The sequence below is a fragment of the Dermacentor andersoni genome, chromosome 7, assembly GCF_023375885.2.
Source record: "Dermacentor andersoni chromosome 7, qqDerAnde1_hic_scaffold, whole genome shotgun sequence".
NCBI lineage: Eukaryota > Metazoa > Arthropoda > Arachnida > Ixodida > Ixodidae > Dermacentor > Dermacentor andersoni.
Genome location: NC_092820.1, coordinates 25,327,941 through 25,398,685, shown reverse-complemented (window position 1 = coordinate 25,398,685; position 70,745 = coordinate 25,327,941). Strand labels below are relative to the sequence as shown.

The 70,745-nt window shown below is 58.7% G+C and overlaps 1 protein-coding gene across 1 annotated transcript; it reads left to right on the top strand.

Moving 5' to 3' along the window:
• The first annotated feature begins 43,057 nt into the window (after positions 1–43,057).
• LOC140219232 (uncharacterized) lies at positions 43,058–45,510 on the top strand. The gene has a single exon (XM_072289044.1). The coding sequence runs from the start codon at positions 43,179–43,181 to the stop codon at positions 45,507–45,509; it is 2,331 nt and encodes a 776-aa protein (XP_072145145.1). The 5' UTR covers positions 43,058–43,178; the 3' UTR covers position 45,510.
• Positions 45,511–70,745: the final 25,235 nt, after the last annotated feature.

Below are 70,745 nucleotides of genomic sequence, written 5' to 3'. Positions count from 1 at the left end.
GCCAACACTGGTACACTCATATGCCAGTGCACTGAAAGGCCCCAGCCCCACAGCAACACCTCCAGTACCAGCCCCCCGTACGACCCGCCGCCGGGAGACGCGGGACCCTGCTACCACACCTGGCCAGCCTACCGTGGATCAGCTGGTAGTGAACCTGCTACTTACCATGCAAGCAGTGAGCACCATGCTACCAGCTGACCACCCGCTCCGATCCATCTGCCTGCAGGCAGTGGCTTCCCAGCAGCCGCCACACCATCATGGCCAGTCGCACTCCTAAGGGTCGGCCACGCATCCTGCAGTGGAATTGTAACCACCTGCTGCGCCGACACGCCGAGCTCGTCGCCCAGCTACCTCTGCACGCCTATGATGTCCTCGCCTTTCAGGAAACATACGTGCGTGCAGAGGAGGTTCCACTGCCAGGCTACATCGGCTACAGCAGTGCGAGCGAGTGCGCATTGACAGACTGTGTTTCGGCGCCTTGCTGCGAGAGGAGCCACCCGCACGAGCGTCCCCGTGTCGCCTTGTACATCCGCGCCGCTCTCCCACACGTACTGATCGACACAACCCAGCTGTGTAGTTCTGTGGTGGAGTGCGTGGCCGCTACTGTGCGCGTACAGGGCACCGACACCTCCGTCGCGTCCGTGTACATCCGCCCCGATCGCGCCGACCGGCGCCAACAGCACGACCCCGATTTTCTCGCGCGCCTAACCGCATCGCTCTCGTCGGACTGTGTTGTGTGCGGCGATTTTAACGCTCACCACCGCGGCTGGGGGAGTGCTACATCTGATGAGCGGGGAAGGGCTCTTTTCGGTGCCGCGTCATCACTGGGCCTCTCCATACTAAACAGTGGAAAGCTCACGTTCGTGCGCTGCAGTGGGGTAACGTCAGCGATCGATCTGGCACTTGTCTCGGAGCGCTGCTCATACGTGTGGCAGCGCGCTCCGGACACTGCCGGCTCGGATCATTACCCCATCACTCTGGCTCCCACCTCTCCCAGCCGCGGTGTCACTCGCGTGTGCGTAGTGGTGCGCTGGTCAAAGTACCGCGATCTGTGCCGCGAGTGGTCGCGCGACACCGATTTCTTCGGACACGTTGCAGAATGTGCGAGGCGGGCATCGACGAGAGCAGTGGTCCCTGCCGGTTCTCCCTGCCCGGACATTAAGCTACTAAACCTACGCGCCGCCCGCCGCCGCGCTCAGCGCCGTGCCGTACGCTCGGGTATCGCGTCCGACTGGACTGTGTACAACAGACTGGACGCAGTGTGCCGACGACACGCGAAGCGGCTGTGCCGCCGCAGCTGGGCACGACTCTGCTCGTCGCTTGCTGACCCGCGCAACCAGCACCGAGGGTGGCGCGTCATGCGCGCGCTCGTGAACCCGAAATCTCCTCGCTGGCCAGTCCTCGCCATCGCTGTTGCGCGCGGCATCACCGAGATGGCGCTCGCGGAACTCCTCGCCGACTCGTTCGCTGCCATCGCCGTCTCCACCTCACCCGGCGTCCCTGCGGTTGCATTGCGGGTGCTCTACACGGCTGTGTTCGTGGGAGGGGAAGATCGCGCGCATACCGCGCAGGTGATTGACAGCCTGTGCAGCGACGACTTCACCTTTCACGAGCAGCAGCGCGTCCTGTGCCGCAGGCGGCGCCGCAGCGCACCCGGAGCAGACGGTGTCACACACCAAATGCTCCGAAACCTGGACGACGACCACCGCCGGCATCTCCTGGACGCGTACAACACCGTCTTCCGAGAGGGCTGCCTGCCGGACCCTTGGCGCTGTGCTGTCGTCGTACCAGTACTGAAGCGCGGCAAGCCTGCACGCGACCTCACATCCTACCGGCCTGTCTCGCTGACGTCGGTACCGGGGAAAACCATGGAGACGATGGCGCTGTCGAGGCTGCAGTGGATCGCGCGAGCACGCGGTGCCCTTCCGTCCGAGCAGTGCGGCTTCCGTGCGCACCGGTCTACTGGCGACTGCATCGCTGTTGTTGTGGGCACACTGGAGCAGGCCAGGCGCGCGGGAGAAGCTGCCTTCCTCCTCCTCCTCGATGTGCGCAGCGCCTTTGACTCGCTCCCGCACGAGTCGATCATCTCGGCTGTGGAAGCCCTCGGCGTGGTCGGCAACCTCCTCGCCTACGTCAAGGCCTTCCTCGCTAACAGGACGTTCGCCGTTCGCGTTGGCCGCGCAACCAGCTCGCCACGACCAGTGACCACCGGCGTGCCACAGGGTAGTGTGTTGAGCCCTTTCCTGTTTAACCTCACCCTCGCTCCCATCATCGAGTGCTTGCCGAAAGCTGGTCGCTTCCCCGTGCGTGCGGTTGTGTACGCGGACGACGTCGCCCTCTACGTGCGGGGGCCGAGGACTGCCATCGCCGAGATGCGCCGCGAGCTGCAGGAGGCCGTCGACTCTGTCGCCGGCTTTCTACGTGCTATTGGATTGCAACTATCGTCAACCAAGAGCGAGGCGTTCATGGTGCACCCTCACGCTGCCACACGCCGCTACACCGGCCGCGTACTCGTCGACGGTGTTCCACTGTGTTGGCAGCCGACCGTGCGATACCTTGGCCTGACAATAGACCATCGCCTCACTTGGCGTACGGCTGTGCGGCGCCTACGAGCCGAAACACTCCGTATTGAGTGCGCGATCCGCCGCCTGCTCGCGCGCGGAGACGGCAGCCCCCCATCGTTCGCGGTCAGTATGTACGGTGCGCTGGCGCTCTCGCGTGTGCTTTACGCGCTGCCGCTGTGTAGTGTGCGCGATTCGCAGTGGCGCAACATCGACGGCGACCACCGCAGAGTGCTACGGATGTGCCATGGCCTCCCACGAGCATCACGAGTGGCGGAGACGCTTGCGGAAACTGGCGCTTGGCCTCCCTCACTGACGGCCGATCTCCGCGCGCTCGGCCACATCGAGCGCCTCTCCAGTGCCCCCGACGCGAGCCCTATCCTGTCGCTGCTGCGGCAGCTCCCCGCATCCAGAGTGGGCAAAATGCTGCAGCTCTTCGAGGAAATTGTGACTGACCCGCCGGCTCCACCACCAGACTGGCCGCCTCCGAGCCTCGCCGCGCCCCTGGACGTGTGCCTCGAACTGCCAGGCGTCCGCTCCAAGCACCGCACGCCTCTCTGCGCCATCATGCAGGAGGCTGCAGCGAGGATACAGGACGACCTGGCAGGGAGAGCGCACCTATACACGGATGGCTCGGTACTCGAGGACGGCTCTGCGGCTGCTGCCTGCTTCGGCCCGAGCCTCGCCATCGAAAGCCTGTGCCGCCTGCCCTGCCGAGCCAACTCCACCATCGCTGAGCTCGTGGGAATAGACCTGGCTGCGGACGCGCTCCAGCAATCGCCGCATATCGCCCGCGCGGCCATCCTCACCGACTCGAGGCCCGCCCTGCAGCAGCTGCTCCTGGAGGAGCGCGCCCCACTACTAGCCCAGCGTGATGCGTGCAGACTCCACGCCTTGCAGCAGCGAGGACTGGACCTCCGTCTACAGTGGGTGCCCTCACACGTTGGCGTCGCCGGGAACGAGGCCGTTGACAAGCTCGTGCGACGCGCACACGATCACAACACGCCGATCGCGCAGCGCGTCAGCTCATTCGACACCGCGCCGCTCAGAATCCGCCGGGAGCTCGCGCTCCGCCATCCCGACAGCCGGGTGGCACGGGGACGCCCACCACGCCATCTCCCGGAGGCCGGCTTCACTAGGCGCGAGCGCGCCTTCCTCCTCGCCTTGCGGACCGGTTCCGTGTGGCCCGCCGAGAGGAGGCATCGCTTGCAACGAGCGCCCTCTCCCCTTTGTCAGGACTGCGGCGCGATTGAAACCTTGGAACACTTGCTCTGTGAGTGCCCCGCTCTTTCGCTCGCGCGATCGACACTTGCGCAAGTGTACCGTGCGCGGAACTTACCGTGTGCGACACTGCACGACCTGCTGCATCCCTCGGGCTGCATTTCGCAACACAGGCGCCTTTTCCGCGCGCTCTTGGTCTTCGCCGAGGACGCAGCACTTCAAAGCCGCCTGTAAACATGCCCCACCCACGGCCCTACCGCGTCGGCTGCCGCCGCCGCGTTTTTCTTTCTCTCTCATCCATCTTTTAATTCCCCCTTTTCCCCCTGTGCAGCGCGGTTGAGGTGTCCTCTGCGGAGAGACAGTTACTGCGCTGCACTTAATTCCATATTTTCACATCTCCTACTTTAGAATCTCTCTTTGCGAGGTCGCCTGAACACCACCCTCCCGCGATAAAAACGCGGCGCGCGCGACCGGTCGCGCGTATTCCGATCTCGTTTGCTCGGCTACTGACAACGTTGCGATGCCTCCCCAGCCCAGCGGTAAGGCCGTGAAGAAGGCCGGCAAGGCGCAGAAGAACGTGCGCGCCACCGACAAGAAGAAGAAGCGCCGCAGGAAGGAGAGCTTCTCCATCTATATCTACAAGGTGCTGAAGCAGGTGCACCCGGACACTGGAGTCTCCAGCAAGGCCATGTCTATCATGAACAGCTTCGTGAACGACATCTTCGAGCGTATCGCCGCGGAGTCGTCCCATCTGGCTCACTACAACAAGCGCTCGACCATCACGAGCCGGGAGATCCAGACTGCCGTGCGTCTGCTGTTGCCCGGCGAGCTGGCCAAACACGCCGTGTCCGAGGGCACCAAAGCCGTCACCAAGTACACCAGCTCCAAGTAGGCGACCGAGCGCTCGTCCGCCCAGCCCACACCCAACGGCTCTTCTCAGAGCCACCCAAAGTGTCTGCATTGGCATTGGGATGTAGTGAGAATCTCGACAATTCCGTCCGTTCCCTCTGTTCGACGCTTCCTCGTTTAGAAAGAAACAAGAAAAAAACCCGACGCGCGCTGTCGGACAACGCGTTCTCATTGCGACAGCGCGTGTGTGCTAAAAGTTTTGTAGCAGAAACACACAGAACGCCATGCGCTCAGCACAACAACACAAACAAAGCAAGTATAGGGCGCGTGAGCCGACTCCGCGCGAGCGGCCACGTTCGCCTGCACTAATTACCACGGCGCGTGTTTCGCACACCTAGGCTGATGAGGCGGTCGTTGTTGCACATTTACGTAATTCTGATGTAGCGTAAGCTTTAAAAGCAGGCAGCCCTCATCCCCCCCTTGTTTTTTTTTACATTTTATTTCTTCTTTTTTCGGTCGACGCGCATTTACGGGTCCCGAGGTGTGCCTCTATGGCTGCTAGAACTAATGTCGTCGGTCGCTGCGTGTGCTAGAATGCCCACTCGGCGGCCGCCCGCACGTATAGAGCAGTGCTCCGGACTGAAATTTAGAGCCGCGTGCTGTCAGCGCCGCATCGCTGTAGCAGTGGCTGGCGAGCGGAAATGCGCTAGCACGTTCACGAAGCAGCAGCGCGTAAGGGAAATTTTACGCTGTTATTACAAATCTAGTAGTAATTTGAAGTGGAAAAAGAAGAGATGCGCGCGGCTCTCCGCATACTGCGTAGCAGTTTCGCGCGCGTCCTGCGTAGCTGCCTCCGTACGGGCTGGGGGCGATGGGAGAGGGAGGAGGTCGGAGCGCCGCCAGCAGTGCCCTCGCTCTCTTCCGTCCCCTAGAATGCTGAATTTGGCTCGCGCGCGCGTCTTAGGCTGATTTCGCTGACGCTATCTACGAGGCTACGTAAGCTATCGCGACGAAATTTGACGGTCGTGTGGGCACCAGTCAGCGGTGCCTGCGTGCGAAATTTCAAACGCCTGAGGCGAACGGAGCATGAGCGCGCCCTGTTTTGCGACTAGTGATCAAGCGAACGATGTTGGCGTGGCTGAGTTTGAAGTTGTGCGCGCGGTGTGCTTTGCGGCAATGACCAGGGTGCACTTGCAAGCGTAGCCGAGCTAACGGTGAATAGAACGAGTAATCACAATTATGAGAACACAATAAACTTGTTCCTGGGGCGCGACACGAGCAGTGAGTGCGTGCAACATACCACAATAACATTGTTGACACGTTTGTTTTTCTCTTGGCGAGTTGAGCAAAATAAGAAGGGAGGCGGGTTGAACATCAGCCTACGTTGCAGTGTGAAATGCCCAAAAAGAGACAACATAGGAAAAACAAAAGTAAACTCTGCGATTGTGTTACGAGGCCACTTGTCTTGAACTCAGTGCGTGGCCTAAGCAGGGCTCAGTGCAGCAACCAGCGACTCACTCGCGAAGAGAGGCCGCGCTGTCCGTGAGCCAATCGGCGCGCGTTCATCCTCCTCGCCCTTTTTTTTGCGGCGCGGCTTCCTCGCTCAGTCGCGGCGCAAGGACGCGGCATTCGCTTTACTGACTCGCTCCGAAGCAGCAGCAACAGCCGAGATGTCTGGACGTGGCAAGGGCGGCAAGGGCTAGGATTTGGATTACCCCGAGTGCTAGGAGTTCCTAAGTTCGGTGAGTAAGCCAGCGGCTTCTCATTCCTCTTCCCTTCCAGGCCGTGTTCGCGTCTCTCGAGTTTTGCTAGTTTGTCTCTCTCTAGTGTGTCTAGCAAGCGCTAGCCACGCGGTATCCCAACCGCGATGGCAAGCCAAAAGCGGCTCAAGCCGTTCACGTTCTTCGGGCGAGTCCCGCATGGCGTGACCACCGTTGAACTGACGAAATGTTTGACGTCAAAGTTCACGAAGAGTGAGTTGGGCGGTGTGCAAGATTTCACAGCTGGAAAGTATGAAATCTTCCTGAAGACGCGCGCGGCGGTCGAGCGGTTTTTAACCAATCCCGTCGTCGTGATCCGGGAAACAGCAGTCCAGTTCGAGTACAGAGGAACGAGAGCTAAAGTAGTGCGAGTATTTGGTTACTCCGCTGAGCATCAAGATGTTGAACTGTCGAAGGCAATGGAGAAGTACGGGAAGGTCCTGAGTGTCACACGCGAGAGCGTACCCGGGTTTCCTTCCGTTACGACCGGCATCCGCCGAGTTAAGATCGAAATGTCGACCCCAGTGCCAAACTTCCTGGAGGTTATCGACACGACTGTTCAATGTGAATTTGAAGGGGTCGTGCGAGTGTGCAGGCGCTGTGGCGGCGAAGGCCATTTTGGCGCTTCCTGGGACACTCCGCAATGTGAGAGGTGTGGAATGTACGGCCACGTGGAGTGCAATGACCCTTGTCCCAAATGCGGAGAAGACCACGCGGTCAGCAAGTGCACAAAACGCACGTTCGCTGCTGTGACTAGTGAGGGGCTTGAAGCTGACAAAGAAAATGCAGTCGTGGCCGACTACTGGGAATCAACAGCACTTGGGTTGGCCCCCCTCTCGGCCCCTGGAGCTGTGGACAAAGACGCTCAGTCGAACATGACCCCCCTCACCCCCAGGGAGCCTGAGGGACTCACCTGCAGCATAGGGGAGGAGACCAAGTCAGACCATGATGAGCAAAAGACTAGTTCGCCCCTGGTCGCTGGGGAGCCAACAAAGTCGGCAAGCAAAAGAAAGCGAAAGAGCAAAAAGAACACCCCGAACACCACCCCTACGAAGGAAGGAACAGGTTCGGGAAATGAAAGTCCCAGCTCGAAAAGCTCGAGCGATAAGCCGCACCACAAACGGCAAATCCTCGCAAGCAGCAGTGACGAATGCAACTCCGAAAGCGAGACAGAAAGTGTCGTAGAGATGCCAAGAGCAAAATCGCTTTGCGAATTCTGCCACCTGAGCAGCTGTGACTGCTCCTTAATGTCAGACAACGCGTACTCGTCGTCTAGTGAGGGCTTGCCCTCGGTCGTTACCTCCCCTTAGGGGAAGGCTGCCTTCTAAACCTTAACTTAAGCGCACCTTCTCCCGTCCTTCCAAGATGGCTCTTTCGCTAAAGATAGCTTCTCTCAACTGCCGGGGTTTGACGAGAGCAGCTAAACAAGCGGAAGTAATACAATTGGCACGCCAGATGAAAATAGATATACTGGCACTTCAAGAAACGTACATTCACCACATCGATCAGATGAGGCAATTCGACTTAAAATTTGACACAAAATCATACTGGAATTTTGGAAGGAAGGGCTCGGCTGGTGTCGCAATTGTTTTTCTTAGAGAATTAAATTTAAAGGTACTTCGTTATGAAAGGGATAACGCGGGCCGCACGCTGAGCATTGACTTAGATAATGGTATTAGAATAATTAATGTTTATGCCCCCTGTAAGCGTGGTCAAAGAGAATATTTTCAGTCATTAGAACATTATTTAGTTGGACCTACTAAAGTGATCCTTTTGGGTGATTTCAACTGTGTCTTAGAAGCAAGCGATAGGCGCTCTCACCGAGGCGCACCTACGCGTACTGGGCGAGACTTCAATAGCGCCCAGACACTGCGCTCCTTAGTAGATGAAATAGGGCTCATAGACGCGTGGAAAGCCTTACAGCCTGGTCGCTCAGGAATGACATGGACGGGTCGCGGCTACGAAAGCCGCATCGACCGCTTGTATACTTCGAACGCATTGGCGCCTTCGCTACAATCTGCGTGGGTCCTTCCTACCGCACTGAGCGACCATAAATTTTTAATCTTTCGCTTCTCCGATTATGATTTAGCTCCGCGAGCCAAAGGATGCTGGCGCCTTAACATAAAACTTCTAGAAGATGCACGCGTAGTTGAGGACATTATCAACTTGATAAAGAGCTCCCTTAAATCCCCGCCGACCGCCACAGCATGGGAATGCTTTAAAGTAAACGTTAAGGAATGTTTCCAAACATGGGGCACTAAATTAGCCAGAGAAGAGCGTGAGGAAATAAGGAAAGTTTCAGATGCCATTTTAATTCTTAGTGCACCACTATCGCAAGGGCCAAGCATAGCAGGCGCTCTTGTAGAACTCAGAAAAGAGCTCCACAGCTTGCTAAACAAAAGATGGGACCGACTTCGAGCTACAGCGCGCGCGGAAAGGTGGGAGAGAGAAACATGGTGCTCTCGGCATCTCCTACGCCGCCGCCTTGCTACAAGAAGTAACATACTCTGCGAAGTGACAGACCCAGACACGGGCGTCACAAAAACAAAGCCCGAAGATGTAACAGAGGCTGCTAGGTCCTTCTACGAGCATCTGTATAAGAGAACTAATTGCACTCCCACGTCTTTCTCTTTGGAAAGCCCAGAAACCAGCCCCATAGTTATAGATACGCCATTTCAAGCAGAAGAGCTTTTTGAAGCCCTTAAGGCAATGAAACAAAACAAAAGTCCAGGAACAGACGGCCTCCCGCCCGCCTTTTATACAAAGTTTTGGCCCCTCCTGGCAAAATACTTTACAGCCCTTGTAAACGCATCCTTAGAAGAAGGGTCGCTACCAGTTTCGCAAAGGCAGGGTTTAATCACGCTTTTATGTAAAGACGTAGAAAAATCTTCAGACCTCCGAGCGTGGCGCCCTATTACGCTGCTAAACAATGATTATAAGATTATCGCGAAAAGCCTTTCGCTCCGTTTGACGCCCGCCCTAACAAACATAGTCGGGACGTACCAAGCATGCTGTATTCCGGGCAGATCAGCTGAACTACACGGCTTAGGATTAAGAGACCTATTAGCGTGGGCTACATCTAGAAATTTGCCCGGCTACATATGCTCACTAGACCAAGAAAAAGCGTTCGATAAAATAAGCCACGAATTTCTCTTTCAGGTATTGCAACAGGCAGGCATTAGTAAAGAATTTTGTAAACAAATCCAGTGTTTATACAATGGCCTCACGTCAGCGGTTATAGTACAGGGAAGAACGTCAGAAAATTTTCATATAGAAAGAGGTGTGCGGCAAGGCTGCCCACTCAGCCCACTACTGTATATACTCGCCATAGAACCACTACTACAACAAATCGCCGCTGATGACAGTATTAGCAAATTCCCCCTTCCTGTAGGTCCGCACTGTACTCCAATTTTCGCATACGCAGATGACATTACAGTAGTAGTACCAGATAGCAATTCTGTTTCTAGCTTGCTAAAAGTAGTTGATCGGTACTGTCTAGCAAGCGGAGCAAGCCTCAACCGCGCTAAAAGCGCAATTATGAGCCTGCACCCTGAGCCTGGATCATCAGGACTTTTGCACGGCTTGCCTCAGAAAAAAGAAATTAAGATGCTCGGCTACATATTTGACAGGAAGGGGCCCTCCCAATCTAACTGGTTTAATGCAGAAGAAAAACTCCGAGAGAAAGTTATTAATTATAGCACATTGAAATGCCCCATTACAGCACAGGCAAATATAATAAGAAGTTTGTTGATATCTTTTCTGATGTATACCGCGAGTGTGCTTGATATTCCTAGTGGAGTAAAAACGAAGCTAGAAAAGATAATTTTTCGCTTCCTCTGGCAAGGAGGCCCTGACAAAGTAAAACGGATAATTGTAAAACTGCCACGATTTCAAGGTGGCCTAGGCGTTCCGGACTTGAATGTAATGGCACTAGCCTTACATACCAAGTGGACGCAAATTGCCCTAGACTCAGACATTCGCTTAACCAAGATGCTAACTTCGTTTTTTCTCAGTACGAAAATTGTTGTGTTCACTGGTCCCCCACTGTCGCATTCTGCTCCCCGCTCAGAATTTCCCCTACCCTTTTATAAAGAAGCCGCAAATGCGTTATGCACATTGAAGAGCATACCCAACTTTGATTTGACGAGTACGGCGCTCAAAGTGCTTATAGAGCACCTGTCACCGAAGCTACCACGACAACTGGTGCCTTTCAACAAACCGGCCGAAAAGCCGAGTTGGCATTTGATATTGGCAGATTTCCTCGATGCTCGAAGAGCATCATTCATGTGGCGCTTTGCACGCGGATGTCTGCCAATAAGGAAGAGAGCCTTTGTATCCGCCACGGGCGGTCTGAACAAGAACTGTCCATTCTGTAATGCCAGAGAGACGCCCGAGCACATCTTTTACGAGTGCCTGATCCCGGCAGCACTGATTGAAAGAGTGAGAAATATTTTCAAGCTGCCGGGAGTGCCATACCTGACTGTCCGGTACATGAACCCACTCCCTAAAGAAGGGATAAACCAGTTCACTCTGCTGATGATTGAGTGCAGCTATCAGGTGTGGCTGGCGAGATGCAAGGCAACGTTCACGGAAAAACAACCGGGACTGCACGAAGTACTGGCAAAAATCAGGAAGGAACTGTGGTTCCACCTGGAGAGGGAGAGACGTCGATTGGGTACACTCCAATTCTCCCGAACATGGTGCCGACCTATCATAATTTTTTCCCAACGACAAGGAAAGATAGTTGTGGAGTTCTGAAGAACTCGATCGCCACTTACAAAGGCGCCGGCAGCGCGCTCCAATACGATGCTATGGCGTCGAGAGCCGCTCCCGCTAGAGTACGGTGGCTTGATCCTGTTCTGAACATGACCTCCGCCTCGAACCCCAAATCTCCTTCACCCCTGCGGTGTTGGGGACCTTGCTTGAGGCGGTTGTACGGATGATGATGGTCGGCTGAGATCTGAACTCACATTAGGGGACAGCACTTTTTGAGCTGCCCTCTCTTCCATCTGACAAAGCAAGGGCGGCAAGGGCTAGGATTTGGATTACCCCGAGTACTAGGAGTTCCTAAGTTCGGTGAGTAAGCCAGCGGCTTCTCATTCCTCTTCCCTTCCAGGCCGTGTTCGCGTTTCTCGAGTTTTGCTAGTTTGTCTCTCTCTAGTGTGTCTAGCAAGCGCTAGCCACGCGGTATCCCAACCGCGATGGCAAGCCAAAAGCGGCTCAAGCCGTTCACGTTCTTCGGGCGAGTCCCGCATGGCGTGACCACCGTTGAACTGACTAAATGTTTGACGTCAAAGTTCACGAAGAGTGAGTTGGGCGGTGTGCAAGATTTCACAGCTGGAAAGTATGAAATCTTCCTGAAGACGCGCGCGGCGGTCGAGCGGTTTTTAACCAATCCCGTCGTCGTGATCCGGGAAACAGCAGTCCAGTTCGAGTACAGAGGAACGAGAGCCAAAGTAGTGCGAGTATTTGGATACTCTGCTGAGCATCAAGATGTTCAACTGTCGAAGGCGATGGAGAAGTACGGGAAGGTCCTGAGTGTCACACGCGAGAGCGTACCCGGGTTTCCTTCCGTTACGACCGGCATCCGCCGAGTTAAGATCGAAATGTCGACCCCAGTGCCAAACTTCCTGGAGGTTATCGACACGACTGTTCAATGTGAATTTGAAGGGGTCGTGCGAGTGTGCAGGCACTGTGGCGGCGAAGGCCATTTTGGCGCTTCCTGCGACACTCGGCAATGTGAGAGGTGTGGAATGTATGGCCACTTGGAGTGCAATGACCCTTGTCCCAAATGCGGAGAAGACCATGGGGTCAGCAAGTGCACAAAACAAACGTTGGCTGCCCTGACTAGTGAGGGGCTTGAAGCTGACAAAGAAAATGCAGTCGTGGCCGACTACTGGGAACCAACAGCACTTGGGTTGGCCCCCCTCTCGGCCCCTCGAGCTGTGGACAAAGACCCTCAGTCGAACATGACCCCCCTCACTCCCACAGAGCCCGAGGGACTCACCTGCAGCATAGGGGAGGAGACCAAGTCAGACCATGATGAGGAAAAGACTAGTTTGCCCCCGGACAATGCGACAGTGGCAAAGGTCGCTGGGGAGCCAACAAAGTCGGCAAGCAAAAGAAAGCGAAAGAGCAAAAAGAACACCCTGAACACCACCCCTACGAAGGAAGGAACAGGTTCGGGAAATGAAAGTCCCAGATCGAAAAGCTCGAGCGATAAGCCGCACCACAAACGGCAAATCCTGGCAAGCAGCAGTGACGAATGCAACTCCGAAAGCGAGACAGAAAGTGTCGTAGAGATGCCAAGAGCAAAATCGCTTTGCGAATTCTGCCACCTGAGCAGCTGTGACTGCTCCTTAATGTCCGACAACGCGTACTCGTCGTCTAGTGAGGGCTTGCCCTCGGTCGTTACCTCCCCTTAGGGGAAGGCTGCCTTCTAAACCTTAACTTAAGCGCACCTTCTCCCGTCCTTCCAAGATGGCTCTTTCGCTAAAGATAGCTTCTCTCAACTGCCGGGGTTTGACGAGAGCAGCTAAACAAGCGGAAGTAATACAATTGGCACGCCAGATGAAAATCGATATACTGGCACTTCAAGAAACGTACATTCACCACATCGATCAGATGAGGCAATTCGACTTAAAATTTGACACAAAATCATACTGGAATTTTGGAAGGAAGGGCTCGGCTGGTGTCGCAATTGTTTTTCTTAGAGAATTAAATTTAAAGGTACTTCGTTATGAAAGGGATAACGCGGGCCGCACGCTGAGCATTGACATAGATAATGGTATTAGAATAATTAATGTTTATGCCCCCTGTAAGCGTGGTCAAAGAGAATATTTTCAGTCATTAGAACATTATTTAGTTGGACCTACTAAAGTGATCCTTTTAGGTGATTTCAACTGTGTCTTAGAAGCAAGCGATAGGCGCTCTCACCGAGGCGCACCTACGCGTACTGGGCGAGACTTCAATAGCGCGCAGACACTGCGCTCCTTAGTAGATGAAATAGGGCTCATAGACGCCTGGAAAGCCTTACAGCCTGGTCGCTCCGGAATGACATGGACGGGTCGCGGCTACGAAAGCCGCATCGACCGCTTGTATACTTCGAACGCATTGGCGCATTCGCTACAATCTGCGTGGGTCCTTCCCACCGCACTGAGCGACCATAAATTTTTAATCTTTCGCTTCTCCGATTATGATTTAGCTCCGCGAGCCAAAGGATGCTGGCGCCTTAACATAAAACTTCTCGAAGATGCACGCGTAGTTGAGGACATTATCAACTTGATAAAGAGCTCCCTTAAATCTCCGCCGACCGCCAACGTTAAGGAATGTTTCCAAACATGGGGCACTAAATTAGCCAGAGAAGAGCGTGAGGAAATAAGGAAAGTTTCAGATGCCATTTTAATTCTTAGTGCACCACTATCGCAAGGGCCAAGCATAGCAGGCGCTCTTGTAGAACTCAGAAAAGAGCTCCACAGCTTGCTAAACAAAAGATGGGACCGACTTCGAGCTACAGCGCGCGGAAAGGTGGGAGAGAGAAACATGGTGCTCTCGGCATCTCCTACGCCCCCGCCTTGCTACAAGAAGTAACATACTCTGCGAAGTGACAGACCCAGACACGGGCGTCACAAAAACAAAGCCCGAAGATGTAACAGAGGCTGCTAGGTCCTTCTACGAGCATCTGTATAAGAGAACTAATTGCACTCCCACGTCTTTCTCTTTGGAAAGCCCAGAAACCAGCCCCATAGTTATAGATACGCCATTTCAAGCAGAAGAGCTTTTTGAAGCCCTTAAGGCAATGAAACAAAACAAAAGTCCAGGAACAGACGGCCTCCCGCCCGCCTTTTATACAAAGTTTTGGCCCCTCCTGGCAAAATACTTTACAGCCCTTGTAAACGCCTCCTTAGAAGAAGGGTCGCTACCAGTTTCGCAAAGGCAGGGTTTAATCACGCTTTTATGTAAAGACGTAGAAAAATCTTCAGACCTCCGAGCGTGGCGCCCTATTACGCTGCTAAACAGTGATTATAAGATTATCGCGAAAAGCCTTTCGCTCCGTTTGACGCCCGCCCTAACAAACATAGTCGGGACGTACCAAGCATGCTGTATTCCGGGCAGATCAGCTGAACTACACGGCTTAGGATTAAGAGACCTATTAGCGTGGGCTACATCTAGAAATTTGCCCGGCTACATATGCTCACTAGACCAAGAAAAAGCGTTCGATAAAATAAGCCACGAATTTCTCTTTCAGGTATTGCAACAGGCAGGCATTAGTAAAGAATTTTGTAAACAAATTAAGTGTTTATACAATGGCCTCACGTCAGCGGTTATAGTACAGGGAAGAACGTCAGAAAATTTTCATATATAAAGAGGTGTGCGGCAAGGCTGCCCACTCAGCCCACTACTGTATATACTCGCCATAGAACCGCTACTACAACAAATCGCCGCTGATGACAGTATTAGCAAATTCCCCCTTCCTGTAGGTCCGCACTGTACTCCAATTTTCGCATACGCAGATGACATTACAGTAGTAGTACCAGATAGCAATTCTGTTTCTAGCTTGCTAAAAGTAGTTGATCGGTACTGTCTAGCAAGCGGAGCAAGCCTCAACCGCGCTAAAAGCGCAATTATGAGCCTGCACCCTGAGCCTGGATCATCAGGACTTTTGCACGGCTTGCCTCAGAAAAAAGAAATTAAGATGCTCGGCTACATATTTGACAGGAAGGGGCCCTCCCAATCTAACTGGTTTAATGCAGAAGAAAAACTCCGAGAGAAAGTTATTAATTATAGCACATTGAAATGCCCCATTACGGCACAGGCAAATATAATAAGAAGTTTGTTGATATCTTTTCTGATGTATACCGCGAGTGTGCTTGATATTCCTAGTGGAGTAAAAACGAAGCTAGAAAAGATAATTTTTCGCTTCCTCTGGCAAGGAGGCCCTGACAAAGTAAAACGGATAATTGTAAAACTGCCACGATTCCAAGGTGGCCTAGGCGTTCCGGACTTGAATGTAATGGCACTAGCCTTACATACCAAGTGGACGCAAATTGCCCTAGACTCAGACATTCGCTTAACCAAGATGCTAACTTCGTTTTTTCTCAGTACGAAAATTGTTGTGTTCACTGGTCCCCCACTGTCGCATTCTGCTCCCCGCTCAGAATTTCCCCTACCCTTTTATAAAGAAGCCGCAAGTGCGCTATGCACATTGAAGAGCATACCCAACTTTGATTTGACGAGTACGGCGCTCAAAGTGCTTATAGAGCACCTGTCACCGAAGCTACCACGACAACTGGTGCCTTTCAACAAACCGGCCGAAAAGCCGAGTTGGCATTTGATATTGGCAGATTTCCTCGATGCTCGAAGAGCATCATTCATGTGGCGCTTTGTACGCGGATGTCTGCCAATAAGGAAGAGAGCCTTTGTATCCGCCACGGGCGGTCTGAACAAGAACTGTCCATTCTGTAATGCCAGAGAGACGCCCGAGCACATCTTTTACGAGTGCCTGATCCCGGCAGCACTGATTGAAAGAGTGAGAAATATTTTCAAGCTGCCGGGAGTGCCATACCTGACTGTCCGGTACATGAACCCACTCCCTAAAGAAGGGATAAACCAGTTCACTCTGCTGATGATTGAGTGCAGCTATCAGGTGTGGCTGGCGAGATGCAAGGCAACGTTCACGGAAAAACAACCGGGACTGCACGAAGTACTGGCAAAAATCAGGAAGGAACTGTGGTTCCACCTGGAGAGGGAGAGACGTCGATTGGGTACACTCCAATTCTCCCGAACATGGTGCCGACCTATGATAATTTATTCCCAACGACAAGGAAAGATAGTTGTGGAGTTCTAAAGAACTCGATCGCCACTTACAAAGGCGCCGGCAGCGCGCTCCAATACGATGCTATGGCGTCGAGAGCCGCTCCCGCTAGAGTACGGTGGCTTGATCCTGTTCTGAACATGACCTCCGCCTCGAACCCCAAATCTCCTTCACCCCTGCGGTGTTGGGGACCTTGCTTGAGGCGGTTGTACAGATGATGACGGTCGGCTGAGATCTGAGATGCGCAGGATTTGCGATCTCCTGCTCCGTTAACCCTCTTTTGCGTGCCATTATCTCGCGTTCGGCCGTACGAAACACGCGCGGTGAACTTGGTCAGGTGAGCGAGCGCAACCGCGTGTATTCATAAGGCGTGGTGGCATTGTTTTTCGCCCTCGCAAGGCGAGCTCTGCTCGATTGCATTTGCGCTCGCCACTGTGTGTTGTGTTGCTGGCATTTCGCCCGCCCTCAGCGTGTCCTAGTTGCGACGTGCCGGTCGTTCGTGCAGCTCAGTTGTCGCCTTTGGTTGGACCCTTGTTGAGCCAGCCAGAGTGGCATGATGATTAAAAGAAAGGTAATCGTAAGCTCGTCGATGCGCATTTTGTCGCTTTGAAGTGGCTCGCTTCTTCTACTCCCTTGGAGAAGAGTATGAGCCGGGCGGCAGCACTCGGTTACATACGCCGAGCGTGGCGGTCAGCGGGCACACTTAAGTTAAGTAAGGCCCCATATTTCACAGCAATAGCTCGTGTGGATATGCAACGAAGCAAAGCACGAGGAAAATATTGCCCGGCACGGGCCAGTGTGTAACAGCTGAAAGCGAGTTTTCTACAGACAGCAGTTATTTGTTCTCTCCAGTGCAAGCGTTAAATGAGCGAGCCTGAGCTGCATTCGCACGGCTTCGATGGTTTGCGTTTCGATGGTTTACACGCAATTAGGCGCACCAAATTCGGCGCGTTAGTTGGCGAGGAAATAGATTTCTGCCGAGCTGGAGCTTCGCTATAACATGACAACAATGCCGTCGATCCTGTGGCGAAGTTGCGTGCGGGAATGCAATCGAAAAAGCTAGCTGACGAAATGTACACCTCTGTATAGAGCAAAGTGTTGCGTTTGATGACTGTTTGTCAAAACATGGTGTCCCTTGCGAGTGCGAAAACTGTGTACCGAATACGTGGCACGCGGAAGCCGTGCCTGGGATCGCGCCTGCGAAGCGTTGGTTGATGCTCCTAACGTGTCTCCTAACGCGCGCGTTCAACACCTGTCAATATTGTATTCCAAATTCGCTCTTAGAGCGGAAGTCTGAAGTGGTGCTGGTAGACCATACGTAAGTTTGTCGTTAATCTTGCGATGCGCATGCGGGCCTCGCGTTCTTCAATGCGTGGACGGGAAAGTGTGGCACTGGCATGTCTGCATATGCGAGAGGGTTTGCTGCCGAGTGCGGCCACAACACGATGTAGTTGCCCCTCGAGAAGGCACCGTGGCGCGCACTTGTAGTTCGTGAAACGAGCAGCAGCATGATCACAGCAATGCAGTGAACAAGCATTAATGTAGCCTAAACATGCCACCCATCTCCGTCGCGCGCAGGTCGCGATAACAGCTCCCATGGCGTTGGGCGTGGAGCGCTAACCACTGTCGAGATTAGTGGTGTGGTCTCACACTCGGCACTGGCAATTCACGACGCGCGGCGGTATAAGCGAGATTGTGTTGTTGGCTGAAACGAAAGAGAACAGCGCAGCATGCTGTCGTGTTTAAACTCAATTAAACCGCCTGCGAATGTGCTTTCCTTAGCCGCGAACAAGGCGCCCGCGCGAAAACGTGCCTCCTCCAGCATCCTGGCGAACGGCGGCGGCGGCGTGCGCCGCACCGCCCGAGACGGCTGCGCTGGCGCTGGCCAATCGGCGGGTGAGTTGGAGAGGAGAAGAGTAGTGCGGCGAAGCACGACGCGCGCGGCGCAGGGGTCATTTTCACTCCGGCAGTCGACGACTTCGGACGCTCGCTCCGTTCGCCATGGCCAGGACCAAGCAAACCGCCCGTAAGAGCACCGGTGGGAAGGCTCCGCGTAAGCAGCTTGCTACCAAGGCTGCTCGCAAGAGTGCACCTGCCACAGGTGGGGTTAAGAAACCGCATCGGTACAGGCCTGGGACCGTGGCCCTTCGTGAAATTCGCCGCTACCAGAAGTCGACCGAACTTCTCATCCGCAAGCTGCCGTTCCAGCGCTTGGTGAGGGAAATCGCTCAGGATTTCAAGACCGACCTCCGATTCCAGAGTTCGGCTGTGATGGCCCTTCAGGAGGCCAGCGAGGCCTACCTGGTCGGTCTCTTCGAGGACACCAACCTGTGCGCCATCCACGCCAAGCGCGTTACCATCATGCCGAAGGACATCCAGCTGGCCCGGCGCATCCGTGGCGAGCGCGCCTAAGTTCGGTTCGGCCGCTGTCTGCGCCGCAGCCTCGGTCAGGCAAGCAACACAAAACGGTCCTTCTCAGGACCACCTACATGTTTGCTTCGGCCACGGGAGCACGAGAGACCACGTACTCCAACCGTACCCTCTCGGTCTGTCTGTTTTGTTGTTATTTTTTATTATCAATATTTTTTTTGTGTGTGTGTGTCTGTGGTGAGCTGCCGGTGCGAGGTGGTGCCTCGTTTGGGATGCATATGGTATGTATTGCGCGCGCTCGAGCAAGACGAGAGAGAGGAAAAAAAAGAAACAAAATGCGCGTTCGTTGCAAAACGGTTCGCGCATTCATGCGAAGAAGCCGCGCACGAAGACGAAATTAATGCGGCCGATGTTGCGTGCAAGCTTTTGTGTATTGGTATGCCATGCATGCGTTTGTTCACGTTCCTCACGCATACCTGCCTGGCTCATAAGTGCATGCTGGTTGCGGATATGGGCCATTTTTTGTTTGTTTTTAAGGGCCCGATCGCCTATCACATTCCACTACGCGAATCGTACGCTATTTGCAGTGAGGCTCGTCCCTGTGCGCCCCCAGACACCCTGAAGCTCGCTTTCTATCTACATTCGTGCACTGACATGCCAGCTAGCTAGCAGCAGCGTCAGTTCAACAGGCACGGTTGCGCTAATTCAAACAGAGGGAAACGGGCGCGGAGAACGGGATTGCCAAGCAAAACCCTGCCGTCACACGCATTTCGGTGGTCCTGACGAGGACCGTTGGGTTGTGCGACGAGCGCGACTGTAGTCCGGCGGCTGGGAGCTGCTCGCTTACGCCTTCTTCTCGGTCTTCTTTGGGAGAAGCACAGCTTGGATGTTGGGCAAGACGCCGCCCTGCGCGATCGTCACGCCGGAGAGCAGCTTGTTCAGCTCCTCGTCGTTGCGGATGGCGAGCTGCAGGTGGCGGGGGATGATCCTGGTCTTCTTGTTGTCACGAGCCGCGTTGCCAGCGAGCTCGAGCACTTCGGCAGCCAGGTACTCGAGGACGGCCGCGAGGTAGACGGGAGCGCCCGCTCCGACGCGCTCGGCGTAGTTTCCCTTGCGCAGGAGACGGTGGATACGGCCCACGGGGAACTGGAGACCCGCGCGGCTGGAACGCGTCTTGCTCTTGCCCTTCGCCTTGCCGCCTTTGCCGCGTCCGGACATGCTGGTGCTGCTGATGCGTAGGCTGAGACAGAGAAAATACCGTTGTCAGATGGGAAGAGGACTTGGCACCTTTGAAGGCGCCGCGTCCATGAGCTTTCGTGTACTCATCAACCCAGCATCATTCGATACATTGACCCCGGTACTCCCCCACAACCCGGGCTGACTGGGTGGGGGGACTTGGTTCGGGCCAACGGTCCTTCCCGGACAAGGGGGCTGTTGTGGTGCAGCAACACAGAGTTACCGCACACAACACACAAACAGCCATGTCGGTCTTACAGGACTTAAGCCTGAATGACCCTTGGACTGCCTCGGCGCAAAAAAGGCCAAGGCATACAACCATGCAGAGTACCAAAGCCGTCCGCGGAGCAGCGCGACCAACCAAGGGTGCGCCACCACCGGTTCTTGCTCTGGGTTCCGCTGAACCAGACAAAACCCCGTAGATCGACTGGCGCACACGGCCGAGTCGAGCGACCTTAGGAGCATGCATCATAACTTAATGGAGAGCTTTCCGCCTGACTCATCAAAAATTACCGCAGGACGGGCCCACACTTCGAGAAACCCCTTCTCGCCCAAGCGGTGCCGCTCCCGGGTGAGATGGAACCAGACCTCCTTCCGTGCTTTCGCAAGCACTTCGTGAAGGCCCGGTGCCCTCCCCCCGAAAACTGCATCGCGTCGTGCCAACCACACTTGGTAGGAGCACTCGGCGAGGAGAAGCACGAACTGGTTGACCGCCTGATTAGGCAAAGGGTGCAAAAATCGGACTGTCTGATAAGGAATGCCTGGGAGATTAAAAAGACTAGCGATCCTGCAGAGAAGAGCTGCAGGAAGCAAACACTGCGTAAAAGCATGAACCGTGTCCTCACGAGCGCCACAGAACGGGCACACTCCACTAACCGGGACGGCAGTGAAGGGCCTGTAGCCCAACGGCAGGCACCCTCGCGCCAGGCGATACATAAAGGTGGCTCGCCTAGCGTCGAGGAAGCTAGCCGTGATGAGCTTCCAGTTTGGCCTGTGAATGGACAGGTCATACATTTGGCAATGCGGAGGGAGGCCTGGGGTAAGGATGTCTACTAATTCTTGGAGTGGAGTTGAAACTACGTCGATGTCGGGGCGAACCTTGCGGAGGCTTACCAAAGAGTTGGCAGCCGCCGCATAAATGGTGGACGGGGTACCTGAACGAGGAACGCAGTGCGAAAAAGTGCTCTGCGAAAACAAGCGGAGTCGGGTGCTAAGGAAAAACGAGGTAAAGCTTCGAGTCAGGAGCATATCCGAGTTAAGAGCGACCTGGGTCCATCTGACGTGTAGTGCGGTAGCCACGATGCCCAGGTCGGGAATTCCGAGTCCTCCCTTATCCCTGGGCAACTTGAGCACCCGCCTAGCTACACAACCATTTGTACCCTTCCAAAGGAAGCGAAAGAGGACCCTCTCCAAGATATGCTTGGTTCGGGTCGGAACAGGAGACACACACGCCACATACGTCAGGAACGAAAACAGAAGTGAGCGCAGGATTGTCGCTCGAGCAGTCAATGGGCATGACAACGCGCTGAACTGCTGAATTCTGGTTTCAAGCTTATCCTTAGCCTGTTGCCAGTTTTCAGGAGACAGACCATCTGGTTCGAATTGGAAGCCTAGGATGCGCAGCCGCGTTTTCACGGGGAGACCATGAACGGGCTGCGGACTGGACGGAGTGGAGTTCAAGTACATGGCTGCACTTTTCGACCTATTCAACCTTGCACCACTCGCCCTGCAGTAACTGTCCATGACCTCCAAGACGCCGCAAGCTGATGCTTCGTCAGGGACGACAATGGACAAGTCATCCGCGTAGGCAAATAGTGCAACCGGAGGGGAACCTGGTGGGAGTAGGAACCTGCCAATTCTGCTGTCACAGGACAACCTCTGCAGAAGCGGTTCAAAAGCGAGTACGTAGAGGGCAGGTGAGAGGGGGTCCCCCTGCCTTACACCACGCCCCACATTGAACGCCTCCGAGACGCGGTCCCGTATGACAACAGCAGAAGTCGGTCGAGAATACAAAGCTTGGACCATCTGCCGAAAACCCACACTAAAACCAGCCTCTTCCAAAACACGGAAAAGGTACCTATGGCTAATGATGTCGACAGCCTTCTCCTGATCAAAGGAGCAAAGAATACCTGGAAGTTTCCTGGTGTTTGCCCACAGGAGAAGGTCCCTCACTGCTAAACCGTGAAGCTGACAAGAGCGCCCCTGGACACTACATGCCTGGTACGGACCCAAAACAGTGCTGAGTACTGGCGTGAGTCGCGTGCACAGGCACTTTGCTATGAGCTTGTAATCGCAGTTCAGAAGCGTGATTGGACGCCATGCTCGCAGATCGGTGCTCCTCGACTCGTCCTTACAAAGGAGAGTGATTAGCCCCTCTCGTTGAGACGCTGACAAGGTCCCTTCACTGAGTAGCCGGTTCACCAGTGACGTGAACGGCTTCCCTAACAGTGTCCAAAATTTAACATAAAACTCGACTGTAAGACCATCGGATCCTGGACTGCGATTACGCTTCATAGACTTCAAGGCGGAAAATAACTCGTCCTCATCTATGGCTGAGTCACACACTTGTGGCGGCTCAGCTGGTAGAGCAAACGGAAAAACAGCTGGAGAGGCAACTGGTTCAGCATACAAGGACATGTAAAACTGCCTCGCCAGTGCGAGAACTCCATCTGGTGAGTCGACTATGCTATTATCGCTTGGATCTATTAGGGAAGAGAGAGTTGTGCTCTTCCTTGAAAGATGTTTACGTAGGACGTTTCTGCTGCACCACGCTTCCATTTCCCACAGCTCTGCTCGGGTTGTGGCCCTCAAGCCATCCCAGCGTCGCTGCAGGAGAATCCGAAGTTCCTTTCGGAGTGAGGCCAGTGCCGGAGCAACTCCAGGCCCGCCGGACAGTGGCCTCGAGAGCAGGAGGATCGCGTCGGAGACGATTTTTATCTCCTCACGCTCCTCGCGCGCTCGACGCTTGCCCCAAGGCCTGAAGCACTCACGCACCCTGACCTTCGCGTCATCCCATTCCGTACCACTAAGATTCGCTGTGTTATGAAGCGATCGAAATAGTATGGATGATACCTCTGCGGTTGCCTGCCTATCTTTTAGGAGACGTGGATTTAAGCGCCACGGTCTCTTTGCCTTTGGTACTAAGCTAGAATCGGCAAACCGCAGAATTAGGAAGCAGTGGTCGCTAAGAGCAGAAGGAATTAACCACGAGGAATGCACACTGGGAGCCAGTGACGATGAGATGTAAAAACGATCGATGCGGCTCTGCCCACCCCTCCCTGTCCATGTCATTCCTGACTGTCCAGAGCGAAGTAGGCGCCAAGCATCGACCAGTCCCAGCCCATCGACGAGCTGTCGCAGTGTAGCAATTGCACGCTTATCTTTACGTAATGGAGTCCCTCTACGTGAGAGGCGGTCAACTAGTTCTAACACACAGTTGAAGGCACCTACTAGAACTAGTCGAGAGGGACCGACCAAATAGGGTTCTAACGTATCGAAAAACTCTCTCTGTTCTCTAGCCCGGGTTGGAGCATAAACATTAACAATTCGAATGCCACAATCAAGATCCACCGACAAGACGCGGCCCTCGGAATCCCTGGCATGACGAATAACAAGGCCGTCGAAATTCGGGATCAAAACGATGGCCGTACCTCGGCTGCCCGACGCGCCATAACTCCAGTAAGACCGAGTGCGAAAAATCCGGTCGAAGTGGCTGATCTGGCCTCGCCTATGAACGTAAGTTTCCTGAAGTACGAGAACATCTACCTTTTTGGATTTAGCCAAATTTATAACCTCTAACTGCTTAGAAGCGCGCGACAAACCACGACAATTAAAGGTAGCTATAGTGAGAGAAGGAGCCATTTCAAAGGGGAAGGAATTTAGCTAAAAGCTAGTAAAAACAAAGGAGGACGAAAAGCTAGGAAAATAAATAAAGAGCAGGCTAGTATTAGGGAATACTAGCCGCTAAAGACAAATAAGCAAAGACTACCTATGAGAGAGTCTCCGAGATTGGAGACCCCTCATCAGTAGACTCATAGTACCTGTCTGACATCTCAGAGCAATCGCACCGAGCCAATTTGCAATGCGGACAAGGAGGAGAACTCTCCGTGTCCGATGGAACGTCAGTATCAGAGTCGGATGTCTCTACGGCACTGCGCTTAAATTCTGGAGGGCCAGTCTCCGAGCCCTGGGAGCCACCTTCGTCCGAGCTCGACGCACGCTCCGCGGCCGCCGCCCTGGCAGCGGAGCCAGCGCGCTGAGCGCGCCGGCTCTTACGCTTATGGCCCGACCGGCTAACAGTGCCAGTCGTGCCAGTCAGCGGTTCCAACGCGCCAGGGGTAGCGGCCGCTGTAGCGACAGGCGTACCAGCCACGGAGGCAACAGCGACGCCCGCTTCAACCTCCTCGCCCGCTCCCCCGTCGCACGTTGCCGTGACAGACGGGGAAGCGACCGCGGTGGCGTCCACGGAATCGCCGCCGCGCTCGGCAGCTTCGACCACGCTCGAGGAGGCCTGGCTATCTCCTTCATCCAAGGCAGAGACCGTAGCAGCTACCGGCGAAGCAACCGCTTCCTCAACGGCAGGTACCTGCTGCTCAGGCCTCGCGGTCACTGACGAGTAGGTGCGGACACTACACGCCGAAACCGCATGGTCACCACCGCATCGTACGCACGCCGCGTCGCATGACGCGTGGCCGAACTGCTCGCAGCGCGCGCACTTAGGTGTGTCACACGCGGCGGCGTGGTGTCCTGCCAGGTTACACCTACGACACAACCTAACTACACCCTCGTACTCACACTGAACGACGCGCTCACCTACCCGAAGAAGGTTAGGAACGGGCCGCGCCATCTCTATCCGAATGCGCCGGTTTCCCGTGCCAACGGCAGGGAACCCGGGCACGCATTCTTCAGAGATCCCGTGGACCTTTCCGAAGACCTCTAGCTCGGAAACAAGAGCTTGGTCCGGAAGATCCGCGGGGTAGCCAAACACCCTAACCACCTTCACCCGCACACCTCTATACTCAAAACGAACTTCCACATCACGAACCTGCAATGCGGGATCAGCTGAGAAGCGATCAACCGCGGCCTTTGTCTTAAACGTTATCTCAAACCTTCCTGCACCAAAGTCCTGTACTGCCTTAAGGTCATTCAAGGAAAAGCGCTTTACGAGCGCCTTACAAACATCTACATTGGACGCGCCTTTTGGAACTCGCCCGAAAAACGTGAGCGGCCGAAGCCGCGAAGGGGCCACCATCGCGGTGAAAACCACGTGGCGCCCGTCCCTAGCCGAAGTTTAAGCTAGCACTACGCAAGGTAGGAAGCTAGAAACCCTCAGCTAAAGACTGGAAAAAACCAAGGACAAAAAAAGCCACCGGAACACCTCACCAAATCGATGAACAGCGGGTTGGAGTCTAGAAGAATCCGCACCTTACACCTATCCAACCATTCCGAGAGGGGCCCACGTGGAGGGGATCCGCAGCACCGAAGCTCGAACGCACAAATCACGCCACCACCGCACCGATCACACCACCACCGCAGCAAGCAGCATGGCGAGACGGACAGAGAAAACCACGACTTACGCAGTCGCGATCTGTGAGCGATTTGAGCCGTGCTCGTAGTGCCTTCGCCGCTGTCGCCGCCGCCGGTCCCAAAGGAAAGCGCGAGCGAGCACGAGGGAAAGGGAGAGAAGCCGCGCGGACCAATGGCACGCGCGGATATGCGAGGTCGCTTGAACACCACCCTCCCGCGATAAAAACGCGGCGCGCGCGACCGGTCGCGCGTATTCCGATCTCGTTTGCTCGGCTACTGACAACGTTGCGATGCCTCCCCAGCCCAGCGGTAAGGCCGTGAAGAAGGCCGGCAAGGCGCAGAAGAACGTGCGCGCCACCGACAAGAAGAAGCGCCGCAGGAAGGAGAGCTTCTCCATCTATATCTACAAGGTGCTGAAGCAGGTGCACCCGGACACTGGAGTCTCCAGCAAGGCCATGTCTATCATGAACAGCTTCGTGAACGACATCTTCGAGCGCATCGCCGCGGAGTCGTCCCGTCTGGCTCACTACAACAAGCGCTCGACCATCACGAGCCGGGAGATCCAGACTGCCGTGCGTCTGCTATTGCCCGGCGAGCTGGCCAAACACGCCGTGTCCGAGGGCACCAAAGCCGTCACCAAGTACACCAGCTCCAAGTAGGCGACCGAGCGCTCGTCCGCCCAGCCCACACCCAACGGCTCTTCTCAGAGCCACCCAAAGTGTCTGCATTGGCATTGGGATGTAGTGAGAATCTCGACAATTCCGTCCGTTCCCTCTGTTCGACGCTTCCTCGTTTAGGGAAAAAAAAAAAATCCCCGACGCGCGCTGTCGGACAACGCGTTCTCATTGCTCATTGCGACAGCGCGTGTGCTAAAAGTTTTGTAGCAGAAACGCACAGAACGCCATGCGCTCAGCACAACAACACAGACAAAGCAAGTATAGGGCGCGTGAGCGGCCACGTTCGCCTGCACTAATTACCACGGCGCGTGTTTCGCACACCTAGGCTGATGAGGCGGTCGTTGTTGCACATTTACGTAATTCTGATGTAGCGTAAGCTCTAAAAGCAGGCAGCCCTCATTCCCCCCCTTGTTTTTTTCACATTTTATTTCTTCTTTTTTCGGTCGACGCGCATTTACGGGTCCCGAGGTGCGCCTCTATGGCTGCTAGAACTAATGTCGTCGGTCGCTGCGTGTGCTAGAATGCCCACTCGGCGGCCGCCCGCACGTATAGAGCAGTGCTCCGGACTGAAATTTAGAGCCGCGTGCTGTCAGCGCCGCATCGCTGTAGCAGTGGCTGGCGAGCGGAAATGCGTTAGCACGTTCACGAAGCAGCAGCAGCGCGTAAGGGAAATTTTACGCTGTTATTACAAATGTAGTAGTAATTTGAAGTGGAAAAAGAAGAGATGTGTGTGAGTGGTTTTAAAGGAGAGTAGGAAGAGATAAGTACAGCGCCGTTACTGCCTCTCGTGCGAGGGCACCTCCACGGCGCTGTACGGGTGAGGGGAGAGGGGTAAAAAGTGTGGCGAAGAAAACAGAATATAGAGTTGAGAAAGCCCAGCGGTAAGGAACGTCATGAAGGCGCGGCGGCTACAGCCGCTCGTACAGTTCGGCGCCGTCCAAGAATTCGAGCAGCGCCGCGAAGGCGCGCGCGGTCACTGATGAATGCGCCGCCGGGAAGAGAAGTGCCTCGGTGCTGTCGCACGGCAGGCCAAGGCGGCGGTAAACGCTCGTGAGCGTGTCACGCTGCGCCTTGTACTCTCGGCATCGCAAAAGCACGTGATCTAAGTCCTCCACGTCGGCGCACTTTTCACAAGAGGGGCTTCCCGTACCTTGTAGGCGGTGAGTCCTTGCTGCGGTGCGGTAGCAGCCGACGCGGAGACGAAGCAGCAGCGCCCGGTCTCGACGATGAAGACCCTTTCGCGGCAGGAGTCTCGGAGGGTTGCCACTGGCGACGCGGGCGTCCGGGTGTCGTGCACGCAACATGCCGGCCACGGTGTGACGGGCGACGTCGAAAGGCGTCACGACGAGTGAACGAGGCACAGTCGCCGTGTGGGCGCCCCGCGCGAGCCGGTCTGCTTCCTCGTTCCCGTGTATGCCGATGTGGGCAGGCACCCACTGCAGAACGAGGTCGCATCCCTGCTCGCACACGCCATGGATTTTCCGCAGGAGGCGCTGGATCAGCGGGGGCCCATGGTCTGCCCTGGCCAGCATGTGCAGTGCCGCGCGGGAGTCCGTCAGGATGGCCGCAGCAGGGATGCGCCGCCGGTAGATAAGTTCGGCCGCCAAGTCGATGGCCGCCAGCTCCGCGTGTGTTGATGATACGGCGCTCAAAACGGTGCACTGACTTTGCGCTGGGATGTCCGGAGCGACGCGCGCGGCAGCGGCAGCACCGTCCCGCAAGACCGAGCCGTCAGTAAACACGAGCACCCGGCCGGCCAGCTGCTCGTTGATGGCCGCAGCCGTCTCCTGTTGCAAGGCGCAGAGCGGAGTGTTGCGCTTGCCTCGAACGCCAGGGACGGTGGTACGGATGAGCAGACGACGCTCCCGATGCGGCGGCGGAGCGAGCCACGCGCACGTGGCGCCGCCCCGTACCAGGTTGGCGAACTCGGCGACGCGGCGACCCATGCCGGAGCTCGGGAGAGAGTGCAGCCGGCTGATCAGCTGCTGGCCGTGCCGCGAGCGATGCAAGCGCTCCACGTGGTTGAGGGCCCGCCCCTCGGCACGGAGAGAGATGGGCGTCTCCCCCGCCTCGGCGAGAGTGGCGCCGCTCTGCGAAGACCGCGGGAGGCACAGGAACTGGCGTACGACGGCTCGGTGATCCGCGTCCATCACCTTCCAGTGCGTCGGCTGCAGGTCCGCCAGGGGCAGCGCGTACAGGATCCGCGCCGAGGCCACAGAGTTGTATAGGCGTAGCGCGAGGGACGGCGAACAGCCTTGGCCACGAGCGAGCAGGGAGCGCGCGGCGCCCGCTACCTGCGCGGCACCTTTCCGCAAGGCAGCCACTGCAGCACGCTAGTTCAGCCGTCGGTCGATCACAAGGCCGAGGTAACGAACCCGCTTCTCCCACGGAAGCAGCACTCCATGGAGGGTGAAGCCTGGCGTGCTGTACTGCCCCTCGTACCTTGGGTGCACGATGAGCGCCTTCGTCTTGGCGGCCGAGAGGGTGAGGCCGATGCCGCTGATGTAAGCATCGACCCCATCAAGCGCACGCTGTACGCATGCACGCACCGCATAGCCGACACTAGTGGGGCCGCTCGCAAACAACGCGATATCGTCGGCGTACACTGCGACGCGAACTTCATGCGCCGGGAACTGCGGAATGTAGTCGGGGATGCGTGCCAGCGCGAGGTTGAACAGGAATGGGCTAAGCACACTGCCCTGCGGCACTCCTGTCACAACCGCACGCGGCCGACTGAGCGCTCCCGCCACGCGCACCCGCATCGTTCTGCCGCCGAGGAACGCCGCAATGTAGCTTCGCATGCGTCCGCACACTCCGAGCGCATCGAGTGCGTCCATGATGGTAGCGTGTGGCAGACGGTCGAAGGCGCTCTCGACGTCGAGAAGGATGAGGTAGCCTGCCTCGCCCCGGCGCTTCGCTGTCTCCAGCGTGGCGATCACGTCGGCAAGGCAGTCCGCTGTGGCCCGGAGTCGCCGGAAGCCGCTCTGCTCCGCCGCCAAGGTGTCGAGCGCTGCCGTAATCCACTCGAGCCGCCGTAGCGCCATGGCCTCGAGCACCTTGCCAGCAGCGGAGGTGAGCGAGACGGGCCGGTACGAAGCAGGACTGCTGGCTGCCTTGCCGGCCTTGAGCAGCGGGACAACAATCGCCTCGCTCCACTCGTCCGGGATGCTGCCGGTCCGCCAGACGTTGTTGTATGCGTCGAGCAGCAGCAAGAGCTGGTCACCATCCAGGTTCCTAAGCATCTGATACGTGACGCCATCGGAACCTGGTGCTGAGCGGCGCTTCCTCGATGTGAGCACTGTGCGAAGCTCACCGATAGTGTAGTCAGCCCCGCACAGCGCCCTGATGTCCTCGAGGATCCCGGCCGTCGGGAAGTACCGCTCGGGGGCAAGCAGCTCGCGCCTTGGATGCGGTTGCGGCTGCAGCACATACGGCGCCGGTGGACGGATGATGGGTGGCGGGCAGAAAGTCTCGGCGAGCAGCTCGGCCAGCTGACCGCTCGTGATGCCGCGAGCCACGGCGATGGAGAGGACGGGGCAGCGCGGCGCGCGGGGCCGCAGGATCGCCCCCAGGATTCGCCACGGGCTCGATCGGACGCTCGCCCGTTCCAGCGACGAGCAGAGGCTTGACCAGCTGGCGTTGCGGCGCTGCTTCGCGTGGCGACGGCATACCGCGTCGAGCCGGTTGTACACCGTCCAGTGCTCGCGTTTGCCCGAGCGCAGTGCTATCCTCTCAGCTCTGCGACGCGCGGCGCGGATGTTCAGTTGTTTTATGTCGGGAACAGGCGTCCCGGCCGGCACAACACATCGAGTTGACGCGGCACGCGCGCATCGTGCGATGTGTTGGAAAAACAGGCCGCTCTCCGAGACTGGCACTGTAGCACACAGTTCCCGGAATCGCGGCCAATTAACAACACTGTACGCACGCGTCGGCAGGTGGGCGGCACGGCGGGGCTCGAGGTGGATTGGGTAGTGGTCGGACCCTCGCATGTCGGGGCTGCGGCGCCAGACGTAATGGCAGCGCTCCGACACTAGCGAGAGATCCAACACACTTCCCTCGCTGCCGCGACGGGTGAAAGTAACACAGCCCGTGTTGGCTACGAGCAGAGCCGCCCGCTGGATGGCATCAAGCAGGTCTCGGCCGCTGCGGTCGGTGTGGCTTGATCCCCACGCTGTGTTATGGGAATTGAAGTCTCCGCACATCACGAGGTCGCCGCGCACACGCTGTGATAGCCGCACGATTATCTCCTTGTCCCAGCGGCCGCCGCAGCACGCGTAAACACTCGCGACGCACGTGTCGGTTGTTCCGATTCGCACGGTCACCGCCACGCACTCGACGCCCGTGCACGGCAAATCGTCCACACTCACCACGGCCTGAGGGAGCCCAGCGCGTACGTAAAGTGACGCGCGAGATCGCCCAGCCGGATGAGTGGAATCGGTACACGGAATGGCCGTGCATGACGCCTGCTCGCAGCCAGCAGCACTGTGGTAGCTGACGTAGCCTGGCAGATTGAGCTCTCCCGGGCGGACGTGGGTCTCTTGCAAAGCAAGCACGTCGCATCCGTCCGAAAGAGCCCCATCCGCCAGCTCTGGATGACGGCGGCGCATCGAACGAACGTTCCATTGAACGATGCGCGGCCGTTGCTCCACTGGTGTGCTAGCCATGCTGGATCAGGGCGTCATGCATTTCCAGAGCTGCCACACACATGTGACGCGCTGGCGAGTCGGCAGGTACCGATTCCAAGAGTGCACGCAATGCCGACGCGAGCGTCGTTATAACGAGGTCACGTGCATCGGGTGTTGTCGTACTGCGGGGCTGTGCAGGACTGCTCTCGGCGACTGGCTGCGGCGCTGTGTTGCCGGTTACCACGTCGCGGAAGGAGCGTCCCGGCTGGACCGTCTGCGATGGTCGTTGCTCAGGGGCGCGCGATCCGGTGGTGGCCGGCTGCTGGTTCCGAGCTGCAGGGGCACTGCTCCTCGCGAGAACCAAGGCTTGTCGGCGCGTGATGCGCGGAACAGTTCTCGCGAGTATGCTCGCCACCCGCCGTTCGAGCTGCCAGTTGGGGCAGCGTGGCTCTGTTGATTCATGCGGGCCCCGGCAGTTAATGCAGCGGGTCCGCTCTGACGTGCAGGCGCTCGTCGCATGCGACCCCGCGCACTGGAGACAGCGAGGGTCGCGGGAGCAGGTTGCTGTTGCGTGCCCGAAGAGCCCGCATCGGCCGCACTGCAACGGCCGTGGCAGCTGCGGACGTACGACGCGGCGCTGTTTGAAGAGGTGCACTTCCTCCGGGACGTCTCTGCCAGTGAAGCGGAGGGTTGCCACATCGCCGCTCCTGGTGACGGCGAGAACGGGCACCCGGCACTCGAGCCCCTGAAGGATGGAAGGCCCATCGAGCGCCGGGTCCACGTTGAAGAGCGTGCCCGTGCAGGAGTCGGCGATGAGTGCCTTCGCCTTGACAGGTACGTCGCATATCACCCGGACGGCGAGTAGTGCGGAAGGGTCCGTGCCGGGCAGCGCGTCGACGGCTACGACGTTCCGCCGAAGGTTGGGCCGCACTCGGTGGGTGCCTGGAACACCGGCAAGAAAAGCGGCAATCGCGTCGCGCGATGCCGCAAGAAAGTGGGCCCTTCTTGCCAGTGGTCTGTAAAGGACGGTTTCCCGTCCTTCCGCGGCCGGCACGGTGTCTTCTGCTGCAGCAGGGGCGCTTGATCGTACGCCACCGGTAGCGACGGTGGTGATCGTCACCGAGCGCATGTTGCGGCGCTTGCGCCTGCTGTTTTGTTTTTTCCTACCCGGCTGCTTGGTGCCGTGGCGAGGAGGCTCCGCGGGCGCCGGCTGCTTCGCGCCGGGGCGAGGAGGCTCCGCGGGTAGGGGCGGGGCTTCGTCTCGCGTGTCCGTGACGTTGCTCGGCGGCGCATGCGCTGTGGGGCAGCTCTCGGGAGCGTCGCTCGCGGCCGCGTTCGGGCTCGCCTCGGTCTCGGCGAGGGCGACTACGGGTGCCGTGGGCTCATGCGGCGCTCGAGTAGCCACGGCCAAAACAGCTTCAGCGGGGATGCCGACGCTTTCTCCTTGCGCGCCGGGCGAGGGCGAACGGCTTCTAATAGAATCCGTGGCCAGGGTCATCTGGCTGTCGTCGCTGCTGCTCTCGCTGCTCGACGAGTACGAGCAGGAAGGCGGGCAGCTGCTAGAGCGGCGCGAGCTGGCCGTCTCGTCGTCGCTCTCGCTGCTGGTGGTGTCTCCGCCATCGTCGATGTTGTCCGGGGCAGCACGGCCGCGTCGTCGTCGCTGTGTTGCCGCTGGTGCATTATCCCTGCAAGTTCCAGAACGTAGGAACCGCGGGGATGGGGCAGCAACCTCGGCAGGTTGCTCCTCGTTCGTGGTGGCGCAAAACTGCCGTCTCGCTTCTGCAAGAAGCAGCTTGAGCGCCGGCGAGTGCGCTGAGGTGGGGCCGCGTGGCCCCTGCACTGGGATGTCGGAGACTGACATCCTCAGTGCAGTAGAAGAGAGCCCTGGATGCTGGGACCTCTGTGTCTGCTCCCTTGGGAGCCCTAAAAAGGGCTACGCTCGAGAGCGCGGTCGTAGGAGCAGATCACGGGCGGCATGGAGGTTCGCTGATCCAAGGCAAGCCCCCCAAAGAAGAGATGCGCGCGGCTCTCCGCATGCTGCATAGCGGTTTCGCGCGCGTCCTGCGTAGCTGCCTTCGTACGGGCTGGGGGCGATGGGAGAGGGAGGAGGTCGGAGCGCCGCCAGTAGTGCCCTCGCTCTCTTCCGTCCCCTAGAATGCTGAATTTGGCTCGCGCGCGCGTCTTAGGCTGATTTCGCTGACGCTATCTACGAGGCTACGTAAGCTATCGCGACGAAATTTGACGGTCGTGTGGGCACCAGTCAGCGGTGCCTGCGTGCGAAATTTGAAACGCCTGAGGCGAACGGAGCATGAGCGCGCCCTGTTTTGCGACTAGTGATCAAGTGAACGATGTTGGCGTGGCTGAGTTTGAAGTTGTGCGCGCGGTGTGCTTTGCGGCAATGACCAGGGTGCACTTGCAAGCGTAGCCGAGCTAACGGTCAATAGAACGAGTAATCACAATTATGAGAACACAATAAACTTGTTCCTGGGGCGCGACACGAGCAGTGAGTGCGTGCAACATACCACAATAACATTGTTGACACGTTTGTTTTTCTCTTGGCGAGTTGAGCAAAATAAGAAGGGAGGCGGGTTGAACATCAGCCTACGTTGCAGTGTGAAATGCCCAAAAAGAGAGACAACATATGAAAAACAAAAGTAAACTCTGCGATTGTGTTACGAGGCCACTTGTCTTGAACTCAGTGCGTGGCCTAAGAAGGGCTCAGTGCAGCAACCAGCGACTCACTCGCGAAGAGAGGCCGCGCTGCCCGTGAGCCAATCGGCGCGCGTTCATCCTCCTCGCCCTTTTTTTTTGCGGCGCGGCTTCCTCGCTCAGTCGCGGCCGCTATCCGGGACTCGTAGCGAGAGGTTGTTTTTTTTTTCTCGCTCCGAAGACCTTGCTTCGACTGCCAACACGTGTCTCCGCGTCGTGTATGCTATTGCACCCGTTGGAGTGCACGTGAACGCGCCCTCGCTGCGCTTGGCCTTCTTCGCGCACGCGGGAGGAGGCCTTCGCAGCTTACTATGGAGTTTCGCTCGCCACGCGAGCGACCGCCAACCGTGCGCCACCGGCGCCACGCCAGCTTGAGCCGGGTGACGCTCGGCCCAGCCTCCCTCGACGAGCTTCGCGCCTTTGAAGAGCTACATGTACGGGCTACTCGTATGCTGGGCGAATGGCTCCGCCAACGACCCAACACCACCGCTGGTCCACGCGTGGTTCCCTCACGGCCCGAGGATGCCCCACGAGACCCCACGACACCATCAGCCCCCGAAGTGCCCCTGGTGCCTCCCGCAGACGGCTCTCCAGCAGGCGAGGAGCCCCACGTTTCGGTCCCGCTGCCTTCCTCTGACGATGAGGATATGGACTTGACCAGCTCCCGAAAACGCGCTCGCGAAACGGAGAGCGACGACGATGAGGACGCCATGCGTCGAAAGCAGCCGCTGAGCGCTCCAGCCAGCTCGGAGCAGCAAGCTGCAGCCAGCACCCACGTGGAGAAAGGCGACCAGGGCAGCGCCATTTTGCTCACCACCTGCGCAACAGCTGCCAGCCCCTCCCGTCCGGCCGCCCAAGAGGGAGCCCCTGCGGAAAGCGCGAGCGCCATCTCTCGGCACCCCGCCGAGTTAGACGCCGCCTCCTTCGAGCCCCCTCCGAGCGAGGGCGCGCCCGACTCCTCCCTCGGAGCGTCGTCTGCTCCGGAGGGCGGCGCGCGCCCGGCAGCGTCGTCTGCTAGTGAGCCAGCTGGGAACCAAAGCGCCACCGACGCTATGGAGCTTACGGACGAAGCTCCCGCTGGTGCCTCACAGCAGAACCGCGAACACCCAGCGGCGCAATTCCTCAAGGGCCCGCCACGCCAGCCTGCCTCGCGGCCGAAGCCCAAGGGGAAGAACCAGCAGCGCAAGCACAGGAAAGAACCTGCTGCTCTATCACCTTCGCCAGCTGTTCCTGCGGCCACTCCCAACATGCCTGTGGCGTCACTGCAGGGTGCGGCGCCACCTGCCCGCGAGCTGAACGCAGACGGCTTCACCCTGGTGCGGTCGAGGGGCGATCGGCGACGTGCCCAGGCACTCGAGACTGCAGCGATCCCGGTGGACCCTGCGGTCATCGGTACGGTGCTTTTCCGTCCCTCGGCGCCCGGCGGAGCCTTCAAGGGAGCCCCGCGCCTCGAACTCGCGGCGACCCTCTCATCGCGGGCTGGTGTTGCTGCGGTGCGCGTCAACCACAGGCGCAACATCGTGGCCGCGGACACCACCACCCGGGAATGCCAGGAGGAGCTGCTGGCGATTACCGAGCTCCGTGGAATCTCGGTGACTGCCAGACTGCCGGCCGTGCGCGGCCAGAGCACCGGGTACCTGCACGGGGTGGACGGGTTACCTGCGGATGCTGACCTGCTGGGAGCCATGGTATCGAGCGTTCCTGTGCTGTCGGCGACGCGCGACGGGAGCACCGTGACCATCCGGTTCGCGGGACCGGTTCCCCCAGAACGCCTGAGCCTTTTCAAGCTTGGCTTCAGGGTGAGGCCGGCCAGGCCCCGCCCGGTGCAGTGCCGCCAGTGCGGCCGCTTCGGGCACGTGCTGGAATCCTGCAGCTGGCCGTCCGACTGCATTTCCTGCGGCAGGAGCCATGCGAAGGACGCCTCCTGCCAGACGGTTCGCTGCAGGAACTGCGGCGGCCCCCACAGGGCCGACACTCCCGCCTGCCCCAAATGGCAAGAAGAACGCCAGGTGGCCACGATTATGGCTTCATCCACCGCAGCACTATCAAGGCGTGCCGTCAGGGCAGCGGTCCGGGAGGAGCAGCAGCCATCAACCTCGGCGCGGTCGTATGCGAGCGCGCTGAAGGGCCCCAGTCCCGCTCCCAAGCGTCCAGTACCAGCCCCTCGAGCCCCCCGCCGCCAGGAGACACAGAATCCTGCCCCCCCTGGCCAGACTACAGTGGATCAGCTGGTAGCAAACCTGCTGGTCACCATGCAAGCAGTCGGCGCTATGCTACCAGCTGACCACCCACTCCGGACCATCTGCCTGCAGGCAGTGGCTCTACAACAGCCGCCGAACCAACATGGCCAGAACCACTGCTGAATGTAGGCCGCGCATCCTGCAGTGGAACTGCAACTCCCTGCAGCGAAGGCGCGCCGAGCTGGCCGAGCAGCTGCCTCTGCACGACTACGATGTCCTCGCATTCCAGGAAACGTATGTGCGTGCAGAGGAGGTCTCGCTGCCCGGCTACATCGGATACAGCAGCCCCACACAGTGCCGTCTCGACGACTGCGACGCGGCGCCCTGCACGGACGCGGCGCACCCGCCTGGCCCCCCTCGCACAGCGGTGTTTGTGCGAGACTCACTCCCGCACGCCCTCATCGCCACGGAACATCTGTGCTGTGCAGCGGTTGAGTGCGTGGCCGCTACCGTCCGTGTGCGCGGCATCGATACGTCGGTCGCGAGTGTGTACGTGCGCCCCACTCCGCAGTGTGACATGTCCTTCCTGTCGCGCGTGACTGTGTGGTTTGCGGCGATTTTAACGCGCATCACGTGAGCTGGGGCTCTACCAAGGCGAACGTTCGGGGGAAGAACCTGATGGGCGCGGCCGGCGCGGCGGGCCTCGCCGTCATCAACAGCGGTCAGCCCACCTTCGTCCGTCGCGGCGGGAGCGCCACAGTGATCGACCTAACGCTAGTTTCGGAGCGCTGCTCATACGAGTGGCAGCGTGCACCGGACACCGCGGGATCCGATCACTATCCCATCTCGCTCTCCCCTGTGCGGCCGAGTCGCGGCGCCACGCGTGTTTACACGGTCGTGCGTTGGCCCAAGTTCCGCGAATTCTGTGCAGAAACACCGCGCGGCGACGATTTCTTCGCGCACATCGCAGAGTGCGCGAATCGTGCTTCGTCGCGTGTTGCGGTACCCGCCGGCAGCCCTTGCCCAGACATCAAGCTCCTCAATGTGCGCGCCGCCCGCCGCCGCGCTCAGCGGAGAGCAATCCGTAGCGGACGCATGTCGGACTGGACGCTGTACAACCGCTTGGACGCGGTGTGCCGACGACACGCCTGTCAACTTCGCCGCCGATCATGGGCCCGCCTCTGCTCATCACTCGCTGAGCCGAGCAACGAGCGCCGTGGATGGCGAGTCCTCCGTGCCCTGCTGAACCCGAAGACACCGCGGTTCCCCGTGCAGGCCATTGCCATTGCGCGAGGGATCAGCGAGCTGGAGCTCGCCGAGATTCTGGCGGACGTTTTTGCTGCCTCCGCGCCGGCTTCCAGTGCGCCCACGGTTGTGTTGCGGGCGCTGTACGCTGCGGTGTTCGTGCGGGGCGAAGCTCACTCAAACCACGCGGAGGCAATAACAAGCCTGTGCGAGAGTGACTTCACTCATCACGAGCTGCAGCGAGCCCTATCGCGCGGCCGGCGGTGCCGCAGCGCGCCTGGGGCGGACGGGATCACGCGGAAGATGTTGCGGAACCTGGACGAGCCGCAACGCCGCCTCCTGCTCGACGCGTACAACGACGTCCTGCACAGCGGCTCCCTCCCGGATTCGTGGCGCCATGCAGTTGTGGTCCCGGTGCTGAAACGTGGCAAGCCACCTCATAGCCCTGCCTCATACCGGCCCATCTCCCTCACGTCTATACCAGGGAAGACGATGGAGGCGATGGCTCTGTCTCGCCTGCAGTGGATTGCGGATGCCCGCGGTGCTCTGCCTCCCGAGCAGTGTGGCTTCCGCGCTCACCGCTCCACGGCGGACTGTATTGCTGTCGTCGTCGGCACCCTCGAGCAAGCCAGGCTGCAGAGGCAGGCCGCCTTCTTGCTGCTCCTCGACATCCAGAGTGCGTTCGACTGCCTGCCTCACGACACCATCCTCTCGTCCGTGCGGGCTCTCGGCGTGGAGGGCAGGCTGCTCGCGTACATCGAGGCCTTCCTTGCTGGCAGAACAGCTGCTGTCCGTGTCGGGGGGACGGTCGGCTCGCCCCGCCCTGTGAACTGCGGTGTGCCACAGGGAAGCGTGTTGAGCCCGTTTCTGTTCAACCTTGCACTCGCGCCCATCATCGAGTGCATTCCCAAAACGGGCCGCTTCCCTGTGCGCGCTGTGCTCTACGCGGACGACATCGCGCTCTTCGTGCGCGGGCCGCCCTCTGCGACGGCCGCGATGCGCAACCAGCTTCAGGCGGCGCTTGACATCGTCGCGAACTTTCTGCGCGCCATCGGATTGCGGCTGTCGTCGACGAAGTCCGAGGCCATCCTCATCCACCCCCGGAGTGTTCGCCGGCACACCGGCTGCATACTCGTCGACGGAGTGCCCCTGCCCTGGCGCCTGACAGTGCGGTACCTGGGGCTCACGATCGACAGCCGCCTCTCGTGGCTCGCCGCCGTGAGCCGGCTACGAGCGGAGATGCGCCGAGTGGAGAGTGCGGTGCGCGCCCTTCTCGCCCGCGGAGACGGCTGCCCCTCGTCGTTCGCGGCGGCGCTCTACTCAGCGGTAGCGCTCCCCAAAGTGTTGTACGCGCTGCCCCTGTGCCGTGTCAGTGCCCGGCTGTGGAAACTCATTGACGGTGACCATCGTCGAGTGCTGCGAATGTGCCACGGTCTCCCTCGCTCGTCGCGGATCGCGGAGACGCTCGCCGAGACTGGTGCGTGGCCTGTCTCCCTGACGGCTGACCTGCGTGCTCTCGGCCACCTCGAGCGCCTCTCCCGTGCCCCAGACGCCGGCCCCATCCTGTTCCTACTCCGTTCCCTACGCCAGTCTCGTGTGGGAACAGTGTGCGAGCTGTTTGACAGCCTCGTGGTTGACACACCGCCCGTACCGCCGTCCTGGCCACCGCCTCATCAGCGCGCACCACTTCACGTGCGTCTCGGCCTCCCGGGCGTCCGCTCCAAACATCGCACGCCTCTCTGCGCCGTACAGCAGGAGGCTGCTGCCAGGATCGAGGACGACCTGGGAGGGAGGACGCATCTGTATGCTGATGGCTCCGTCCTCGTCGACGGCTCGGCGGCTGCCGCCTGTGTTGCTCCGGACCTTGGCATCTCTAGGCAGTGCCGGCTCTCCTACCGCGCCTCCTCCACCACGGCGGAGCTCGCAGGACTGCACCTTGCTGCGGACATCCTCGAGGAGTCGCCGCACATCACCAGCGCGGCGATTCTCTGCGACTCGAGGGCCGCGCTGCAGCAGCTGCTACTAGACGAGCGCGGGCCGCCCCTTGCACAGCGCCTCGCCTGCCGTCTGCACGCACTTCAGTCGAGCTGCGACCTACGCCTGCAGTGGATACCATCGCACGTCGGCGTCGCGGGGAACGAGACGGCGGACCAGCTGGCCAGACGCGCGCACAACCCATCCACCGCGCTCACAGCTCGGGTGAGCTCAATCGACACAGCGCGCCTCCTCTTCAGACGGGAGCTGGTGCTTCGCCATCCCGACGACCGAGTTGCAGAGGGGCGACCGCCGTGCCATCTCCCGCAGACTGGATTCACTAGGCGCGAGCGCGCCTTCCTTCTCGCCCTCAGGACCGGTTCTGTGTGGCCCGCCGAGCGGCGGCATCGGCTGCGCGGAGCCCCCTCTCCCCTATGCGGCGACTGCGGCGCGATCGAGACACTGCAGCATTTGATATGTGAGTGCCCCAACTTTTCGATTGCGCGCGCTTCTCTCCCCCGTGTTTACCGTGGGCACGGACTGACGTGTGACACTGTGAACGCTGTCCTGCACCCCTCGGGCTGCCCCTCGCGACACAGGACGCTACTACGCGCTCTCCTGACTACGCGCTCTCCGACCGCCTCTAACACTTCCGTACCTCCTTGGCGCGTTGCTGCTGCTTCGGTGCTCTTTCCTCTTCCTCTTTCTTTCCCTACTCCCCTTGCGCAGCGCGGTTGAGGTGTCCTCTGCTGAGAGACAGTTACTGCGCTGCGCTTAAACCCCATTCTTCCTTCCCCAACCAAGAATCACCTTCCTCAGTCGCGGCGGGGTCGCTATCCGGGACTCGTAGCGAGAGGTTGTTTTTTTTTTTCTCGCTCCGAAGACCTTGCTTCGACTGCCAACACGTGTCTCCGCGTCGTGTATGCTTTTGCACCCGTTGGAGTGCACGTGAACGCGCCCTCGCTGCGCTTGGCCTTCTTCGCGCACGCGGGAGGAGGCCTTCGCAGCTTACTATGGAGTTTCGCTCGCCAAGCGAGCGACCGCCAACCGTGCGCCACCGGCGCCACGCCAGCTTGAGCCGGGTGACGCTCGGCCCAGCCTCCCTCGACGAGCTGCGCGCCTTTGAAGAGCTACATGTACGGGCTACTCGTATGCTGGGCGAATGGCTCCGCCAACGACCCAACACCACCGCTGGTCCACGCGTGGTTCCCTCACGGCCCGAGGATGCCCCACGACACCATCAGCCCCCGAAGTGCCCTTGGTGCCTCCCGCGGACGGCTCTCCAGCAGGCGAGGAGCCCCACGTTTCGGTCCCGCTGCCTTCCTCTGACGATATGGACTTGACCAGCTCCCGAAAACGCGCTCGCGAAACGGAGAGCGACGACGATGAGGACGCCATGCGTCGAAAGCAGCCGCTGAGCGCTCCAGCCAGCTCGGAGCAGCAAGCTGCAGCCAGCACCCACGTGGAGAAAGGCGACCAGGGCAGCGCCATTTTGCTCACCACCTGCGCAACAGCTGCCAGCCCCTCCCGTCCGGCCGCCCAAGAGGGAGCCCCTGCGGAAAGCGCGAGCGCCATCTCTCGGCACCCCGCCGAGTTAGACGCCGCCTCCTTCGAGCCCCCTCCGAGCGAGGGCGCGCCCGACTCCTCCCTCGGAGCGTCGTCTGCTCCGGAGGGCGGCGCGCGCCCGGCAGCGTCGTCTGCTAGTGAGCCAGCTGGGAACCAAAGCGCCACCGACGCTATGGAGCTTACGGACGAAGCTCCCGCTGGTGCCTCACAGCAGAACCGCGAACACCCAGCGGCGCAATTCCTCAAGGGCCCGCCACGCCAGCCTGCCTCGCGGCCGAAGCCCAAGGGGAAGAACCAGCAGCGCAAGCACAGGAAAGAACCTGCTGCTCTATCACCTTCGCCAGCTGTTCCTGCGGCCACTCCCAACATGCCTGTGGCGTCACTGCAGGGTGCGGCGCCACCTGCCCGCGAGCTGAACGCAGACGGCTTCACCCTGGTGCGGTCGAGGGGCGATCGGCGACGTGCCCAGGCACTCGAGACTGCAGCGATCCCGGTGGACCCTGCGGTCATCGGTACGGTGCTTTTCCGTCCCTCGGCGCCCGGCGGAGCCTTCAAGGGAGCCCCGCGCCTCGAACTCGCGGCGACCCTCTCATCGCGGGCTGGTGTTGCTGCGGTGCGCGTCAACCACAGGCGCAACATCGTGGCCGCGGACACCACCACCCGGGAATGCCAGGAGGAGCTGCTGGCGATTACCGAGCTCCGTGGAATCTCGGTGACTGCCAGACTGCCGGCCGTGCGCGGCCAGAGCACCGGGTACCTGCACGGGTGGACGGGTTACCTGCGGATGCTGACCTGCTGGGAGCCATGGTATCGAGCGTTCCTGTGCTGTCGGCGACGCGCGACGGGAGCACCGTGACCATCCGGTTCGCGGGACCGGTTCCCCCAGAACGCCTGAGCCTTTTCAAGCTTGGCTTCAGGGTGAGGCCGGCCAGGCCCCGCCCGGTGCAGTGCCGCCAGTGCGGCCGCTTCGGGCACGTGCTGGAATCCTGCAGCTGGCCGTCCGACTGCATTTCCTGCGGCAGGAGCCATACGAAGGACGCCTCCTGCCAGACGGTTCGCTGCAGGAACTGCGGCGGCCCCCACAGGGCCGACACTCCCGCCTGCCCCAAATGGCAAGAAGAACGCCAGGTGGCCACGATTATGGCTTCATCCACCGCAGCACTATCAAGGCGTGCCGTCAGGGCAGCGGTCCGGAGGAGCAGCAGCCATCAACCTCGGCGCGGTCGTATGCGAGCGCGCTGAAGGGCCCCAGTCCCGCTCCCAAGCGTCCAGTACCAGCCCCTCGAGCCCCCCGCCGCCAGGAGACACAGAATCCTGCCCCCCCTGGCCAGACTACAGTGGATCAGCTGGTAGCAAACCTGCTGGTCACCATGCAAGCAGTCGGCGCTATGCTACCAGCTGACCACCCACTCCGGACCATCTGCCTGTAGGCAGTGGCTCTACAACAGCCGCCGAACCAACATGGCCAGAACCACTGCTGAATGTAGGCCGCGCATCCTGCAGTGGAACTGCAACTCCCTGCAGCGAAGGCGCGCCGAGCTGGCCGAGCAGCTGCCTCTGCACGAGTACGATGTCCTCGCATTCCAGGAAACGTATGTGCGTGCAGAGGAGGTCTCGCTGCCCGGCTACATCGGATACAGCAGCCCCACACAGTGCCGTCTCGACGACTGCGACGCGGCGCCCTGCACGGACGCGGCGCACCCGCCTGGCCCCCCTCGCACAGCGGTGTTTGTGCGAGACTCACTCCCGCACGCCCTCATCGCCACGGAACATCTGTGCTGTGCAGCGGTTGAGTGCGTGGCCGCTACCGTCCGTGTGCGCGGCATCGATACGTCGGTCGCGAGTGTGTACGTGCGCCCCACTCCGCAGTGTGACATGTCCTTCCTGTCGCGCCTCGCCGCTTCGCTGGCGCGTGACTGTGTGGTTTGCGGCGATTTTAACGCGCATCACGTGAGCTGGGGCTCTACCAAGGCGAACGTTCGGGGGAAGAACCTGATGGGCGCGGCCGGCGCGGCGGGCCTCGCCGTCATCAACAGCGGTCAGCCCACCTTCGTCCGTCGCGGCGGGAGCGCCACAGTGATCGACCTAACGCTAGTTTCGGAGCGCTGCTCATACGAGTGGCAGCGAGCACCGGACACCGCGGGATCCGATCACTATCCCATCTCGCTCTCCCCTGTGCGGCCGAGTCGCGGCGCCACGCGTGTTTACACGGTCGTGCGTTGGCCCAAGTTCCGCGAATTCTGTGCAGAAACACCGCGCGGCGACGATTTCTTCGCGCACATCGCAGAGTGCGCGAATCGTGCTTCGTCGCGTGTTGCGGTACCCGCCGGCAGCCCTTGCCCAGACATCAAGCTCCTCAATGTGCGCGCCGCCCACCGCCGCGCTCAGCGGAGAGCAATCCGTAGCGGACGCATGTTGGACTGGACGCTGTACAACCGCTTGGACGCGGTGTGCCGACGACACGCCCGTCAACTTCGCCGCCGATCATGGGCCCGCCTCTGCTCATCACTCGCTGAGCCGAGCAACGAGCGCCGTGGATGGCGGGTCCTCCGTGCCCTGCTGAACCCGAAGACACCGCGGTTCCCCGTGCAGGCCATTGCCATTGCGCGAGGGATCAGCGAGCTGGAGCTCGCCGAGATTCTGGCGGACGTTTTTGCTGCCTCCGCGCCGGCTTCCAGTGCGCCCACGGTTGTGTTGCGGGCGCTGTACGCTGCGGTGTTCGTGCGGGGCGAAGCTCACTCAAACCACGCGGAGGCAATAACAAGCCTGTGCGAGAGTGACTTCGCTCATCACGAGCTGCAGCGAGCCCTATCGCGCGGCCGGCGGTGCCGCAGCGCGCCTGGGGCGGACGGGATCACGCGGCAGATGTTGCGGAACCTGGACGAGCCGCAACGCCGCCTCCTGCTCGACGCGTACAACGACGTCCTGCACAGTGGCTCCCTCCCGGATTCGTGGCGCCATGCAGTTGTGGTCCCGGTGCTGAAACGTGGCAAGCCACCTCATAGCCCTGCCTCATACCGGCCCATCTCCCTCACGTCTATACCAGGGAAGACGATGGAGGCGATGGCTCTGTCTCGCCTGCAGTGGATTGCGGATGCCCGCGGTGCTCTGCCTCCCGAGCAGTGCGGCTTCCGCGCTCACCGCTCCACGGCGGACTGTATTGCTGTCGTCGTCGGCACCCTCGAGCAAGCCAGGCTGCAGAGGCAGGCCGCCTTCTTGCTGCTCCTCGACATCCAGAGTGCGTTCGACTGCCTGCCTCACGACACCATCCTCTCGTCCGTGCGGGCTCTCGGCGTGGAGGGCAGGCTGCTCGCGTACATCGAGGCCTTCCTTGCTGGCAGAACAGCTGCTGTCCGTGTCGGGGGGACGGTCGGCTCGCCCCGCCCTGTGAGCTGCGGTGTGCCACAGGGAAGCGTGTTGAGCCCGTTTCTGTTCAACCTTGCACTCGCGCCCATCATCGAGTGCATTCCCAAAACGGGCCGCTTCCCTGTGCGCGCTGTGCTCTACGCGGACGACATCGCGCTCTTCGTGCGCGGGCCGCCCTCATCGACGGCCGCGATGCGCAACCAGCTTCAGGCGGCGCTTGACATCGTCGCGAACTTTCTGCGCGCCATCGGATTGCGGCTGTCGTCGACGAAGTCCGAGGCCATCCTCATCCACCCCCGGAGTGTTCGCCGGCACACCGGCTGCATACTCGTCGACGGAGTGCCCCTGCCCTGGCGCCTGACAGTGCGGTACCTGGGGCTCACGATCGACAGCCGCCTCTCGTGGCTCGCCGCCGTGAGCCGGCTACGAGCGGAGATGCGCCGAGTGGAGAGTGCGGTGCGCGCCCTTCTCGCCCGCGGAGACGGCTGCCCCTCGTCGTTCGCGGCGGCGCTCTACTCAGCGGTAGCGCTCCCCAAAGTGTTGTACGCGCTGCCCCTGTGCCGTGTCAGTGCCCGGCTGTGGAAACTCATTGACGGTGACCATCGTCGAGTGCTGCGAATGTGCCACGGTCTCCCTCGCTCGTCGCGGATCGCGGAGACGCTCGCCGAGACTGGTGCGTGGCCTGTCTCCCTGACGGCTGACCTGCGTGCTCTCGGCCACCTCGAGCGCCTCTCCCGTGCCCCAGACGCCGGCCCCATCCTGTTCCTACTCCGTTCCCTACGCCAGTCTCGTGTGGGAACAGTGTGCGAGCTGTTTGACAGCCTCGTGGTTGACACACCGCCCGTACCGCCGTCCTGGCCACCGCCTCATCAGCGCGCACCACTTCACGTGCGTCTCGACCTCCCAGGCGTCCGCTCCAAACATCGCACGCCTCTCTGCGCCGTACAGCAGGAGGCTGCTGCCAGGATCGAGGACGACCTGGGAGGGAGGACGCATCTGTATGCTGATGGCTCCGTCCTCGTCGACGGCTCGGCGGCTGCCGCCTGTGTTGCTCCGGACCTTGGCCTCTCTAGGCAGTGCCGGCTCTCCTACCGCGCCTCCTCCACCACGGCGGAGCTCGCAGGACTGCACCTTGCTGCGGACATCCTCGAGGAGTCGCCGCACATCACCAGCGCGGCGATTCTCTGCGACTCGAGGGCCGCGCTGCAGCAGCTGCTACTAGACGAGCGCGGGCCGCCCCTTGCACAGCGCCTCGCCTGCCGTCTGCACGCACTTCAGTCGAGCTGCGACCTACGCCTGCAGTGGATACCATCGCACGTCGGCGTCGCGGGGAACGAGACGGCGGACCAGCTGGCCAGACGCGCGCACAACCCATCCACCGCGCTCACAGCTCGGGTGAGCTCACTCGACACAGCGCGCCTCCTCTTCAGACGGGAGCTGGTGCTTCGCCATCCCGACGACCGAGTTGCAGAGGGGCGACCGCCGCGCCATCTCCCGCAGACTGAATTCACTAGGCGCGAGCGCGCCTTCCTTCTCGCCCTCAGGACCGGTTCTGTGTGGCCCGCCGAGCGGCGGCATCGGCTGCGCGGAGCCCCCTCTCCCCTATGCGGCGACTGCGGCGCGATCGAGACACTGCAGCATTTGATATGTGAGTGCCCCAACTTTTCGATTGCGCGCGCTTCTCTCGCCCGTGTTTACCGTGGGCACGGACTGACGTGTGACACTGTGAACGCTGTCCTGCACCCCTCGGGCTGCCCCTCGCGACACAGGACGCTACTACGCGCTCTCCTGACTTTCGCCGAGGCCGTCGGCCTCGCCGACCGCCTCTAACACTTCCGTACCTCCTTGGCGCGTTGCTGCTGCTTCGGTGCTCTTTCCACTTCCTCTTTCCTTCCCTACTCCCCTTGCGCAGCGCGGTTGAGGTGTCCTCTGCTGAGAGACAGTTACTGCGCTGCGCTTAAACCCCATTCTTCCTTCCCCAACCAAGAATCACCTTCCTCAGTCGCGGCGCAAGGACGGGGCATTCGCTTTCCTGACTCGCTCCGAAGCAGCAGCAACAGCCGAGATGTCTGGACGTGGCAAGGGCGGCAAGGGGCTCGGCAAGGGTGGCGCGAAGCGTCATCGTAAGGTGTTGCGTGACAACATCCAAGGCATCACCAAGCCTGCCATCCGTCGCCTCGCTCGCCGTGGCGGTGTCAAGCGTATCTCTGGCCTGATCTACGAGGAGACACGCGGTGTGCTCAAGGTGTTCCTCGAGAACGTGATTCGGGACGCCGTCACCTACACTGAGCACGCCAAGCGCAAGACCGTGACCGCCATGGACGTTGTGTATGCCCTCAAGCGTCAGGGCCGCACCCTCTACGGTTTCGGAGGCTAAGCAGCGCGCGTGCGCGACGTCGTCTGCAAGCAGCGCATCAGCTCCTCTGAAGAACCCAACAGCCCTCTTCAGGGCTACCCACTTGGTGCTTCGGCAGTGATGCGCAGGATTTGCGATCTCCTGCTCCGTTAACCCTCTTTTGCGTGCCATTATCTCGCGTTCGGCCGTACGAGACACGCGCGGTGAACTTGGTCAGGTGAGCGAGCGCAACCGCGTGTATTCATAAGGCGTGGTAGCATTGTTTTTCGCCCTCGCAAGGCGAGCTCTGCTCGATTGCATTTGCGCTCGCCACTGTGTGTTGTGTTGCTGCCATTTCGCCCGCCCTCAGCGTGTCCTAGTTGCGACGTGCCGGTCGTTCGTGCAGCTCAGTTGTCGCCTTTGGTTGGACCCTTGTTGAGCCAGCCAGAGTGGCATGACGATTAAAAGAAAGGTAATCGTAAGCTCGTCGATGCGCATTTTGTCGCTTTGAAGTGGCTCGCTTCTTCTACTCCCTTGGAGAAGAGTATGAGCCGGGCGGCAGCACTCGGTTACATACGCCGAGCGTGGCGGTCAGCGGGCACACTTAAGTTAAGTAAGGCCCCATATTTCACAGCAATAGCTCGTGTGGATATGCAACGAAGCAAAGCACGAGGAAAATATTGCCCGGCACGGGCCAGTGTGTAACAGCTGAAAGCGAGTTTTCTACAGACAGCAGTTATTTGTTCTCTCCAGTGCAAGCGTTAAATGAGCGAGCCTGAGCTGCATTCGCACGGCTTCGATGGTTTGCGTCGGAGAAGCAATAATGTGCCAGTCCTCTTGGCCTACGAGCTGAGCGGCCGTCGTGTCCCTCGTCTAGCCTTGTGGTTGTTGCATGCGCGATGGGCGGCCGTAGACTACCACCGTACGATTCACAATTGCGTAACTCTTTTGAGCGACGCAAATGAATGGAAAGGTGAGGAGATTAGCTAGGTAGCTGTCGCTAGAACCGGGCTCACTGCGTTGTATTCAAGTGGACGAGGGTGCGCGCGGTAGACACCGAGGGGCGTGCTGTTGTTTGTAATACTTGTGCACAGGGGGATTTCTTATGCGCGCGCTATAGGTGATAAGCTGTTGGTTCGAGGTCAACGTGGTTCTTGCAAGCCAATGCACCCCCGAGTCGCCCAAAACAAGAGGAAAATAAAATACTGGAGCAGAGCGGTGAAGTGTGCTTACTGAGACAGAAATATGCTTGCACAGTGCAGGCTCATTTTCTCTCGTTATTTGTATACGACTCGCTCTTTCGTCATGCGTGCGCGTAGGTGATGCTGGGCGACCTTGTTCGCGCCATATACTTAGATCGGTAAGGAAGCGGGCGCTGGACATGCGCTGCGTTTAAAGAAAACAAACTTTTTCGAGCAACGTATTTGTGCATGCCAAGCGGGAGACGAGCGGCCGCCCGCTTGGTCGATTTGAGCGGTGCATCGCGTATTTGTCGAACTCTTCGCCGCCAGAGGGAGCCTCCTGTCCTACGTGTGAACATTTGTCCTTTTGGCAGTTTGTGCCACGCGTATTTATGCGCTGTAAGGCGGTTGCGTAATGTCATTGCGTGGAAGCGCCAAAGTGCACAAGACTACCTCTTGCCGCTGCTTCCTTGGAATATCGTAAATGTGAAAGCTGCTGTACAGAAAGATTCCGAATTTGAACCGGCTGCTCCCTCACTCATGGCCCATGTATTGGCACGCGAAAGTAAGAGAAACTGACACGCGCCGGCCGTCGCCATCGCACGGATTTCGCATTCGTGTTGCGTTTAATGAAAGCCAAGCTCGCGCCAATTATTTTACATTCCTCCCACGAAGCCGCCGGGAAATGCGTGCGCCTATGGCCTTGACGTATAGCAAAGCGAGATGATGGCTCAACAGGTAAACAAATGGGGAAGGAGCAGCCGGAGAAAATGCACGGGCCGCTTACTTTGAAGAAACTCGGCACTTTTGGTTATTTCTTTTCTCTTGTTTATGTATGGATTGCTACTGTGAACTCACTGGCATGTGCGTGCAAAGGGAATAGCCGAGGACGAAGCAAGGCGTACACAGTGCGCAATGAGGTCATACGGGTCGTGCGTGTAGCTCGGAGGTGAACTCCAAGTAATGCATCGGAACACACCCAAGAGAAAACAACGGGTTGTCACGAGAGAACTAATGCAGCCATGTAAACGAAGCTTGTTGCATGTGAGAAAAACGTGTGGTGGTGCGGTGACGTTTCTTTTTTTCCTTCCATAATGCACGAGTACTGGCAGGTTAAGACGTACAAAGTTTCATATCTCAACAATACAAATCGGTACCGCGATCGTGTGAATTGCACACAACAACTCACGCAAGTTCTGTGTAAAAATTTTCGTCCCATCGAAAACGCCTCTCATGTCTATGAAGGTACTGTAAAAGTCATACTCACGCATGAATGGTATATCTTATCGAGGCGTATAAATTGTGTTCCCTTTATACATATCGCCTTGTGCAATTAACAGAATTTCCAAATCCGGTTCCATTGCTGCGTGACGGAGCTTTAAAGCGCACTGTTGAACTGCTCTTTTTTTTTTTTTTCCTCTCTTCCATTTCACAGTTTTCCACAATCACTGAGAATAATTTAAGAAATGAGGCATCAGTTGAAAATTGCGCTGTTGCAGGCGCGGGATTTGAACGTTTTCTGTTACACGCAATTAGGCGCACCAAATTCGGTGCGTTAGTTGGCGAGGAAATAGATTTCTGCCGGCGGCTGCCGAGCTGGAGCTTCGCTATAACATGACAACAACGCCGTCGATCCTGTGGCGAAGTTGCGTGCGGCAATGCAATCGAAAAAGCTAGCTGACGAAATGTACACCTCTGTATAGAGCAAAGTGTTGCGTTTGATGACTGTTTGTCAAAACATGGTGTCCCTTGCGAGTGCGAAAACTGTGTACCGAATACGTGGCACGCGGAAGCCGTGCCTGGGATCGCGCCTGCGAAGCGTTGGTTGATGCTCCTAACGTGTCTCCTAACGCGCGCGTTCAACACCTGTCAATATTGTATTCCAAATTCGCTCTTAGAGCGGAAGTCTGAAGTGGTGCTGGTAGACCATACGTAAGTTTGTCGTTAATCTTGCGATGCGCATGCGGGCCTCGCGTTCTTCAATGCGTGGACGGGAAAGTGTGGTACTGGCATGTCTGCATATGCGAATGCGAGAGGGTTTGCTGCCGAGTGCGGCCACAACACGGTGTAGTTGCCCCTCGAGAAGGCACCGTGGCGCGCACTTGTAGTTCGTGAAACGAGCAGCAGCATGATCAAAGCAATGCAGTGAACAAGCAATAATGTAGCCTAAACATGCCACCCATCTCCGTCGCGCGCAGATCGCGATAACAGCTCCCATGGCGTTGGGCGTGGAGCGCTAACCACTGTCGAGATTAGTGGTGTGGTCTCACACTCGGCACTGGCAATTCACGACGCGCGGCGGTATAAGCGAGATTGTGGTGTTGGCTGAAACGAAAGAGAACAGCGCAGCATGCTGTCGTGTTTAAACTCAATTAAACCGCCTGCGAATGTGCTTTCCTTAGCCGCGAACAAGGCGCCCGCGCGAAAACGTGCCTCCTCCAGCATCCTGGCGAACGGCGGCGGCGGCGTGCGCCGCACCGCCCGAGACGGCTGCGCTGGCGCTGGCCAATCGGCGGGTGAGTTGGAGAGGAGAAGAGTAGTGCGGCGAAGCACGGCGCGCGCGGCGCAGGGGTCATTTTCACTCCGGCAGTCGACGACTTCGGACGCTCGCTCCGTTCGCCATGGCCAGGACCAAGCAAACCGCCCGTAAGAGCACCGGTGGGAAGGCTCCGCGTAAGCAGCTTGCTACCAAGGCTGCTCGCAAGAGTGCACCTGCCACAGGTGGGGTTAAGAAACCGCATCGGTACAGGCCTGGGACCGTGGCCCTTCGTGAAATTCGCCGCTACCAGAAGTCGACCGAACTTCTCATCCGCAAGCTGCCGTTCCAGCGCTTGGTGAGGGAAATCGCTCAGGATTTCAAGACCGACCTCCGATTCCAGAGTTCGGCTGTGATGGCCCTTCAGGAGGCCAGCGAGGCCTACCTGGTCGGTCTCTTCGAGGACACCAACCTGTGCGCCATCCACGCCAAGCGCGTTACCATCATGCCGAAGGACATCCAGCTGGCCCGGCGCATCCGTGGCGAGCGCGCCTAAGTTCGGTTCGGCCGCTGTCTGCGCCGCAGCCTCGGTCAGGCAAGCAACACAAAACGGTCCTTCTCAGGACCACCTACATGTTTGCTTCGGCCACGGGAGCACGCGAGACCACGTACTCCAACCGTAACCTCTCGGTCTGTCTGTTTTGTTGTTATTTTTTATTATCAATAATTTGTGTGTGTGTGTGTCTGTGGTGAGCTGCCGGTGCGAGGTGGTGCCTCGTTTGGGATGCATATGGTAAGTATTGCGCGCGCTCGAGCAAGACGAGAGAGAGGAAAAAAAAAAAAAGAAACAAAATGCGCGTTCGTTGCAAAACGGTTCGCGCATTCATGCGAAGAAGCCGCGCACGAAGACGAAATTAATGCGGCCGATGTTGCGTGCAAGCTTTTGTGTATTGGTATGCCATGCATGCGTTTGTTCACGTTCCTCATGCATACCTGCCTGGCTCATAAGTGCATGCTGGTTGCGGATATGGGCCATTTTTTGTTGTTTGTTTTTAAGGGCCCGATCGCCTATCACATTCCACTACGCGAATCGTACGCTATTTGCAGTGAGGCTCGTCCCTGTGCGCCCCCAGACACCCTGAAGCTCGCTTTCTATCTACATTCGTGCACTGACATGCCAGCTAGCTAGCAGCAGCGTCAGTTCAACAGGCACGGTTGCGCTAATTCAAACAGAGGGAAACGGGCGCGGAGAACGGGATTGCCAAGCAAAACCCTGCCGTCACACGCATTTCGGTGGTCCTGACAAGGACCGTTGGGTTGTGCGACGAGCGCGACTGTAGTCCGGCGGCTGGGAGCTGCTCGCTTACGCCTTCTTCTCGGTCTTCTTTGGGAGAAGCACAGCTTGGATGTTGGGCAAGACGCCGCCCTGCGCGATCGTCACGCCGGAGAGCAGCTTGTTCAGCTCCTCGTCGTTGCGGATGGCGAGCTGCAGGTGGCGGGGGATGATCCTGGTCTTCTTGTTGTCACGAGCCGCGTTGCCAGCGAGCTCGAGCACTTCGGCAGCCAGGTACTCGAGGACGGCCGCGAGGTAGACGGGAGCGCCCGCTCCGACGCGCTCGGCGTAGTTTCCCTTGCGCAGGAGACGGTGGATACGGCCCACGGGGAACTGGAGACCCGCGCGGCTGGAACGCGTCTTGCTCTTGCCCTTCGCCTTGCCGCCTTTGCCGCGTCCGGACATGCTGGTGCTGCTGATGCGTACCGTTGTCAGATGGGAGGAGGACTTGGCACCTTTGAAGGCACCGCGTCCATGAGCGTACAGATCTCATCAACCCATCATCATCCGATACATTGACCCCGGTACTCCCCCACAACCCGGGCTGACTGGGTGGGGGGACTTGGTTCGGGCCAACGGTCCTTCCCGGACAAGGGGGCTGTTGTGGTGCAGCAACACAGAGCTACCGCACACAACACACAAACAGCCATGTCGGTCTTACAGGACTTAAGCCTGAATGACCCTCGGACTGCCTCGGCGCAAAAAAGCCCAAGGCATACAACCATGCAGAGTACCAAAGCCGTCCGCGGAGCAGCGCGACCAACCAAGGGTGCGCCACCACCGGTTCTAGCTCTGGGTTCCGCTGAACCAGACAAAACCCCGTGGATCGACTGGCGCACACGGCCGAGTCGAGCGACCTTAGGAGCATGCATCATAACTTAATGGAAAGCTTTCCGCCTGACTCATCAAAAATCACCGCAGGACGGGCCCACACTTCGAGAAACTTCTTCTCGCCCAAGCGGTGCCGCTCCCGGGTGAGATGGAACCAGACCTCCTTCCGTGCTTTCGCAAGCACTTCGTGAAGGCCCGGCGCCCTCCCCCCGAAAACTGCATCGCGTCGTGCCAACCACACTTGGTAGGAGCACTCAGCGAGGAGAAGCACGAACTGGTTGACCGCCTGATTAGGCAAAGGGTGCAAAAATCGGACTGTCTGATAAGGAATGCCTGGGAGATTAAAAAGACTAGCGATCCTACAGAGAAGAGCTGCAGGAAGCAAACACTGCGTAAAGGCATGAACCGTGTCCTCACGAGCGCCACAGAACGGGCACACTCCACTAACCGGGACGGCAGTGAAGGGCCTGTAGCCCAACGGCAGGCACCCTCGCGCCAGGCGATACATAAAGGTGGCTCGCCTAGCGTCGAGGAAGCTAGCCGTGATGAGCTTCCAGTTTGGCCTGTGAATGGACAGGTCATACATTTGGCAGTGTGGAGGGAGGCCTGGGGTAAGGATGTCTACTAATTCTTGGAGTGGAGTTGAAACTACGTCGATGTCGGGGCGAACCTTGCGGAGGCTTACCAAAGAGTTGGCAGCCGCCGCATAAATGGTGGACGGGGTACCTGAACGAGGAACGCAGTGCGAAAAAGTGCTCTGCGAAAACAAGCGGAGTCGGGTGCTAAGGAAAAACGAGGTAAAGCTTCGAGTCAGGAGCATATCCGAGTTAAGAGCGACCTGGGTCCATCTGACGTGTAGTGCGGTAGCCACGATGCCCAGGTCGGGAATTCCGAGTCCTCCCTTATCCCTGGGCAGCTTGAGCACCCGCCTAGCTACACAACCATTTGTACCCTTCCAAAGGAAGCGAAAGAGGACCCTCTCCAAGATATGCTTGGTTCGGGTCGGAACAGGAGACACACACGCCACATACGTCAGGAACGAAAACAGAAGTGAGCGCAGGATTGTCGCTCGAGCAGTCAATGGGCATGACAACGCGCTGAACTGCTGAATTCTGGTTTCAAGCTTCTCCTTAGCCTGTTGCCAGTTTTCAGGAGACAGACCATCTGGTTCGAATTGGAAGCCTAGAATGCGCAGCCGCGTTTTCACGGGGAGACCATGAACGGGCTGCGGACTGGACGGAGTGGAGTTCAAGTACATGGCTGCACTTTTCGACCTATTCAACCTTGCACCACTCGCCCTGCAGTAACTGCCCATGACCTCCAAGACGCCGCAAGCTGATGCTTCGTCAGGGACGACAATGGACAAGTCATCCGCGTAGGCAAATAGTGCAACCGGAGGGGAACCTGGTGGGAGTAGGAACCTGCCAATTCTGCTGTCACAGGACAACCTCTGCAGAAGCGGTTCAAAAGCGAGTACGTAGAGGGCAGGTGAGAGGGGGTCCCCCTGCCGTACACCACGCCCCACAATGAACGCCTCCGAGACGCGGTCCCGTATGACAACAGCAGAAGTCGGTCGAGAATACAAAGCTTGGACCATCTGCCGAAAACCCACACTAAAACCAGCCTCTTCCAAAACACGGAAAAGGTACCTATGGCTAATGATGTCGAAAGCCTTCTCCTGATCAAAGGAGCAAAGAATACCTGGAAGTTTCCTGGTGTTTGCCCACAGGAGAAGGTCCCTCACTGCTAAACCGTGAAGCTGACAAGAGCGCCCCTGGACACTACATGCCTGGTACGGACCCAAAACAGTGCTGAGTACTGGCGTGAGTCGCGTGCACAGGCACTTTGCTATGAGCTTGTAATCGCAGTTCAGAAGCGTGATTGGACGCCATGCTCGCAGATCGGTGCTCCTCGACTCGTCCTTACAAAGGAGAGTGATTAGCCCCTCTCGTTGAGACGCTGACAAGGTCCCTTCACTGAGTAGCCGGTTCACCAGTGATGTGAACGGCTTCCCTAACAGTGTCCAAAATTTAACATAAAACTCGACTGTAAGACCATCGGATCCTGGACTGCGATTACGCTTCATAGACTTCAAGGCGGAAAATAACTCGTCCTCATCTATGGCTGAGTCGCACACTTGTGGCGGCTCAGCTGGTAGAGCAAACGGAAAAACAGCTGGAGAGGCAACTGGTTCAGCATACAAGGACATGTAAAACTGCCTCGCCAGTGCGAGAACTCCATCTGGTGAGTCGACTATGCTATTATCGCTTGGATCTATTAGGGAAGAGAGAGTTGTGCTCTTCCTTGAAAGATGTTTACGTAGGACGTTTCTGCTGCACCACGCTTCCATTTCCCACAGTTCTGCTCGGGTTGTGGCCCTCAAGCCATCCCAGCGTCGCTGCAGGAGAATCCGAAGTTCCTTTCGGAGTGAGGCCAGTGCCGGAGCAACTCCAGGCCCGCCGGACAGTGGCCTCGAGAGCAGGAGGATCGCGTCGGAGACGATTTTTATCTCCTCACGCTCCTCGCGCGCTCGACGCTTGCCCCAAGACCTGAAGCACTCACGCACCCTGACCTTCACGTCATCCCATTCCGTACCACTAAGATTCGCTGTGTTATGAAGCGATCGAAATAGTATGGATGATACCTCTGCGGTTGCCTGCCTATCTTTTAGGAGACGTGGATTTAAGCGCCACGGTCTCTTTGCCTTTGGTACTAAGCTAGAGTCGGCAAACCGCAGAATTAGGAAGCAGTGGTCGCTAAGAGCAGAAGGAGTTAACCACGAGGAATGCACACTGGGAGCCAGTGACGATGAGATGTAAAAACGATCGATGCGGCTCTGCCCACCTCTCCCTGTCCATGTCATTCCTGACTGTCCAGAGCGGAGTAGGCGCCAAGCATCGACCAGTCCCAGCCCATCGACGAGCTGTCGCAGTGTAGCAATTGCACGCTTATCTTTACGTAATGGAGTCCCTCTACGTGAGAGGCGGTCAACTAGTTCTAACACACAGTTGAAGTCGCCTACTAAAACTAGTCGAGAGGGACCGACCAAATAGGGTTCTAACGTATCGAAAAACTCTCTCTGTTCTCTAGCCCGGGTTGGAGCATAAACATTAACAATTCGAATGCCACAATCAAGATCCACCGACAAGACGCGGCCCTCGGAATCCCTGGCATGGCGAATAACAAGGCCGTCGAAATTCGGCATCAAAACGATGGCCGTACCTCGGCTGCCCGACGCGCCATAACTCCAGTAAGACCGAGTGCGAAAAATCCGGTCGAAGTGGCTGATCTGGCCTAGCCTATGAACGTAAGTTTCCTGAAGTACGAGAACATCTACCTTTTTGGATTTAGCCAAATTTATAACCTCTAACTGCTTAGAAGCGCGCGACAAACCACGACAATTAAAGGTAGCTATAGTGAGAGAAGGAGCCATTTCAAAGGGGAAGGAATTTAGCTAAAAGCTAGTAAAAACAAAGGAGGACGAAAAACTAGGAAAATAAATAAAGAGCAGGCTAGTATTAGGGAATACTAGCCGCTAAAGACAAATAAGCAAAGACTACCTATGAGAGAGTCTCCGAGATTGGAGACCCCTCATCAGTAGACTCATAGTACCTGTCTGACATCTCAGAGCAATCGCACCGAGTCAATTTGCAATGCGGACAAGGAGGGGAACTCTCCGTGTCCGATTGAACGTCAGTATCAGAGTCGGATGTCTCTACGGCACTGCGCTTAAGTTCTGGAGGGCCAGTCTCCGAGCCCTGGGAGCCACCTTCGTCCGAGCTCGACGCACGCTCCGCGGCCGCCGCCCTGGCAGTGGAGCCAGCGCGGTGAGCGCGCCGGCTCTTACGCTTATGGCCCGACCGGCTAACAGTGCCAGTCGTGCCAGTCAGCGGTTCCAACGCGCCAGGGGTAGCGGCCGCTGTAGCGACAGGCGTACCAGCCACGGAGGCAGCAGCGATGCCCGCTTCAACCTCCTCGCCCGCTCCCCCATCGCACGTTGCCGTGGCAGACGGGGAAGCGACCGCGGTGGCGTCCACGGAATCGCCGCCGCACTCGGCAGCTTCGACCACGCTCGAGGAGGCCTGGCTATCTCCTTCATTCAAGGCAGAGACCATATCAGCTACCGGCGAAGCAACCGCTTCCTCAACGGCAGGTACCTGCTGCTCAGGCCTCGCGGTCACTGACGAGTAGGTGCGGACACTACACGCCGAAACCGCATGGTCACCACCGCATCGTACGCACGCCGCGTCGCATGACGCGTGGCCGAACTGCTCGCAGCGCGCGCACTTAGGTGTGTCACACGCGGCGGCGTGGTGTCCTGCCAGGTTACACCTACGACACAACCTAACTACACCCTCGTACTCACACTGAACGACGCGCTCACCTACCCGAAGAAGGTTAGGAACGGGCCGCGCCATCTCTATCCGAATGCGCCGGTTTCCCGTGCCAACGGCAGGGAACCCGGGCACGCATTCTTCGGAGATCCCGTGGACCTTTCCGAAGACCTCTAGCTCGGAAACAAGAGCTTGGTCCGGAAGATCCGCGGGGTAGCCAAACACCCTAACCAACTTCACCCGCACACCTCTATACTCAAATCGAACTTCCACATCACGAACCTGCAATGCGGGATCAGCTGAGAAGCGATCAACCGCGGCCTTTGTCTTAAACGTTATCTCAAACCTGCCTGCACCAAAGTCCTGTACTGCCTTAAGGTCATTCAAAGAAAAGCGCTTTACGAGCGCCTTACAGACATCTACATTGGACGCGCCTTTTGGAACTCGCCCGAAAAACGTGAGCGGCCGAAGCCGCGAAGGGGCCACCATCGCGGTGAAAACCACGTGGCGCCCGTCCCTAGCCGAAGTTTAAGCTAACACTACGCAAGGTAGGAAGCTAGAAACCCTCAGCTAAAGACTGGAAAAAACCAAGGACAAAAAAAGCCACCGGAACACCTCACCAAATCGATGAACAGCGGGTTGGAGTCTAGAAGAATCCGCACCTTACACCTATCCAACCATTCCGAGAGGGGCCCACGTGGAGGGGATCCGCAGCACCGAAGCTCGAACGCACAAATCACGCCACCACCGCACCGATCACACCACCACCGCAGCAAGCAGCATGGCGAGACGGACAGAGAAAAAGCACGACTTACGCAGTCGCGATCTGTGAGCGATTTGAGCCGTGCTCGTAGTGCCTTCGCCGCTGTCGCCGCCGCCGGTCCCAAAGGAAAGCGCGAGCGAGCACGAGGGAAAGGGAGAGAAGCCGCGCGGACCAATGGCACGCGCGGATATGCGAGGTCGCTTGAACACCACCCTCCCGCGATAAAAACGCGGCGCGCGCGACCGGTCGCGCGTATTCCGATCTCGTTTGCTCGGCTACTGACAACGTTGCGATGCCTCCCCAGCCCAGCGGTAAGGCCGTGAAGAAGGCCGGCAAGGCGCAGAAGAACGTGCGCGCCACCGACAAGAAGAAGAAGAAGCGCCGCAGGAAGGAGAGCTTCTCCATCTATATCTACAAGGTGCTGAAGCAGGTGCACCCGGACACTGGAGTCTCCAGCAAGGCCATGTCTATCATGAACAGCTTCGTGAACGACATCTTCGAGCGCATCGCCGCGGAGTCGTCCCGTCTGGCTCACTACAACAAGCGCTCGACCATCACGAGCCGGGAGATCCAGACTGCCGTGCGTCTGCTGTTGCCCGGCGAGCTGGCCAAACACGCCGTGTCCGAGGGCACCAAAGCCGTCACCAAGTACACCAGCTCCAAGTAGGCGACCGAGCGCTCGTCCGCCCAGCCCACACCCAACGGCTCTTCTCAGAGCCACCCAAAGTGTCTGCATTGGCATTGGGATGTAGTGAGAATCTCGACAATTCCGTCCGTTCCCTCTGTTCGACGCTTCCTCGTTTAGGGACAAAAAAAAAAAAAAAACCCGACGCGCGCTGTCGGACAACGCGTTCTCATTGCTCATTGCGACAGCGCGTGTGTGCTAAAAGTTTTGTAGCAGAAACGCACAGAACGCCATGCGCTCAGCACAACACAAACAAAGCAAGTATAGGGCGCGTGAGCGGCCACGTTCGCCTGCACTAATTACCACGGCGCGTGTTTCGCACACCTAGGCTGATGAGGCGGTCGTTGTTGCACATTTACGTAATTCTGATGTAGCGTAAGCTCTAAAAGCAGGCAGCCCTCATTCCCCCCCTTGTTTTTTTCACATTTTATTTCTTCTTTTTTCGGTCGACGCGCATTTACGGGTCCCGAGGTGTGCCTCTATGGCTGCTAGAACTAATGTCGTCGGTCGCTGCGTGTGCTAGAATGCCCACTCGGCGGCCGCCCGCACGTATAGAGCAGTGCTCCGGACTGAAATTTAGAGCCGCGTGCTGTCAGCGCCGCATCGCTGTAGCAGTGGCTGGCGAGCGGAAATGCGTTAGCACGTTCACGAAGCAGCAGCAGCGCGTAAGGGAAATTTTACGCTGTTATTACAAATGTAGTAGTAATTTGACGTGGAAAAAGAAGAGATGCGCGCGGCTCTCCGCATGCTGCATAGCGGTTTCGCGCGCGTCCTGCGTAGCTGCCTTCGTACGGGCTGGGGGCGATGGGAGAGGGAGGAGGTCGGAGCGCCGCCAGTAGTGCCCTCGCTCTCTTCCGTCCCCTAGAATGCTGAATTTGGCTCGCGCGCGCGTCTTAGGCTGATTTCGCTGACGCTATCTACGAGGCTACGTAAGCTATCGCGACGAAATTTGACGGTCGTGTGGGCACCAGTCAGCGGTGCCTGCGTGCGAAATTTGAAACGCCTGAGGCGAACGGAGCATGAGCGCGCCCTGTTTTGCGACTAGTGATCAAGTGAACGATGTTGGCGTGGCTGAGTTTGAAGTTGTGCGCGCGGTGTGCTTTGCGGCAATGACCAGGGTGCACTTGCAAGCGTAGCCGAGCTAACGGTGAATAGAACGAGTAATCACAATTATGAGAACACAATAAACTTGTTCCTGGGGCGCGACACGAGCAGTGAGTGCGTGCAACATACCACAATAACATTGTTGACACGTTTGTTTTTCTCTTGGCGAGTTGAGCAAAATAAGAAGGGAGGCGGGTTGAACATCAGCCTACGTTGCAGTGTGAAATGCCCAAAAAGAGAGACAACATAAGAAAAACAAAAGTAAACTCTGCGATTGTGTTACGAGGCCACTTGTCTTGAACTCAGTGCGTGGCCTAAGAAGGGCTCAGTGCAGCAACCAGCGACTCACTCGCGAAGAGAGGCCGCGCTGCCCGTGAGCCAATCGGCGCGCGTTCGTCCTCCTCGCCCTTTTTTTTGCGGCGCGGCTTCCTCGCTCAGTCGCGGCGCAAGGACGGGGCATTCGCTTTCCTGACTCGCTCCGAAGCAGCAGCAACAGCCGAGATGTCTGGACGTGGCAAGGGCGGCAAGGGGCTCGGCAAGGGTGGCGCGAAGCGTCATCGTAAGGTGTTGCGTGACAACATCCAAGGCATCACCAAGCCTGCCATCCGTCGCCTCGCTCGCCGTGGCGGTGTCAAGCGTATCTCTGGCCTGATCTACGAGGAGACACGCGGTGTGCTCAAGGTGTTCCTCGAGAACGTGATTCGGGACGCCGTCACCTACACTGAGCACGCCAAGCGCAAGACCGTGACCGCCATGGACGTTGTGTATGCCCTCAAGCGTCAGGGCCGCACCCTCTACGGTTTCGGAGGCTAAGCAGCGCGCGTGCGCGACGTCGTCTGCAAGCAGCGCATCAGCTCCTCTGAAGAACCCAACAGCCCTCTTCAGGGCTACCCACTTGGTGCTTCGGCAGTGATGCGCAGGATTTGCGATCTCCTGCTCCGTTAACCCTCTTTTGCGTGCCATTATCTCGCGTTCGGCCGTACGAGACACGCGCGGTGAACTTGGTCAGGTGAGCGAGCGCAACCGCGTGTATTCATAAGGCGTGGTAGCATTGTTTTTCGCCCTCGCAAGGCGAGCTCTGCTCGATTGCATTTGCGCTCGCCACTGTGTGTTGTGTTGCTGCCATTTCGCCCGCCCTCAGCGTGTCCTAGTTGCGACGTGCCGGTCGTTCGTGCAGCTCAGTTGTCGCCTTTGGTTGGACCCTTGTTGAGCCAGCCAGAGTGGCATGACGATTAAAAGAAAGGTAATCGTAAGCTCGTCGATGCGCATTTTGTCGCTTTGAAGTGGCTCGCTTCTTCTACTCCCTTGGAGAAGAGTATGAGCCGGGCGGCAGCACTCGGTTACATACGCCGAGCGTGGCGGTCAGCGGGCACACTTAAGTTAAGTAAGGCCCCATATTTCACAGCAATAGCTCGTGTGGATATGCAACGAAGCAAAGCACGAGGAAAATATTGCCCGGCACGGGCCAGTGTGTAACAGCTGAAAGCGAGTTTTCTACAGGCAGCAGTTATTTGTTCTCTCCAGTGCAAGCGTTAAATGAGCGAGCCTGAGCTGCATTCGCACGGCTTCGATAGTTTGCGTCGGAGAAGCAATAATGTGCCAGTCCTCTTGGCCTACGAGCTGAGCGGCCGTCGTGTCCCTCGTCTAGCCTTGTGGTTGTTGCATGCGCGATGGGCGGCCGTAGACTACCACCGTGCGATTCACAATTGCGTAACTCTTTTGAGCGACGCAAATGAATGGAAAGGTGAGGAGATTAGCTAGGTAGCTGTCGCTAGAACCGGGCTCACTGCGTTGTATTCAAGTGGACGAGGGTGCGCGCGGTAGACACCGAGGGGCGTGCTGTTGTTTGTAATACTTGTGCACAGGGGGATTTCTTATGCGCGCGCTATAGGTGATAAGCTGTTGGTTCGAGGTCAACGTGGTTCTTGCAAGCCAATGCACCCCCGAGTCGCCCAAAACAAGAGGAAAATAAAATACTGGAGCAGAGCGGTGAAGTGTGCTTACTGAGACAGAAATATGCTTGCACAGTGCAGGCTCATTTTCTCTCGTTATTTGTATACGACTCGCTCTTTCGTCATGCGTGCGCGTAGGTGATGCTGGGCGACCTTGTTCGCGCCATATACTTAGATCGGTAAGGAAGCGGGCGCTGGACATGCGCTGCGTTTAAAGAAAACAAACTTTTTCGAGCAACGTATTTGTGCATGCCAAGCGGGAGACGAGCGGCCGCCCGCTTGCTCGATTTGAGCGGTGCATCGCGTATTTGTCGAACTCTTCGCCGCCAGAGGGAGCCTCCTGTCCTACGTGTGAACATTTGTCCTTTTGGCAGTTTGTGCCACGCGTATTTATGCGCTGTAAGGCGGTTGCGTAATGTCATTGCGTGGAAGCGCCAAAGTGCACAAGACTACCTCTTGCCGCTGCTTCCCTGGAATATCGTAAATGTGAAAGCTGCTGTACAGAAAGATTCCGAATTTGAACCGGCTGCTCCCTCACTCATGGCGCATGTATTGGCACGCGAAAGTAAGAGAAACTGACACGCGCCGGCCGTCGCCATCGCACGGATTTCGCATTCGTGTTGCGTTTAATGAAAGCCAAGCTCGCGCCAATTATTTTACATTCCTCCCACGAAGCCGCCGGGAAATGCGTGCGCCTATGGCCTTGACGTATAGCAAAGCGAGATGATGGCTCAACAGGTAAACAAATGGGGAAGGAGCAGCCGGAGAAAATGCACGGGCCGCTTACTTTGAAGAAACTCGGCACTTTTGGTTATTTCTTTTCTCTTGTTTATGTATGGATTGCTACTGTGAACTCACTGGCATGTGCGTGCAAAGGGAATAGCCGAGGACGAAGCAAGGCGTACACAGTGCGCAATGAGGTCATACGGGTCGTGCGTGTAGCTCGGAGGTGAACTCCAAGTAATGCATCGGAACACACCCAAGAGAAAACAACGGGTTGTCACGAGAGAACTAATGCAGCCATGTAAACGAAGCTTGTTGCATGTGAGAAAAACGTGTGGTGGTGCGGTGACGTTTCTTTTTTTCCTTCCATAATGCACGAGTACTGGCAGGTTAAGACGTACAAAGTTTCATATCTCAACAATACAAATCGGTACCGCGATCGTGTGAATTGCACACAACAACTCACGCAAGTTCTGTGTAAAAATTTTCGTCCCATCGAAAACGCCTCTCATGTCTATGAAGGTACTGTAAAAGTCATACTCACGCATGAATGGTATATCTTATCGAGGCGTATAAATTGTGTTCCCTTTATGCATATCGCCTTGTGCAATTAACAGAATTTCCAAATCCGGTTCCATTGCTGCGTGACGGAGCTTTAAAGCGCACTGTTGAACTGCTCTTTTTTTTTTTTTTTTCCTCTCTTCCATTTCACAGTTTTCCACAATCACTGAGAATAATTTAAGAAATGAGGAAGAGCTCGGCATCAGTTGAAAATTGCGCTGTTGCAGGCGCGGGATTTGAACGTTTTCTGTTACACGCAATTAGGCGCACCAAATTCGGTGCGTTAGTTGGCGAGGAAATAGATTTCTGCCGGCGGCTGCCGAGCTGGAGCTTCGCTATAACATGACAACAATGCCGTCGATCCTGTGGCGAAGTTGCGTGCGGGAATGCAATCGAAAAAGCTAGCTGACGAAATGTACACCTCTGTATAGAGCAAAGTGTTGCGTTTGATGACTGTTTGTCAAAACATGGTGTCCCTTGCGAGTGCGAAAACTGTGTACCGAATACGTGGCACGCGGAAGCCGTGCCTGGGATCGCGCCTGCGAAGCGTTGGTTGATGCTCCTAACGAGTCTCCTAACGCGCGCGTTCAACACCTGTCAATATTGTATTCCAAATTCGCTCTTAGAGCGGAAGTCTGAAGTGGTGCTGGTAGACCATACGTAAGTTTGTCGTTAATCTTGCGATGCGCATGCGGGCCTCGCGTTCTTCAATGCGTGGACGGGAAAGTGTGGTACTGGCATGTCTGCATATGCGAATGCGAGAGGGTTTGCTGCCGAGTGCGGCCACAACACGGTGTAGTTGCCCCTCGAGAAGGCACCGTGGCGCGCACTTGTAGTTCGTGAAACGAGCAGCAGCATGATCAAAGCAATGCAGTGAACAAGCAATAATGTAGCCTAAACATGCCACCCATCTCCGTCGCGCGCAGATCGCGATAACAGCTCCCATGGCGTTGGGCGTGGAGCGCTAACCACTGTCGAGATTAGTGGTGTGGTCTCACACTCGGCACTGGCAATTCACGACGCGCGGCGGTATAAGCGAGATTGTGGTGTTGGCTGAAACGAAAGAGAACAGCGCAGCATGCTGTCGTGTTTAAACTCAATTAAACCGCCTGCGAATGTGCTTTCCTTAGCCGCGAACAAGGCGCCCGCGCGAAAACGTGCCTCCTCCAGCATCCTGGCGAACGGCGGCGGCGGCGTGCGCCGCACCGCCCGAGACGGCTGCGCTGGCGCTGGCCAATCGGCGGGTGAGTTGGAGAGGAGAAGAGTAGTGCGGCGAAGCACGACGCGCGCGGCGCAGGGGTCATTTTCACTCCGGCAGTCGACGACTTCGGACGCTCGCTCCGTTCGCCATGGCCAGGACCAAGCAAACCGCCCGTAAGAGCACCGGTGGGAAGGCTCCGCGTAAGCAGCTTGCTACCAAGGCTGCTCGCAAGAGTGCACCTGCCACAGGTGGGGTTAAGAAACCGCATCGGTACAGGCCTGGGACCGTGGCCCTTCGTGAAATTCGCCGCTACCAGAAGTCGACCGAACTTCTCATCCGCAAGCTGCCGTTCCAGCGCTTGGTGAGGGAAATCGCTCAGGATTTCAAGACCGACCTCCGATTCCAGAGTTCGGCTGTGATGGCCCTTCAGGAGGCCAGCGAGGCCTACCTGGTCGGTCTCTTCGAGGACACCAACCTGTGCGCCATCCACGCCAAGCGCGTTACCATCATGCCGAAGGACATCCAGCTGGCCCGGCGCATCCGTGGCGAGCGCGCCTAAGTTCGGTTCGGCCGCTGTCTGCGCCGCAGCCTCGGTCAGGCAAGCAACACAAAACGGTCCTTCTCAGGACCACCTACATGTTTGCTTCGGCCACGGGAGCACGCGAGACCACGTACTCCAACCGTAACCTCTCGGTCTGTCTGTTTTGTTGTTATTTTTTATTATCAATAATTTTTGTGTGTGTGTGTCTGTGGTGAGCTGCCGGTGCGAGGTGGTGCCTCGTTTGGGATGCATATGGTAAGTATTGCGCGCGCTCGAGCAAGACGAGAGAGAGGAAAAAAAAAAAGAAACAAAATGCGCGTTCGTTGCAAAACGGTTCGCGCATTCATGCGAAGAAGCCGCGCACGAAGACGAAATTAATGCGGCCGATGTTGCGTGCAAGCTTTTGTGTATTGGTATGCCATGCATGCGTTTGTTCACGTTCCTCATGCATACCTGCCTGGCTCATAAGTGCATGCTGGTTGCGGATATGGGCCATTTTTTGTTGTTTGTTTTTAAGGGCCCGATCGCCTATCACATTCCACTACGCGAATCGTACGCTATTTGCAGTGAGGCTCGTCCCTGTGCGCCCCCAGACACCCTGAAGCTCGCTTTCTATCTACATTCGTGCACTGACATGCCAGCTAGCTAGCAGCAGCGTCAGTTCAACAGGCACGGTTGCGCTAATTCAAACAGAGGGAAACGGGCGCGGAGAACGGGATTGCCAAGCAAAACCCTGCCGTCACACGCATTTCGGTGGTCCTGACAAGGACCGTTGGGTTGTGCGACGAGCGCGACTGTAGTCCGGCGGCTGGGAGCTGCTCGCTTACGCCTTCTTCTCGGTCTTCTTTGGGAGAAGCACAGCTTGGATGTTGGGCAAGACGCCGCCCTGCGCGATCGTCACGCCGGAGAGCAGCTTGTTCAGCTCCTCGTCGTTGCGGATGGCGAGCTGCAGGTGGCGGGGGATGATCCTGGTCTTCTTGTTGTCACGAGCCGCGTTGCCAGCGAGCTCGAGCACTTCGGCAGCCAGGTACTCGAGGACGGCCGCGAGGTAGACGGGAGCGCCCGCTCCGACGCGCTCGGCGTAGTTTCCCTTGCGCAGGAGACGGTGGATACGGCCCACGGGGAACTGGAGACCCGCGCGGCTGGAACGCGTCTTGCTCTTGCCCTTCGCCTTGCCGCCTTTGCCGCGTCCGGACATGCTGGTGCTGCTGATGCGTAGGCTGAGACAGAGAAAAGCACGACTTACGCAGTCGCGATCTGTGAGCGATTTGAGCCGTGCTCGTAGTGCCTTCGCCGCTGTCGCCGCCGCCGGTCCCAAAGGAAAGCGCGAGCGAGCACGAGGGAAAGGGAGAGAAGCCGCGCGGACCAATGGCACGCGCGGATATGCGAGGTCGCTGGAGTCGCGTCTGAGCTGCGAACGGAGAAAGTCACGCTCCTCCTCGCTCTGACGACTTCGCCTCGAAAGCTGCCACGTGTTCCGGCGTCGTGCATTTTGCGCCCGCCGAGCACGTTGTCGCGCCTTCGCTGCTCTCGGTCTCCTTCACGCACGCGAGAAGAGACCTCAGCAGCGCAACATGGATTTTCGGCCACCCGGCGAGCCGCCGCCGCGCATCCGCCACCGTCGCCACGCGAGCTTGAGCCGGGTGACACTCGGCCCCGCGACACTCGATGAGCTGCGGGCAAGGGAAGATCTCGAGCTTCGCGCCACCCGCATGCTGGGCGAGTGGCTACGTGTACGAGCCGCCACCTTGGAGGTCCCTACGTTTTCTCCCGCGGCTACGACCGCACCGGGAGGCGCTTCAGCATCCGCAGCCCCAGCGGCAGCAACGGAGTCACCGGCGAACGGCCCTTGCGACCAGGAGACCCACGCTGAGGTGCCGCTTCCCCCCTCGGACGACGAGGAGATGGACCTGTCCATCTCTCGGAAACGCGCCCGCGAGAACGAGAGCGAGGACGATGAACCCGCTGGGCCACGCAAGCACCCGCCGAGCGTTCCCTCCCGCTCGGAGCAGCCGACGGCGGACGACGACCAGGACAGCGCCATCTCCCGACACGCGGGGGAAACACCTGCCACCCTCTCCCCGCCGGACGCGCAGATCGGAGCACCCTCCGAGCCAGCGGAAAGCGAGCAGACTGCGCCACCTGCAGAAAGCTCGAGCGCCATCTCTCGGCATCCCGCCGAGCTGGCCGCCGCCTCCTTCGAGCCTCCTCCGAGCGAGGGCGCGCCCGACTCCCCCCTCGATGCGCCGACTGCTCCGAATGGCGACGCGCGCGCGGCTGCGTCGTCTGCTAGCGCGCCAGCTGCAGACGAAAGCTCTACTGACGCTATGGAGCTGACGCACGAAGCACCCGCCAGCGCGTCCCAACAGAAGCCACAACATCCGGCGGCGCGTTTCCTGAGGGGCCCACCACGCCAGCCTGCTTCACGGCCGAAGCGCAAGGGAAAAAAAAACAAACGAAGGAGGGAGCCAGCTGCCGGTTCGCCTCCATCCCGCGACAACTCGGACGAGTCGCGGCACTCACCCGCTCCCCCGGACAGCCACAGCGTGCCTGCTATGGCTGTACGAGGAGAGATGCCACCCGCCCGCGAGACAGCCACAGATGGCTTCACCCTCGTGCAGTCGAGGGGCGACAGGCGGCGCACAAAAGCACTCGAGACGGCTGCACTGCCGGTGGACCCTGCGGTAATCGGCACCGTGCTGTTCCGCCCTTCGACACCCGGCGGAGCTTTCCAGGGAACACCGCGCCTCACACTTGCTGCGGCCCTCTCTTCACGGCCGGGGGTGGCAGCGGTTCGCGTCAACCACAGGCGCAACATTGTGGCCGCTGACACCACCACCCAGCAGTGCTTAGAGGGGCTGCTCAAGCTCACCGAGCTGCACGCAATCCCCGTGACTGCCCGACTACCGGCCGAGCGGGGGAAGAGCACTGGCTTCCTGCACGGGGTGAGCGGACTGCCTGCGGACACGGAGCTGCTGGGGGCGATCGAGTCCGACGTTCCTGTGCTGTCGGCCACGTTGGACGGGAGCACCGTTACAATCCGGTTCGCGGGACCGGTCCCCCCTGAGCATGTACGCGTCTGCAAGCTCGGCTTCAGAGTAAGGCCAGCGAGGCCCCGCCCAGTACAGTGCAGGCAGTGCGGCCGCTTCGGTCACGTCCCGGAATCCTGCCGGTGGCCGAGCGACTGCATCTCCTGCGGCAAAAAACATGCAGCGAGCGACTCCTGCGAGACCATCCGCTGCAGGAACTGCGGGGGCCCCCACAGGGCGGACACACCTGCCTGCCCCAAATGGCAGGAAGAGAGGAGGGTGGCCACAATCCTCGCTTCCTCCACCACGGCACTCTCGAGGCGAGCTGTGAGGGCAGCCGTACGGGAGGAGACGCAGCAGGAGTTGCCAACACTAGTACACTCATATGCCAGTGTACTGAAAGGCCCCAGCCCCACAGCAACACCTCCAGTACCTGCCCCCCGTACGACCCGCCGCCGGGAGACGCGGGACCCTGCTACTACACCTGGCCAGCCTACCGTGGATCAGCTGGTAGCGAACCTGCTACTTACCATGCAAGCAGTGAGCACCATGCTACCAGCTGACCACCCGCTCCGATCCATCTGCCTGCAGGCAGTGGCTTCCCAGCAGCCGCCACACCATCATGGCCAGTCGCACTCCTAAGGGTCGGCCACGCATCCTACAGTGGAACTGTAACCACCTGCTGAGCCGACACGCCGAGCTCGTCGCCCAGCTACCTCTGCACGCCTATGATGTCCTCGCCTTTCAGGAAACATACGTGCGTGCAGAGGAGGTTCCACTGCCAGGCTACATCGGCTACAGCAGTGCGAGCGAGTGCGCATTGGCAGGCTGTACTTCGGCGCCTTGCTGCGAGAGGAGCCACCCGCACGAGCGTCCCCGTGTCGCCTTGTACATCCGCGCCGCTCTCCCACACGTTCTGATCGACACAACCCAGCTGTGTAGTTCTGTGGTGGAGTGCGTGGCCGCTACTGTGCGCGTACAGGGCACCGACACCTCCGTCGCGTCCGTATACATCCGCCCCGATCGTGCCGACCGTCGCCAACAGCACGACCCCAATTTCCTCGCGCGCCTAACCGCATCGCTCTCGTCGGACTGCGTTGTGTGCGGCGATTTTAACGCTCACCACCGCGGCTGGGGGAGTGCTACATCTGATCAGCGGGGAAGGGCTCTTTTCGGTGCCGCGTCAGCACTGGGCCTCTCCATACTAAACAGTGGAAAGCTCACGTTCGTGCGCCGCAGTGGGGTAACGTCAGCGATCGATCTGGCACTTGTCTCGGAGCGCTGCTCATACGTGTGGCAGCGCGCTCCGGACACTGCCGGCTCGGATCATTACCCCATCACTCTGGCTCCCACCTCTCCCAGCCGCGGTGTCACCCGCGTGTGCGTAGTGGTGCGCTGGTCAAAGTACCGCGATCTGTGCCGCGAGTGGTCGCGCGACACCGATTTCTTCGGACACGTAGCAGAATGTGCGAGGCGGGCATCGACGAGAGCAGTGGTCCCTGCCGGTTCTCCCTGCCCGGACATTAAGCTACTGAACCTACGCGCCGCCCGCCGCCGCGCTCAGCGCCGTGCCGTACGCTCGGGTATCGCGTCCGACTGGACTGTCTACAACAGACTGGACGCAGTGTGCCGACGACACGCGAAGCGGCTGCGCCGCCGCAGCTGGGCACGACTCTGCTCGTCGCTTGCTGACCCGCGCAACCAGCACCGAGGGTGGCGCGTCATGCGCGCGCTCGTGAACCCGAAATCTCCTCGCTGGCCAGTCCTCGCCATCGCTGTTGCGCGCGGCATCACCGAGATGGCGCTCGCGGAACTCCTCGCCGACTCGTTCGCTGCCATCGCCGTCTCCACCTCACCCGGCGTCCCTGCGGTTGCATTGCGGGCGCTCTACACGGCTGTGTTCGTGAGAGGGGAAGATCGCGCGCATACCGCGCGGGTGATTGACAGCCTGTGCAGCGACGACTTCACCTTTCACGAGCAGCAGCGCGTCCTGTGCCGCAGGCGGCGCCGCAGCGCACCCGGAGCAGACGGTGTCACACACCAAATGCTCCGAAACCTGGACGACGACCACCGCCGGCATCTCCTGGACGCGTACAACACCGTCTTCCGAGAGGGCTGCCTGCCGGACCCCTGGCGCTGTGCTGTCGTTGTACCAGTACTGAAGCGCGGCAAGCCTGCACGCGACCTCACCTCCTACCGGCCTGTCTCGCTGACGTCGGTACCGGGGAAAACCATGGAAACGATGGCGCTGTCGAGGCTGCAGTGGATCGCGCGAGCACGCGGTGCCCTTCCGTCCGAGCAGTGCGGCTTCCGTGCGCACCGGTCTACTGGCGACTGCATCGCTGTTGTTGTGGGCACACTGGAGCAGGCCAGGCGCGCGGGAGAAGCTGCCTTCCTCCTCCTCCTCGATGTGCGCAGCGCCTTTGACTCGCTCCCGCACGAGTCGATCATCTCGGCTGTGGAGGCCCTCGGCGTGGTCGGCAACCTACTCGCCTACGTCAAGGCCTTCCTCGCTAACAGGACGTTCGCCGTTCGCGTTGGCCGCGCAACCAGCTCGCCACGACCAGTGACCACCGGCGTGCCACAGGGCAGTGTGTTGAGCCCCTTCCTGTTTAACCTCACCCTCGCTCCCATCATAGAGTGCTTGCCGAAAGCTGGTCGCTTCCCCGTGCGTGCGGTTGTATACGCGGACGACGTCGCCCTCTACGTGCGGGGGCCGAGGACTGCCATTGCTGAGATGCGCCGCGAGCTGCAGGAGGCCGTCGACTCTGTCGCCGGCTTTCTACGTGCCATTGGATTACAGCTATCGTCATCCAAGAGCGAGGCGTTCATGGTGCACCCTCACGCTGCCACACGCCGCTACACCGGCCGCGTACTCGTCGACGGTGTTCCACTGTGTTGGCAGCCGACCGTGCGATACCTTGGCCTTACAATAGACCATCGCCTCACTTGGCGTACGGCTGTGCGGCGTCTACGAGCCGAAACACTTCGCATTGAGTGCGCGATCCGCCGCCTACTCGCGCGCGGAGACGGCAGCCCCCCGTTGTTCGCGGTCAGTATGTACGGTGCGCTGGCGCTCTCGCGTGTGCTTTACGCGCTGCCGCTGTGTAGTGTGCGCGATTCGCAGTGGCGCAGCATCGACGGCGACCACCGCAGAGTGCTACGGATGTGCCATGGCCTCCCACGAGCATCACGAGTGGCGGAGACGCTTGCGGAAACTGGCGCTTGGCCTCCTTCACTGACGGCCGATCTCCGCGCGCTCGGCCACATCGAGCGCCTCTCCAGTGCCCCCGACGCGAGCCCTATCCTGTCGTTGCTGCGGCAGCTCCCCGCATCCAGAGTCGGCAAAATGCTGCAGCTATTCGAAGAAATTGTGACTGACCCGCCGGCTCCACCACCAGACTGGCCGCCTCCGAGCCTCGCCGCGCCCCTGGACGTGTGCCTCGAACTGCCAGGCGTCCGCTCCAAGCACCGCACGCCTCTCTGCGCCATCATGCAGGAGGCTGCAGCAAGGATACAGGACGACCTGGCAGGGAGAGCGCACCTATACACGGATGGCTCGGTACTCGAGGACGGCTCCGCGGCTGCTGCCTGCTTCGGCCCGAGCCTCGCCATCGAAAGCCTGTGCCGCCTGCCCTGCCGAGCCAACTCCACCATCGCTGAGCTCGTGGGCATAGACCTGGCTGCGGACGCGCTCGAGCAATCACCGCATATCGCCCGCGCGGCCATCCTCACCGACTCGAGGCCCGCCCTGCAGCAGCTGCTCCTGGAGGAGCGCGCCCCACTACTAGCCCAGCGTGTTGCATGCAGACTCCACGCCTTGCAGCAGCGAGGACTGGACCTGCGTCTACAGTGGGTGCCCTCACACGTTGGCGTCGCCGGGAATGAGGCCGTTGACAGGCTCGCGCGACGCGCACACGATCAAAACACGCCGATCGCGCAGCGCGTCAGCTCATTCGACACCGCGCCGCTCAGAATTCGCCGGGAGCTCGCGCTCCGCCATCCCGACAGCCGGGT

Bases quoted from the DNA above. Each gene is read 5' to 3' on its own strand.
- LOC140219232 (XM_072289044.1), top strand. From the start codon at position 43,179: ATGTTGCGGAACCTGGACGAGCCGCAACGCCGCCTCCTGCTCGACGCG.